Here is a 60948-nt window from a genome sequence, read left to right as displayed (position 1 = left end):
GTCTACCACTGGAGACTCTCTTTCTTCAAAATCTATTTTATCTCTGCAGATGAGGCAAAGTGATATACGTAATTAAGTTGCATGATAATTGCAATAATTTGTACAAGTGTCTGTGCACTGGGTCCTTTTACAGCTGTAGCCCCCCTGTTCATCTTAGTTTTTTGCCATTTAATTCATATAAGAAGAATTTTTTGGGTGCCCCTGTGATTTTGTTCCTGTTCAAATCAAGGATTTGCATGCTTGTGTTGAGGGTTTCCATTCTCTGGAAATTATTTAGGATTTTGACCCATGTGGTTAAAATACAGCAACAGTACATGATTATACCCTTTATGGAGACATCATAAGTCAAACCACATGCTGGGAAACTGCTCTGAGGACTGAATGACATCACTATATATGTGCTAGTATTTGCTTCACAGGGCGGAAGAACCGTGGAAGACCTTCAATTTTAATTAAAGTACAAACACAGCTATTAAGAAGGCCACCAGAGATCCACTTGGGAAGAACTGTGGGTAAAAGGTGGGTGAATTTCACACGTTTTTCTGAGTATGTGCTGGACAGGTAAGATGATGCTTGTGTGCTGCCAGTTGTAAGTACAAATGTTAGTTATGGTTATATATTTGTGCTCTGTTTGCCAAAAGGAGTCAGGGGGGAGACTCATGTTTTATCAGTTTTAGTTCGTTAGATGTATTTTTCCTAGTTGTATGGTAGAAATGCAGTTTCTGTTGAATATGGGGGAGGTTCCACTGGTCCTAACCTCTTTATAGTATTTGATGGTGTATATTACAACCCCAAAATGATTTTAAAGTTCAAAAATAAAACATGATTCTATTAACGTACACTTTAATTGTACTGTCTATAAATCTGAACTGAAAATTAACAAATAATGGTAATTCAGAAGAATTTTTTTTTTGAATTGTCACACTTTTGTAACAATACATACTTAATCTACTTTAGTGCAACTAAGACTAGTGGACCCCAGTACTAGTGGGAAGTTACCTCAATATGAACTTCGAACCTTGCATATAAGCACATGCATTTAATGTCACCTTAAAGATCTCATGGGTTAAAGTAAATTTTTGTCAATTTTGTGGATAATTGAAAGGGTCTACCTTTGTTTCAAAAAAGATATTTTGGTGGTGTTTCCTATGCCAAATGATTACTGCTGATGAATTTGATAGAACTGACAAGTTCAATGCAGCGCATTAAATGTGGAATAATGATAAACTAGTCCTTAAAAACAACAGATTTTTCAGCTTTTCTAGAAGGTCAAATTACTTTAAAATATGATTTTTATTTTTCAAAGTGGAAGGGGATGGGTCTGAAGTTTTCTTTTAAACCGTTTATTTGAAGCATCAACACTCAGAATTAGTCCACCGGCCAAGCAGGTTTTCGGTACCACTTAAGGTGCCCAAACGACACTTAGAATTCAGCCTCAGTGTGCCATGGCCTATACAAAAATGTATGATAGTCATCCCAGGGTGGTAGCTGTAGCCAGCTAGGGGTCAATGAAGAATTACACAGAGGTCAAAATTTAAAAGTGTTACAATCATAGTAGAGAAGCTTGAATCTTCGACTGGACTGGGTTGCTTGACGTGAGGACGTTTCGCTTCAAATCACAGAAGCTTCCTCAGCTAAAATTTTTGCTCTGGTAGTCTGACTTCTGTCTTCACTCTTGTAGAGAAGAATAAACCAGAAGCCAACAAAAGCTGGAGTTTTTTTTTTTTTTTTTTTTACCTAACCAGACCCCTTCTACCGAGAGGCCAACTGCTATAGGCTAGTGACTAAACAATAGCTATATATAAAAAAAAAACTCCAGCTTTTGTTGGCTTCTGGTTTATTCTCTACAAGAGTCAAGACAGAAGTCAGACTACCAGAGCAAAAATTTTAGCTGAGGAAGCTTCTGTGATTTGAAGCGAAACGTCCTCACGTCAAGCAACCCAGTCCAGTCGAAGATTCAAGCTTCTCTACTATGGAAACCACCTGGACAACTGAGAGCCTACACAGAAATATGTTACAATCATGTTGAAAACTACTCGTATATCATTATTTGTCTGATCATAAAGTTTTCATGTTACAGGGTAACATATACCACATATCACCGAATTCAATGGACATTGACCTTGTTTGACCTTTACTTTGGAAACCAAACATTCAACACAGTCAAAACTATTCCATTTATTAATCCTTTTATTTCGCCCAATAATTTGCATCATTTTTTTAATGAAACTGGAGCAGCTTTAACTTTTGACGCCTGTACAAACTAAAACTGACCCTTAACACCACACCGGCGCACAAGTCCCCCCCCTGGGTGACCAGGTGATCACACTGACTGCAGACAGTGTGAGGAGAATATTCAGCAGGATCAATGCCCGGAAAGCATCTGGTCCTGACAACATTGCTGGCCGCGTACTGAGGGATTGCGCGGGGGAACTCGCAGATGTCTTTTCGGACATCTTTAACACCTCGTTGCGCCAGTCGGTCGTTCCCACGTGCCTCAAAGCCACCATCATCATCCCGGTGCCGAAGAAGTCCACACCATCCAGTTTCAACGACTACCGTCCTGTCGCACTCACCCCCATCATCATGAAGTGCTTCGAACGGTTAGTCATGAAACACATCAAGTCTGCACTCCCCCCCTCCCTAGACCCTTTCCAGTTTGCAATCCGGTCCAACCGCTCAACAGAGGATGCCATCAGTGCTGTCCTCCATCCAGTCCTCACACACTTGGACAATAAAGACTCATATGTTAGGATGCTGTGCATTGATTTCAGTTCAGCATTCAACACCATCATCCCTCAGCAGCTGGTCATCAAACTCGACCAACTGGGTCTGAACACCTCACTGTGCAACTGGCTGCTGGACTTCCTGACTGGGAGACCTCAGGCAGTGCGGGTCGGCAGCAACACATCCCACACCATCACTCTGAACACGGGGGCCCCTCAGGGATGTGTGCTGAGCCCCCTCCTCTTCACACTGCTGACCCACGACTGCACACCACTTCACAGCTCAAACCTCATCGTCAAGTTTGCGGATGACACAACCGTGGTGGGTCTCGTCAGGAACAACGACGAGACCCACTACAGGAGCGAGATCAGCCGGCTGACCATGTGGTGCGAGAACAACAATCTCCTTTTGAATGTGGAGAAGACGAAGGAGATTGTTGTGGACTTCAGGAGAGTGCACACCCAACACTCCCCTCTGACCATCGATGGTGCTGCTGTGGAGAGGGTGAGCAGCACCAAGTTCCTGGGTGTGCATGTGTCGGAGGATCTCTCCTGGACCACTAACACCGCATCACTGGCCAAGAGGGCTCATCAACGCCTCTACTTTCTCCGCAAACTTCGAAGAGTCGGAGCAACACCACACATCATGTGCATGTTCTACAGGGGTACGATCGAGAGTGTCCTGTCATGCTGCATCACGGTGTGGTACGGCGCCTGCACAGCGACTTGCCGTAGGTCCCTTCAGCGCATCGTGAGAGCAGCGGAGAAGATCACGGGCACCTCTCTCCCACCCCTCCAAGAACTGTACAACACCCGCCTCACCCGGAAAGCCACTAGGATCGTAAGTGACCCCACTCATCCATTACGTAGTCTCTTCAGCCTGCTGCCGTCGGGGAGGAGACTGCGCAGTCTCCAGGCCAAGACCAGCCGGCTGAGAGACAGCTTTTTCCACCAGGCTGTCAGGACACTCAACTCCCCTCCCTGCTTTGCCCCCTTTCCCCCTGCTGCCCTCCACTCACACATAAACACAAACTGGACTGTTTCACTTTCCACCCCCGCCAATTCTCTAACTAAGCTGCTGTGAAGATACTGCACTTTATACATACAATACTCTCTGCACAATGATCAACAACTGTATATATTCTTGCTCTGGAATTTGCACATATCCATTACTGCTGAATGTTGTCCTGCCACTTTGCAAGTATTTGTTTGTTTACAAATTACCTTTTGTATAATTTTGTTACAATTACACTATTACAACTTTTTTTTTTTTTTTTTTTTACAGCTGTTAGATCTCTACACTTGATATTTATACTTTGTTATTATATTTCTTAAATACCTTCTTTTGTGAGGTCAGGGAGTCCAGAGATCAGGTATTTCAGTTCTCAATATGTCTGTGATATATTGTAGAAATTACAATAAAGCTGACTTGACTTTGTCACCATTTTTGCTGTTTTTACCCCATAACTCCAGGATATTGAGTCATAGATAGTTGAAACTATATCTTTTTGGAATTGTTATGATCAGACTAATGTGATAGAGTTTTCAACATGATTGAAGTATTTTTAAATTTTGACTTCTGTGTAATTTTTCATTGACCCCTAGGTGGCTACAGCTACCACCGTGCGATGACTATCATACATTTTTGTATAGGCCACGGTACACTGAGGCTGGAAGAATATAGAAATATAATCTTTGTCACCACAAAATGATCACTGGTTCCATCCTGGCCACCCCACTGAAGATTTCCTCACTCAGCCACTGAACAACACTGATTGAATTAAAATCAGGAGAACTGTACAAAAACGTGACACAGTGGGTAGAAACCAACACTGCAACATTTAACTTATTTTTTTTTTTTTGTTCTGCTAACTTCTGTCACAGTTTGACAGCGGAATCTTAAATTGGACTTCATACGTTTTTCCGGAATCTTTAGTGTGGCGGACTTGTACCGGATATACGTCATAACTGTGACCTGGTTGTGGAACATGTAGCGGTTTGTAGTCACCTACAGAGGAAAAATGCATAAATTTTTCTTGCTAAAGTTTAAGTACCTGCAACGAAACACAACATTGAAATACGGAATTCCAATGCTTGTAAGTTACGTTCATTTTATATTTTAGTTTATAACAGAGAACGTAACAGAAGTATTTTGTCTATGCTAGTAAAGTTAGCACTGGCACCTAAAATTGTAAATGTTTTTTACTGTATGTATATGTTTAATGTTAAAGTTATGAATGTCCAGTTTATGTTAAATTGTCATTTAACATTAGTCTTGACTTGTGAGTCATTAGCAGTTAAATGGAAATGTTTGAAAAAAAAAAAAACAGTCACTGGAGTTTTGTCATCTGGATAGTGAGAGTCATATTTTTATTATATATATATATATTAATATTTTTATTTTTCAGCATTTATCATGAATTAAAGGGAGCACAAAGAAGTATCAGCTTATCATATCTGCCCCCTTTAACGCAAAATCATCAGCTCCAGTTCATCTGAGCTGCTCAACGCAGACGTCTAATCAGTTTCAAAATATTAGAACACGTGACAAGTAATATGACACATAACCATAACAATAATAATGCAGTAAACAATATTAATATACTACTCTACAGAGTTATAATTTTGCAACAGAGAAGACTTTTTTTTAAATACATAAATGGACTTGGAAGTTTTCATTTTACAATCGAAACCGTTCCATAAACTGACACCTTTGACTGAAATAATCGTTCCTTTAAAGTTGTTCTAAACCTGGGTTTGGTAAAAACCTCAGTTCCTTTTAGTTCATATTTACTTTCTTTTTTGGCAAATTTGTTTTGCAAATTGTAGTAGCAAATAGTTATCACAGGGTATAGAGCCAAACTTCTCATGTAATACTTAAAATCACTTGATATTTTGGGATTCCCTAGATCTATATTAACATCACCACACAGAATTGATTTGTTATTAATTTGGTCAATCATCTCATGAATTTTGTCTGTAAACAAATCTATGCAAGACCCTGGTGCTCTATACACACACAGCCAACCAAAATATTTTACTCCTTTCATTTATGATTTGTACAGTAAGCATTTCCATCACTTTATTCATAGTAGCTGTTTTTTGTTCAAACATTACATTTTAAATTAATATCAACATAGAGGGCTACACTGCCTCCCTTTTCATTTGTTCTATTTGGATAAAACATGTATCCATCAATCTGGAAATCACAAATATCATTGTCCTTCAACCAGGTTTCAGTTATAGCAGTCACTTTAAAACTTTCATTTAGTTCACAGAGAAACTCTTTTATTTTAGCCAAATTACATTTCAAACTTTGACTATTAAATTGTATGCTGGATAATGCTTTGTCAAGTACCTTTGCCCATTTCAGTATTATATTGTTGTGCTGTGAATAATTCATTTTCTTCAAACAAAAGGTGATGTTCAGCATAATTTTCTAAATCATAGATTTTATCATTGTTTTTGTCAACCTGTGTGTCCATAATTTAATGTGTGTCCAGTCCAAGTGTATCCAACCTGAATCTTCCTTTGTCAGTCTGTCCCAGCAGCAGAGTTGGCATCACCGCTATGCTCATCCAGACTTAAACACCTCAAGTTCCTTTGTGTCAGTAATCATCTTAATTGAACCAAATTGATCCCTGATCCTCACATTTCCATTCTGTGTTCATGTTGAAGTAATTCGTCTCTGCTTTTGCAGAATCCTTGCTTCCCTCGCGATGCCTCCATTCTTCTTTGAGAGGTGCTTATTTATAAACACGTTCGTCCCTTTCAGTTTTTTTGCTTGTATTAAAACATTGTTCCATAGCTTCCTGCCTATGAAGCGGATTACAATAGCAGGTTTTAAGTTCTCCATTTTCCTGGGCAATGTGTGGCAAACAGATATTGCCTCCTTGTGAATATTAATGTTTTTGCTCTAAAGAAAATCCACCACCTGTTGCTCCAGCGACAGCAGCTCTTCCTCGGCCATCTCCGCTTTGGCTGTCACCCTGGTGTGTGTACAGTGTCTTGTTTCGAGCCCAGAAATCACCAAGTCGTCATTCCATGTATACTGCTCGAGTTGATCAACTCGCTGTTCAGTAAAGAAATCTGTATGTCCTTTTCCCTTATCACACTTTTCTGAGTTGCTACTTCATCAACAAGTTTGAGAAGGCACTCCTGTTGAGACGTCAGCTCCCCAGACATAAAGTTTAATGATCGCTTGATCTCCTCCATGTCATCTAACGCAGCGTTATTTCTCAGGGCATATGTTTTTTGTTATCCACGTTGTTCTCCATGCTCCATATCTTTAAATTATAATACAATATGTTATATGCAGTGTTATATATCTTCAAACCACAAAAGGCCTTTAAAAATATCAAATAGAACTACACTGTAAAATGTGAAAAAAAAAAATAGAAGAGGGACTTTTATTAAAGAAGTACAATGTCAGTCAAGGAGATAGGCCTTGAGATGATAGACATGAGTGTCTCCTGGGCATAAAGACTTTGGTGACAGTGTACCTTGGGCCTGGACAAATGTAATGATCCCTACTGTTGTGGCAGTGAATTGCATTGCAATACCCACCGACCCCAAACTTCAAAAGGTTCACGACTGCGTCAAAAGGATTGCATAGCCATGGAGTTAAGAAGTAGTAGAAGCATTAAAAGGTCATTAGGCATTTCTGTCAGTTGTGCAAATGTAATTGATCACATGACCATTGTAAGTGCGATCACATGACAACAGCCAGAAAAATAGACTGACGATTATTGGTCTAGCAGCCGGAAAGATAGTCGTACCATCACTCAGTGCCAAAAAAAAAATAAAAAAATTGTAAGACCACGAAAATCATTTTCACAGCCTTATCAGCAGGACAGTTTAATGCTTTACCAATTCAGCATAAACTTTGAGTACAGTGGGGCTGGCTGAAGTTTTAAACCAATGGTCAGTGGGGACGATGTTGAATTATAGCAAGAACTGTATAGCAGCTAACTGTATTTATGTCTGGTTTGAAATGATTCTACAGAGTTGAATTGATGTATTGCAGCAAGTGGGTTATTCCAGAGAAAAGCATTGTAAAAGAGAGCCCTGAAACCTGTTGCGCTCTTTTTCTTCAATGGAATACGAAGTAGATCCTACACTTTCAGAATGCAGTGCTCAGGAAGGTACAGTGCACCCTGAAAGTATTCAGTGCTTCATTTTTTTCCACATTTTATGTTCTAGCCTTATTCCAAAATGGAGTAAATTAATTTTTCCCTCAAAATTCTACTCACAACACCCCATAATGACAACATGAAAAAAGCTTTTTTGACATTTTGGCAAATTTATTAAAAATAAAAAAAAACTAAGAAATCACATGTATATAAGTATTCATACACTTGCTCAATATTTTTTTGATGCACCTTCAATCAAAAATTGATTGAATTACATTTAAAAGCTTCTGGATGTCAACTTGGCACAATAAGGACCCCATTGGTCAGTGTTTGGTTATGTTTTAGGGCCTACTTGTACAACCCCAATTCCAGTGAAGTTGGGACGTTGTGTGAAATGTAGATAAAAACAAAATACAATGATTTGCAAATCCTCTTCAACCTATATTCAATTGAATATGCCACAAAGACAAGATATTTAATGTTAAAACTGGTATACTTTATTGTTTTTGTGCAAATATTCGCTCATTTTGAAATGGATGCCTGAAACACATTTCAAAAACGCTGGGACGGGACAACAGAAGACTGGTAAAGTTGATGAATGGTCAAAGAACACCTGTTTGGAACATTCCACTGGTGAACAGGTTAATTGGAAACAGGTGAGTGTCATGATTTAGTATAAAAGGAGCATCCCCAAAAGGCTCAGTCATTCACAATCAAAGATGGGGCGAGAATCACCACTTTGTGAACAACTGCGTGAAAGAATAGTCCAACAGTTTAAGAACAATGTTTCTCAGTGTTCAGTTGCAAGGAATTTAGGGATTCCATCATCTACAGTCCATAATATAATCAGAAGATTTAGAGAATCTGGAGACCTTTCTACACAAGCAGCAAAGCCGAAAGCCAACATTGAATGTCCATGACCTTCGATCCCTCAGGCAGCACTGCATTAAAAAGTGATATCATTGTGTAACGGATCTTACCACGTGGGCTCAGGAACACTTCAGAAAACCATTGTCAGTTAACACAGTTCGTCGCTACATCTACAAGTGCAGTTAAAACTCTACCATGCAAAGCGAAAGCCATACATCAACAACATCCAGAAACGCCGTCGCCTTCTCTGGGTCCGAGCTCATTTGAAATGGACAGATGCAAAGTGGAAAAATGTGCTGTGGTCTGATGAGTCCACATTTCAAATTGTTACCAGTGCAAAGTTCAAAAGCCAGCATCTGTAATGGTATGGGGTGTGTTAGTGCCCATGGCATGGGCAACTTACACATCTGTGATGGCACCATCAGTGCTGAAAGGTACATCCAGGTTTTGGAGCAACACATGCTGCCATCCAAGCAACATCTTTTTCAGGGACGTCCCTGCTTATTTCAGCAAGACGACGCCAAACCACATTCAGCACTTGTTACAACAGCGTGGCTTCATAGTAAAAGAGTGCAGGTACTAGACTGACCTGCCTTCAGTCCAGACCTGTCACCCATTGAAAATGTGTGGAGCATTATGAAGTGCAAAATACGACAACGGAGACCCCGGACTGTTAAACAACTGAAGTCGTACATCAAGGAAGAATGGGAAAGAATTCCACCTACAGAGCTTCAACAATTAGTGTCCTCAGTTACCAAACACTTATTGAGTGTTGTTAGAAGGAAAGGTGATGTAACACAGTGGTAAATATACCACTGTCCCAGCTTTTTTGAAATGTGTTGCAGGCATCCATTTCAAAAAGCAAATATTGGCACAAAAACAATGTTTATCAGTTTGAACATTAAATATCTTGTCTTTGTGGTGTATTCAATTGAATATAGGTTGAAGAGGATTTGAAAATCATTGTATTCTGTTTTAATTTATGTTTTACACAACGTCCCAACTTCATTGGAATTGGGGTTGTTGATCCAGTGCCTTTTTCCAGTGAAAAATGCATCTGGAGGAATATGTTGGATCTTGAAAAGTCAGGTGCCACCTTAGGAACCATCTTAAAAGGTTCTCATGGTGCCAAGAGCATTTTTCCAATCTGTTATACAAAAATCTATGAAGCCGACTTTACATTATTGAGGAAGGAGGCCAGCATTTACAAACATTTGTTCGAAAGGTTCAACAGAACCTTCAGATCATTACGGATGGAGTTGGAACCATCAGATATGAATGTGACCAAATCCACCTTTAAGAGAGCACTGCATCACCGTGCAGCAAGCCATTATGCTACAATCGACCTGAAAATGCTAGACAAAATATTACAGTCATCAGGACAAAAGCTGAGCTTTTTTAAATGTCTAGTTTGAAATTACATTGTAATATGACTGTGGTATCATGAAAGCTTTTGAGATGGGTCCTGCTCCTCAAGAGCGACCTGACTTGTGGAGATCCAAATCTTTGCCATGGATACCTTGACCTAAGTAACCCCGTAATTATGCCAATTAGGTATCAAGAAGCTTTTAAAAGCAAGAACCTGTAATGCTTTATTATAAAAAAAGAAAGACAAAAATTCTGGTCATAAGAATTCCTGTCTCTGAGCTTGCTGGAAGCAAGTTTTCTGTGAAACCTTAACACCAGATATTTATACCAGATATAACCACATTTTTAAATGTATTTTCAGTTGCTTGTAGTTGGAGGTTCCTTTGGTCTGCGAGAGTTCACACAAATCCGCTATGATGCCCAGAAGGTCACAGGAAAGGTGGGTAAAATTTTTCATGGACTAAATTTTAATTTTTTTTAAGAACCATGTGTTATTGTGAGAGTAGATCTTATGTCTCAGGTTTGTTAGATAAAAGGAAAGCACGGCTGTAGCTGTTATGCAATCCCTCCTCCCAGTGCTGAGACATATAATTGTGCCTGAGAGTCACGATTTCTTTGTAATGCTCAGTGTGAAAATGGTAACATTTTGGAATTGTTTCTACATCACTCAATTTAGTTAAAAATATAATTGTTGACTTTTTGAAATTTGTAACTCTACACTGATACAACACTAAAGCTTTTCGAGTATGATCTGAATGAACCAAGATCAAGGAGGGGGAACAAGCTCAAATCAGTAATTATATGAGAGAATCGAGTCGTTATAGTAACAGAAGACTGATGTGCTGTTTGCCGCACGTTAAAATCTGATGAGCCTGCTGTGAGGAGGATGAGAAGTGTTGGGTTTCTGCCATTTTGCTGTGACACACGCTGAAGCACGTCATCTGGGTGGCATCCAGACAGGCCAGCATCTTTTTACTGTTCATGTGAGGCGGCACTACATTGCAGATCATGATGGCGGAGGAGCACGTCACGCCTTTGGCACTGTGTATGTGCAGCTGTCTCCGAGCGAGTCACTGTCTTCAGGCGTTTGTGGCTGCTCCACCACCTTCCCTTCTTCTCAGACTTAATGGCTCATATTTGTGCACACATGCATTTCAATGTAAGGAATATGTATTCATATCTCCGAATGCACACGATTGAACCCACCTTAACAGTTGTTTGGAAATGTTACCAGTTAGTTTCCTTGTCTTTGTGTTTTTGGATGTAGTCTGAGAGCTAAGTCGCTGTATGTTTCAGTTAGCATTCTCTCTTCAGTGGTTCAAATTAGCCTGCAGGCAGACGTGAGCGTCATTGCGTCTTTAATATCCACGCTTTATGAATTTTTCTCATCTGTGATGCCTTTCATTTGAAGTTCAGGGTGAAGCTTGGTGAAAGTGGAGCTACACAATAACTATCATACACATCACGTAGCCTGTTAATTCCCTGGTTTGAAGGCTACAAAATATATTTATTTGCAGGAGTAATGTAGGTCTAATTAAAAATCAGTCATGGAATTATGAAAATCATCAGTTGCCAGAGTAACTGCAACACTGTAGCCATGAAATATTACAGCTCATTAAAAGTAATGATTCAGAATGGGATTCATTTCACTTCTATTCTGGGGCAAAATGTATTTAAATGGCAAAACTGTTTGAGTCGATTCTTTCTCCTAAAACCATTTGAGATTGATCTTTTTTTCTTCTTCTTCTTCCAAACTGAAATGTGGTGATGTCTTCTCCCCCCCCCCCCCCCCAAGTAACAGAATAATTTAGAGTGAAAATGGGGCAAATTGGAGTCTCCCCGTAGGTCTGCACCAGTTTCAGTGGCAAATTCTCCCACACAAGGTTATGAGCTTGGCTTTCAAAGTATGTCACTCCTGTGGCATTGTCATCATTTATACATTGGAGAAATAATGCACAAATAAGAGGAGGCCAAGAGCTGCCTGAAACTGCTTCTGCAACCATATGAGCTGCTTCTCTCAAACCCGCTTTTTATTAATTTTCCTGCCGACGACAGCACTTGCAGAGAAGCAGCTTACCTTTTATTATTCCCTCTTTTCTCATTTTTTATTCCATTTTGTCGCATGCGTGTGTGCGTCTGTGTGTGTTAAGGTGTGTACACGATTACACTGTTTTTCTGTACTCTCTCAGCGGGATCCTGCACTGGCGACCTTAGTGAAAGAACGGGACCAGTCGGTTGTAGTGGATGAGGAGTATGAGGTAATGAGACACTGACAACGTTAAAGCAAACAAATTATGTGTCCTGTGAGTGCTGCAACTAATGATTAGTTTCATAATTGATACATCAATAGATTATTTTCACGATTAGTTGTTAGGACTGTAAAAAATGTCCAAAATGTTAAAAATGTAAATCTTGATGTCTAGAGCCTAAGATGATGCTTTCAAATGCCTTGTTTTGTCCACAGCCCAGTTATTATTTACTTACAGATAGTAGCTACTACAGTAAACCTAAAAACTAGCGTGTTGCCGTGGGGATCTCCAGGTTCTAGGTAGCTGACATTTTTCAAGGGTGGTAATAAATTAATAAGTTGGAATGGCGTGTGAGTCCAGAATGTTTTTAGAACCTTAGACCTCAACAGTTTTTAGAAGACGAACGTCAAACATACACAGAGCCAACAGTGTGACTTCACTGTGCAGTAGAAGACGTGGACCACGTTGGATTTTGTTTTTAATTTCTATGTTAATCAGTATTTTTGGCCAATATCTTTCAGAGACTGAGCCAAAAAAGCAGATCAGTGCACCCCTACTTAATACTCCATCAAGATATTTTTGGGAAAAGCATTCTAATGCTGCCTTCGCATGTTGAAGGTAGAAATTTTTCTTATTTTTACTGGTCATTATGGCAAAATGACCGTCATCTGCAGCAACAGATGGTCTATGATGTCAGTTGCAGTCATTTTTCACAGTTTCCAAGACAGAAAATTGTAAGATAGAGTTTTTACAAGGGAAGTGTTTGACTCTGAAGTTTTTGTGAGTTTACAGGTTAATTTCTCTTTGTAATATCACACAAATTATTCATGTTTTCTTGATTAAAAAGGAAGCAACTCTCTACTTCAGTGATCCATCTCTTGCTGGCCATCTTTCATCATCGTTAAGGATAAAACAACATCCGTTTTGTTTTTGTCGCTGCAGTAGGTGGTAAAAGTTGCAGATTGTTTAACCTTCGGTGGAAGGTGCCATTGTCGTGCACGGCTGCTGTAATCCAAGCCAGAGGTGGCATAATTTTCCATCATCCTCTCTTTGATAACAGTGGAATATCCAGTTTATCGCCTGCAGCTTACAGCAAACATGTGAATGCAGCATAAGTAATGTAATTTACTTTTGTGCCCCACTTTTTTAGTCTTTATTTACATTTCCACAGTTTTTCCATAATTATACTTTTGAACGGCTTGATACTTTTTATTTAGACACAAGAGAGTTTTAGATAGTGTTACATATTCTGAATGCATGTCTGGATTGTTTCAAATGTTGATTTGTCTGCATCCTAAACTTTGCTCTTTGTTGGTTTGTTTGCTCTGCAGAAGATGAAGGAGGTCAATATAGATAATTGGAAAAACATTCGTGGCCCTCGTCCCTGGGAGAACTCCAAGGAGTACCAGGAGCAGCAGCGTGCGAGGCAGAGTTAAAAAAGATGAGGCTGAGCGGCGTTCTGCTCGGCCTCATCACAGCTGTTTGGCCTTTGTAAAGGTTTGTAATAAGTTAATGCACAGAATCATAAAGCAGTAAGTTTCTTCTGCAGCAGGTTGCCATGAAAAATGACCATTAAGAGAGACATGCGGGTACTGTGCACTGTAACTTTCACACAGACAGCCAGCAAAGAAATATCTCAACATACGATTTCCACGTCTCAATAAATGATGTGCTGCTGATCCAAATGGCTGCTTTCATTTTGTGTTTGACAGAGGCTTGTAAATGCAGCGAATCTTTGTTTACAACAATATTGCATTGATTTACCAGTTGAAAGTAGAATAAATAACACAACCGTTCAGCCTTTCCTCAGGCTTTATAGATTTCGACAATAATCTGTTTCACTGACAGTTATTGCTTTGCAATGCGGTGGATTTATTACATTCATAATCTAAATGGTATTACCTTTGTCTTTTTTGTCATAGAAATAAGATGAAGCTTTTTTGTTCATGTCAGATCTCCATGTTCTGTGTGATTGTCAGAGGCTGTGCGTGCTGTCTTACCTTGTCATTCTGTAAAATTGGGTGCCTGAAATTGTTCGGGTGCTTGTAAATGTCCTGGGATAGATGGTCTCTAAACCATGTTTTGTGTAAAGTATTTGTGACTTGTGAGGTAGAGCATTTATTTGCTTTTGATATGGCGCTCACATATGTATATGTGGTGAACCCTCTGTGACCTCACTAATATTGCAAAGACATTCAGCCTCACAGCGTTTTTGGCATCCACTTTAAATGAACCAGTGCAGGAAAGATGAGAGCAGTGAAGCAAAAGATGTTTTGTTTTTCTGCATTAACTTAGCATTACTGCATGTCTTTGCAAATGATGTTTCACTAATTTATCAAATATGGATTTGATGTCCTGTTAAAAACATTGCAGATAGTTTATTTCATAGCTATTTAGTAGAGGTACAGCATGGGTGTGGTACTCAGGCGCCCAAATGGGTCAGTCCGCAAGCCTTGGGGTCATAAATGAGCCATCATGCTGCATGATGAGCCTGAGCCTTAATTCGAAACTCCCCCACCCGGTCAAATGCCATTCAATTTTTCATTTGAAAATGCAGAAAAACACCATCAAATATTAATCACAAATGGGCTAAAAAAGAGGAAGTCAAATTCAATATTTACTGCACCGGTGAACAAGTGGGAGAACTCGTAACGTCTGAGAAACAGGAACCATGTTGCACAGCGGCACCACTGGAGATTATAGACCACCAGACCAACAGCTCATCCATGACCTTGAAGTGACTGTCAAGCAACAGGGCCTCATTTATCAGTGCTGTGTAGGAACAGAAATGTGTGTTTAAAAAAAATGTGTGAAGATTTCAAAGCAAAGTGTGGGATTCAGCAATTTGTACTTCTACTCGTACTTAAAAAATGTGCACAAATTCAAGTACATCTCTGCATTACTTGTGTCGGCGCCACCTTGTGGAAGAAAAGTGGAACTGCTGCTGAACGACAATAATCCAAATGCACAGATAGACGCACTGGACCAAATCATGAACTATGAAGAATAAAGATAATTCATGAATAGTTTATTCATATATTTTGTTTGTACATGGATAACCTGTTTTCAGAGTGTTATCGAATTCATTATCATAACCCTAATGGAATAAACAACAAAAAAAGTCAATTACAAGAGCAATGGGAATGTTAGTTTGGAGGTAATTTATTTACACCATTTCTTTTTCTTTTGGCTCCTCGTGTTCATACAGAATCAGCATAGTGGCTCATCCCTTTCCATCTCTTCTGATCTTGCGTGGAACAGTGTGGATCTGTGATTTTTGTGATCCAGGTGCCTTTCTTTACACAACTCCAGATCTGCAAAGAGACTGTGCATGTTTCAGTTAGACCAGTTATTAAACATAACACTGAGATCTTTGCAATTCTGCTGTCAGTGAGGAGTCACACCCCCCCCCCCGTTGCACTTTGATCCATTGTGTTGATCACATTCTCCACCGCCCCCCCCCCCTCCCTTTAAAAAAAAACAACTTATGTTTGGCATTTTAATTTCATTTACCATTCAGCATTGGGAGGATGACTTCCCCCCCCTTCCTTTGAGGATCCCAAAATGTGTTGCTTGTTTTGCTCCACATAGTTGATCAAACTTCCTTTTCTTTATATTTGTTTCCACTGATTTCTCCATGTTGCTGTATGGAAATTAGAGACCTTTTCTGCAGCCTAGATCTGTGACCCCAAATGGTAATTTTCGGCGAATCATGTGCACTAGCACGGCGGTGAAGAATGGCTCTGATTTTTCAAACCAGATCACTTAAAGGGGTGTCAACGACAAACATGAATGTTTTGATCACTTAATTTTGTGTGTGTGTGTGTACGCACAAAATCTAAATTTTCTCCATAAGTGTGAGTTTGGAAGCTTTATAATGAAACTGCTGAATGAGGGACCAGGATCTTCTTGCTTCCCCACAGTTCCGGGTTTGTTGAATCACTGTTTTCTGTTCTCTTTTTGGTTATTTAATGAAATTTCTCAAAAAATGGCCCCTGTATTTAAAAACAAAAATCTAGTCATATGTATATTTGTAATTTATTTAGAATTCAATGAATAGTTGATGCAGAAAAATAAAATAAAAAATCATATAAGTATGCAGCAATTTTGTGTAATATGCTGTGGATCCACATAACAATCTGGGACTGATGGATTGAAATAAAAAAAGAAGTCTGAAACTGCCACCAAAAGTGAAATGAGGATTCAGTAAAATACAAATGCATTTGAAGTATCTTTAACAGTTTTCTACATAATATACATAAATGTGTTGTGTTAAAGTGCTTATTTGGATATTGTGACAGAGATGTGCACTCTGAGTGCCCTCTGCTGAAGATTGTACTTACAGGTTTGAACTCATTCCATTGAGTTACAATAATTTTGAATTAAAGGTAATATTAGCCCTCAGACTGAAGGGTTCTGGAGTTTTATTTATTTAGTTTTTTATTTATTTGTTCTTCCACAAAAACAACAACAAAAAAACATCTTAAAGTATTTAAAAGAAAATCGACAAAATTGTGTATTGGATGTGGTCTGTTGTGTGTAAATAAACACCATTGACCTTGACCTTCAAAAATGGCAAATTTACTTTTTTGTGGCCATTATGCAGCCATAATGGAGCTGCTGTGTCCACATATCACTCGGAGTTGACAATGCTCCAGAAATTCTGTGAGGACTACGTCATCACACCTGCAGTTGATGCTGTGGATCTGTGGCTGTTACGTGGCACCCGCTACGGTCTTAGTCATGCAGACCTGTGGCTGTCACCCTTCAAAGGTCTCACCCGCCTCCTGAATACTGACATTCGCACAGGCATCACCTTAAACAATTATTTATCAATGAATGGCACAACCCTCCAGCATGAGGAATTCAATAACAGCACTCTGTTTCAAATGCACGTCCATGTACGTAGCCATTTTTTACCCATGACTGTGTGTGTGTTACTTTGGAAGAGGATTCTGCGCGTGCCTGAAACTACAGGTAAAACCCATTTGGTGTAGCAATTGTCAATAAGTAAAGGATTATTCTTGTACCATTTTCTCTTCTCTAATTGAAATAATTGCATTGGAGACAAAACTTTTCAACCCACTCTTGTAGACTGTGTGAACACTGTCATAATGTCTGTATCACCATACATATCGTGATTTGCTGAACAGATTCATAACCATTTAATGGCTGTATTTGAAATATTTGTGTGCTGAGATTAATTGTTGGACATGTATGAAGTGTATCTATTTTTTTTTTTTTTTGACTTGTCCTACAAAATAAAATAAGTTGAGCTCACTGAAAGTTAACGCCTTCACAGACTGACTGGAGCATCAAAGAAGTGCACATTCATGTGACGTGTTCTTCATGAAGAAAGGAGAAATGGCATCCCTTCCTTTTTTTTTGTTTCCCCCCCCTTCTTTCTTTGGTAGGTTCTCTCACACTCTTTCATTTCTATAAATAGACTGATGCTTGGCAGCTGAGTGAGAGTCCACGCAGAACAAATGCACCCCCTGGCTGTTTCACTTCATTCCCCGCATAATGAGGCAGACGCTACGTGCACAGACCGCCGCCGTCACTTCCACTCTCCACGGGACTGAGGCAGGGGCCACACGTCACTATGGAGACGTGGCTGTGGGCAGACGACTGGGCAGCAAGCTGAGGGCCTTTGCTGACTGCGAGGTCAGGCGGCCCTGCTGCTCCGACGAGATGACCTCTGCCTCTTCCTGTTTTCTCTTCCTCATCACTTCTCGCTCTCTTCCACTGGGCACCATAAGGCACAGCGGGGGAGACGCGGACATGCGAGTCCAGTTTTCCTCCTCTCCCGTCTCGTGTAATGGAGTCAGTGCAGGTTTTCCTCGCTTGCACATCTTCCTCTGCTAATCCATTCCAGATCAGTGAAGCACTGAATTCTGAGCTCCAGTGGCTGCAGCAGCAGCAGTGGCACAACTCCACATCGTGAAGCTGCGGTACATGTGCAAATACTCTGGTTACTGTTGGAGCTTCAAAAACAGTTACTGGGCGTCCTATCAGCATTTGTCGACCATCAGAGTTTGATATACGGACAGGATTTACTGGTGACATGCAGTCATTAATAACAAGCATTAATAACAATTTTCATCCGAACCCAAAATACAGCTATTGGGTATTGCAAAGGCTTTGCGTCTATCCGGTCGCCTGTCTGTCTGTCTACCTGTCTGCTCAGCATAAGTCCAGTGATATTACTGCCAGGCTCTTCAATTTCACAGAGAACATTCTTGGGACACAGACCTTGGACAAGTTCAAACATGGCCAACCTCAACCTATTTTAAGAGGTCAAAAGGTCCCATTCTTTCTACACACTCTTTCATTGATGACATGCTCATATGACTGAGGGTATTCTAGCATTATATGTTTGCGGTTGTCTAAGTTTTTATTTTTATTTACCATGTTTTCAGCTCATAAGAGGAAAAGCAGGTGCCTGTACAGTGAGCTGTGCATAGTGGTGATCACATGTGGATTGTTTACTGTCACTTGAGTTATATGTGTATTAAAAGAAGCATGTTGCAAACAACCGGAGAAGTAGGTGCTACAAATTTTGCCAAAATTTGTCATGAAACATGAGCTTTATGTGCAGCCAGCCAACTATTAGAATTTTTTTTTTTTTATGCATTGTTTGAAGGCACGTTTAGCTGCAAGTTGTATGGAAGTAACTATGTACAGATGCAGAATGTAAATAGTACAGTGAGATCTGTAAAGCCCCCGACACACAGAGCCAGAATGTGCAGGAAGCAGGCTGACACAGCAAAAATGGTCATACAACCCCTGGCAAAAATTATGGAATCACCAGCCTTGGAGGATGTTCATTCAGTTGTTTAATTTTGTAGAAAAAAAGCAGATCACAGACATGACACAAAACTAAAGTCATTTCAAATGGCAACTTTCTGGCTTTAAGAAACACTATAAGAAATCAAGAAAAAAAAATTGTGGCAGTCAGTCACGGTTACTTTTTTAGACCAAGCAGAGGGAAAAAAAATGTGGACTCACTCAATTCTGAGGAATAAATTATGGAATCACCCTGTAAATTTTCATCCCCAAAACTAACACCTGCATCAAATCAGATCTGCTCGTTAGTCTACATCTAAAAAGGAGTGATCACACCTTGGAGAGCTGTTGCACCAAGTGGACTGACATGAATCATGGCTCCAACACGAGAGATGTCAATTGAAGGGTGATTCTTTAACTACGGGCACTATTGGCCTTGTAAATGTAATTTCCACCACACCATTGCCTTACAATATAAAGTGCCTTGGGGCAACTGTTTGTTGTGATTTGGCACTATATACATGTGCTCTGATGTCACTGTTTATCTCCATAGAAACTACCCAAACAGTCTTTCATACAAACTGTTTAAAGGGACATTACAGTGTTGTGGAAATTACGGCAATAGTGTGGGACAACTACATTTTGTTTAAAAAAATCACAACAGTTGTATGACATTGAATACCCCAATTATGTTTTGATTATTTTACTAATATTTTATTCAGAGATATTTTAAAACATTAGAAAAAAATGTTTCTTTACCGTTCATTTTTATCATTGAAGATCAAAAGTCTGGGTGTGGGACAAGCACAAAACGGCAATATTTGGATATAATGATGCTGAAAAAAGGTGAAAAGGTCATCATAGACTACTAGAACAAATTTCTTAACACACTTTCATTGTAAAGATAACTATAAAAGTGTGAAATTTCCCCTTTTTTTCTGTTTTTCATACAATATGATCAAAGGACATAATAAGTGCCCGTAGTCTTAGAATCACCCTGAAACAAAGGAGAGGATTATCAAACTCTTAAAAGAGGGTAAATCATCACGCAATGTTGCAAAAGATGTTGGTTGTTCACAGTCAGCTGTGTCTAAACTCTGGACCAAATACAAACAACATGGGAAGGTTGTTAAAGGGAAACATACTGGTAGACCAAGGAAGACATCAAAGCGTCAAGACAGAAAACTTAAAGCAATATGTCTCAAAAATCGAAAATGCACAACAAAACAAATGAGGAACGAATGGGAGGAAACTGGAGTCAACGTCTGTGACTGAACTGTAAGAAACCGCCTAAAGGAAATGGGATTTACATACAGAAAAGCTAAACGAAAGCCATCATTAACACCTAAACAGAAAAAAACAAGGTTACAATGGGCTAAGGAAAAGCAATCGTGGACTGTGGATGACTGGATGAAAGTCATATTCAGTGATGAATCTCAAATCTGCATTGGCCAAGGTGATGATGCTGGAACTTTTGTTTGGTGCCGTTCCAGTGAGATTTATAAAGATGACTGCCTGAAGAGAACATGTAAATTTCCACAGTCATTGATGATATGGGGCTGCATGTCAGGTAAAGGTACTGGGGAGATGGCTGTCATTACATCATCAATAAATGCACAAGTTTACGTTGATATTTTGGACACTTATCAATTGAAAGGATGTTTGGGGATGATGAAATCATTTTTCAAGATGATAATGCATCTTGCCATAGAGCAAAAACTGTGAAAACATTCCTTGCAAAAAGACACATAGGGTCAATGTCATGGCCTGCAAATAGTCCGGATCTTAATCCAATTGAAAATCTTTGGTGGAAGTTGAAGAAAATGGTCCATGACAAGGCTCCAACCTGCAAAGCTGATCTGGCAACAGCAATCAGAGAAAGTTGGAGCCAGATTGATGAAGAGTACTGTTTGTCACTCATTAAGTCCATGCCTCAGAGCGCTGTGTTCCTTCCTTTGCACAGGACCTGAACAACTAAGAACAACCAACATATGGACCAGACTCACCCCATATGTGTCTAAGCCGGCATCCGTGTGGTCACCCACTCCCATTCAATCACTGCTTCGCTTGGCTCACTGACCTCACATGCGTGTGTGTGCGTAGAAGTGCTGACATGAGGAAATGACCGCTCTGTGTGTGTGTGTGTGTGTGTGTGTGTGTTCATAATTAGCTCTTATGTGCACGCATGTGCTCAGCTGTCACTGGACAGCTTTTGATGCTGAATTTTACTGCCAGCTAAACTTCGCTGCACATGCGCGCACACGCAGCGAACCTTTGCTGAGAGTCAAAGGACACTTTTGCTTAAAGTCTGCAGTGAGCTTTCCCACTAATCGTCAGATGCAGCATTTCCAGCAAACTTTAATTTCTTCTTTTTTTCCCCCACAACCCAACTCTACATCGTGATTTCTGATTGGATTATCACATGAGATTTATTTATGGCGTTGTTGTTTCCAGCATTCCACCACAGGCTGTGTGGTCCTGGCTCCTAACGCACTGCACTGTGCAATGCTCCTGGAGATGAGATTCATGTGTCATATGTTGTCATGGCGAAACAGTTCCACGTCATATGTTGACAGAATTAAATGTGATCAATCAATAACTGCGGTGAGATCCGTTCAGCTCTGAGCCTCTGACGTGATGTGTGACAGCGTGCGCACCTGCCCACCAGCCACCATGGCGTCGCGGATCTGATGGGCACAATGTTTCACATTATTTATGTCGCCCATGGGGAGGAATATCTGTACTGTAAGGTCTATTATGGATATATCGGCCTGTGCAGATGTGCAGCGCCATGCAACACATTGACCCGCAGTGGACACGGTGCTTTCAGTTGGTTTGCGCTGTGTTCACATCTCCTGCACATGAATGGCTGTGTGCCACATACATGTCATTGATCAACGGTTCCTTTGTGCTCCGGGTAGCGTGGGGGGGCAGTGGAGGTGTACATTATAAGTGGATAAGTGGCATGTGCAGGTCATGCCGACAGGCTTTGCCGTGCCCGATCCATCTCATACAAGCTCCAATTGTTTTGGATCCTGAATATGCCACCTTCAGAAGAGGTAAATTGCGCTCAGACCACCGTCGGATAGGTGTTGCATCTTGACTGCGCCCGGAGGGTTTTGAACAGCTGTATCACACTCAGGGTCGCGGGCCAATTTTGACCAATTGTGTGCACTCTTGCAGATGGCTGTCAGAATGTTTTGGAACTGAAACCCGACACTTTTCGGATGTGCGCCGATTCATCATTCTGACGCCAATCTGTATGATTCTGGTTATGTGTGACGGGGGTATAAGTATTTGGACTGAGTTTTCTTTGTTTTTGGAATGTTGTTAGTGAAGTTTAAATACAAGATGTGCTTGTAGTGTAGACTCCAGCTTTAAATTAAGGGATTTGACGTGAATCTCATATTAACAAAGAATTAGTCTTTTTTTTTATACACAGTTGCTTAATTTTCCATTTTTCAGTTCTCAAGCTGTGCAAGAAAGTGATTAGTGAGGGAAGCCACCAACACAGAAGACAAAGTTGTGGTTGTGATTAGAAAAATTGCATAATGCAAATTTTGTCTGTTTCGTCACCATCACAGGTTCATCGAAGGGATGAACTGAGAAGTGTTGTCTGAAAAAAGATGTGAAACTTAAGTTTCAGCTTGCCATAAGGCATATATGGGAAACTCAACCCTAGATTTAATCTGCTTCCTTGCATGAAAATCTTCTGACAAAAGCTGTACTATACATATTCTTTGAGAGTTCTCATGGGTGTCAGTGGCGTCTTTCACTAGTTCCGTGCACAGGTTTTTGAGAACTGTCCCTCCAGACAGATTTACCACAAACTACCATACTGTTTGTACTGTATTTCATAATGATTGATATAAGTGAAGTTGAAAACATATTCAGTGACTTCAAAAGGTTCACACATCTGTCTGCTGACTCCCTGAGCTTTATGACATCATAAAGCTCCAGGACTTTTCCTATGGTATCAAGGTTATTAAAAGGAATGCACACACCAATTTTCAGCTCTTTACAGTGGCGGCGCCGGGGGAGGGGGGGCTTAAGCCCCTGCCAAGCCCCCCCCTAGCCCCCCTAATAATTCTGCCAATAATGTGAATAGCGACTCACATATTTGTGGATCTCAACTGCAGTTTTGCGCTGAGAATGTTTCAATTTTGCGTAACTGAGCAAAGTGATGAATGTGTGTGTTCGGTGATCCACCAATGCTGAATCACCCTTCACAAACAGAATTTTCAGTTTTGCAAATAAACATTTGTAAAAACCCACACACAAGTTACAAATCAGAAATTTGTGTTTGTGGATCACAAAGCACGTGTACAAATCAAAGGATATTTGTAAATCACCCTCTGTGCATTTGCAAATATTAATGAGACAAATTAAACTCCATACTCCAAAAAATTAGGTTTCCTAAATATTTATTACGGCCACTCTTAAAACTTCACTTATCTTTATAATTTTATTACTGGTACATTTTAGAATTGATTTAGATGAGATATACTTATTATCTCACAGGAATATATCACAATTATCTGGGAACTACTTTTTGCGCAGGAATTCAACAAGCACGTCGACCGCAGCGCACTAACACAGAATATACAGAAGCTGTATATCGTTGTTCGGCAATCATTCTAAGTGATGTGTGTGTGCACTGATACCACATAATTGAGGAGCACGGGTGACTAAAACATATACCTTGGTATTTATAAAGCAATTTACTATATATTGTTCATTTTGACGGCATTTTGTGGAGCTCCTCCAATTTTTACCTCAGCCCCCCCAACAAAACTTTCCTGGTGCCGCCACTAGCTCTTTACTGTTTTGTTTTTTTTCTGATGGTTCAGTGCACATTTGGACTTGCGTTTGGAAGGGCATCTGGTGTAAAAATTGTGCCAGATTCAACATGCAGGTCCATATCTGATTTGCTGTGAAGGCCCTGAGCAAAATAGAGAGAAGCCAAAAGAAAATCACCTTATTCCCCTACATGTATTTATGGAAATTTAATTGTCACTGTCTCAGTACTTCTCATTGACATGCTGTGTTAGTGTTGGGGGTGGCCCACATGTACTGTGTGAATTCATTTACAATACATCTTGTTTTTCCACCTGTATCCACACACATTAAGAGATAACACATTCAACAGTTTATTTATGCAGTTCATTTATACAGTTTTTTTTTTGCATATTTTCTCCACTGTGGTTTCAAGACTTTTATTGTTTCTTTCAAAAGAATATATGTAAATCCAGCACCATGTCAGAGTAATAACAAATTCAGCTCCGCAGGAAGAAAAGTGTGCTGCTGAAATTATGAGCATCTTTAAAGATTCATGTTGGGTGCAGAGACATTTTTTTTTTCCATACAGATCTGAAAGAAAGCACAATTTGTTATTATTGTTCTATTCTCTCCTAATATCAAACTTCAGCATCTCTGATTTCCTGCTTTGCTTGGAGGATTTGAGTTTTAGAAAGTGCAAGAAAAAGCCAGTGTAATTAGTGATGATTCTCCTTGTAGAAATGTTTTACAGCTTCTACCTTGCTCTATTCTGGTGTTTTAATGTCATCAAGTCAGACAGTCCATGTTTTTGCAGAGGTAAGTTCTGCACCAACACCTGCTACACTCCTTTTGACAACCTCATTTCTAATTCACAAGAATAAAACGCTATTATTTGAGGATTTCAGCTATATTTAAATGTTCTTACATTCAACAATGAATGTGAGCTCATGGTGCTGCTGATCATATCCCGCTGAATACTGGAGAGCTGCAGTGCTCTTGGTGTGTGTGTGTGTGTGTATTCCCCCAATTTTAATGGCCCAAAAGTAATTGGACATTCCAAACTGTTTCATAACCAGGTCAATGTTGTTATTTCAGCAGATAAAAGATTGAGTTTCTTTTCATCCACTGCATATTATTTGGTGTTCAGATAATTCAGTCATTAAGTGGAATGAGTGTGACGCAATATGGTAAACGCTCACCTGACCATGAACCAAGGTGGCGGCAGTTAGTACAAATACTTTTAGCCTCTTCAAAATGAGGGACTGCCCACAATGCATACTTTCACTGGCACCACTCACCCAGTTTGGATGTAATTACCTCATATTCATGGGTTCATATCTTTGCAACAAGCTGATATAGATCAACACGTGTTTTAAAAACAGATGTTAAAGCTACAGTGTGGAGGTTTTTGAGGAGCTTATTAGCAGAAATGGAACATTAGTGTATAATTCCATCTACCAATGAATCAGTGTGATTTCATAAGGTTAGAATGACCCCTTCCTGTCTACACCATAGTGGGCCTCCTCATGGAAGCCACCTTGTTGCATCACCATTGGTATAGTAGCCCAAAAGGGACATATTTATTCCTTGAAGACTGGAGAAAAAGAAAAGGAGTCAATGGTTGCTCCTCGATACACGGTCTACTGTTTAGTCCATGTGCCAGTCATTTATTTTGACCTAATCGGTACCACTTAAGGGGAAAAATGACACTTAGAATCCAGCCTCAGTGTATCATGGCCTACACAAAAATGTATGATAGCCATCCCAGGGTGGTAGCTGTAGCCAGGTAGGGGTCAATGAAGAATTACACAGAGGTCAAATTATAAAAATGCTCCAATCATGTTGAAAACTATATCACATTATTTGTCTGATCATAACAATTCCAAAAAGGTATAGTTTGGACTATCTATGATGGAATGTTCTGGAGTTATGGGGTTAAAAACAACAAAAATGGTGACAAAGGTCACTCTCAGTTTGTACAGGGGTCAAAAGTTAAAGTTGCTCCAATTTCAGCAAAAAATGATGCAAATTATTGGTTGAAATAAAAGGATCAATAAATGGAATAGTTCTGACTGTGTTGAATGCTTTGTCGCCAAAGTAAAGGTCAAACAAGGTCAACATCCATTGAATTCTGACATGTGACATATGTTACCGTGTAACATTATAATTAATCATGACAGATGGAGCAAACTATTCCTTTTTAGAACCCTATTAACCCAAACAATAATTTGCATAATTTTTTACTGAAATTTGAGTAACTTTAATATTTGACCCCTGTACAAACTGAAACTGACCTTTGTCACCATTTTTGTTGTTTTGACCCCATAACTCCAGAACATTCTGTCATAGATAGTCCAGACTATACCTTTTTGGAATCATTATGATCAGACAAGTAATCTGATATAGTTTTCAACATGATTGGAGTATTTTTTTTAAAGTTTGACCTCACCTCTGTGTAATTCTTCATTGATCCCTACCTGGCTACAGCTACCACCCTGGGATGGCTATCATACATTTTTGTGTAGACCATGATACACTGAGGCTGGATTCTAAGTGTCGTTTTTTTCCCCTTAAGTGGTATCGAAAACCTGCTTGGCCCATGGACTAGTTTGGCTAACAAGTTTGAGAAACCTCTTTTTTTTTTTTTTTTTTTAAATGCAGGCTAATATGGTGTATCACAAGAGAATCAAGGGGGTGTGAATTCCCATGGACAAAGAAGCAACAACATGAAGGTAAACAAACTGACATTCATTCATTTTCTGAACCTGCTTCGGCTTAACAGTCATGGGAGGGTGGAGCCTATCTCTGTCATCACTGGGCAACACGGCGGTGTACTCCCTGGACAGCTTGCCAATCTGTTGCAGGGCTGATGCACATATAGACAGTCAAACTAATTAACACAGACGGCCAATTTAGAGTTAAATTGTGACCAGCATTGGTTTAATGCAATCTGCAACCTCACCACTAGGTGACACTAAATCCTACACAGTGTAGCCTTAAAGTTTGTAGCCAAAAATAGTCCATATATGCAGGTGAATGCATACGTTAACTCTAGACTACTGTATAAAAGTCAACATTTTCATCAAATTTTACCATTTTTTTGGGAGGGTAAGGTGCGAGTAAAAATTCCAGCTCAGTCTGAACTTAATCATCAGTCTTTCATTGTCATAGCATCCACATTGTCTCCAGCAGGTTCTACAAAGATTTTCAAGGAAGTTGTGGTTGTTAAAGTACATAGGTTTTCAAGTGCACAAGTGGCCGTCATGTTTCCTCACAGGAAGGACCTAAAGTGGAAGGTCACATCTACATCTGTAAATGAAAAACTTTGAATCGTCTGCACTGATGAAGCCCTCACTGTTGAAGTGCAACAGCCTACATCCATTCCAGATGAAGAAATCATCACCATCCATGAAGGACTCACGCTTCAAATGGTCAAAACTATTTTAATATGGGAAGGTAAATAGCATTGCAGCAGTGGGCTGAAAAGCCTTCTATTTTAGAAGTTACCCAAACCCGAAAATTAACATTTGTTGCTATATCTGATTTTGTTCACAGGTATGTCTGGACAATGGAAACATGTTTTGCCAGTGCAGGATAGGTGTACGAGCTGAGAAATTTGACAATTTGTGACCGCAGCTTATTTAAAATAGTCTATTTTGAGATATTGCATTCCTCTGAGATATGGATTGACAAAATATATCCCAGTATGGTTTTAAACCATGCAGACTGGTATGATAGAGACATCCATAGGGTTTAAGCATTTAAAGATGGTCAAATTTGTAAATTATATGAATAAAATGGTGAAAAATAGGCCCCAAATTAACCCTCGTTTTGGTTTTGGTGAAGCACAAAAATCTGTCTCCAGCAATATTGATTTAGAATATCACTTTCAAATAAGATTTAGAATATGTCCAGACATCTATTGCATCATACTGAGCCATTAAAAGTCAGCTAAGTATTCTCAGATGTTTTAGATATTGCACAAGGTTACCCCTCTCCCCCTAAACTTCAAATATCAACAAATGGTTGCTGTGGGATCATTAAGAACATCATATATTTAGTTCTCTATTAGAAATATATCCTATTATGGTTCTATATTATACTGACTTGTATTATAGAGATACTTACAAGGTTTAATATTTTAAGCTGTTTAATTTTATGAATTAAAACCATAAAATAGTGAAAAATATGCCCCAAATTGACCATCGCTTTGGTTTTGGTGAAACCAAAAAATCTGACTCTAGCAATATTCCTTAAAGATATTTTGTTTGTTTGGTTGGTTTTTTGTTGTTATTTTTTCTTTAATATATTACACTCCTGTAAGTTCTAAAATATTCCAAGAACTTTATTGCATCATACTGAGGCATTAAAAGTCAGCTAAATGTTCTCAGATGTTTTAGATTTCTATCAGGATCAACATTTAGAATTATTGTATTATAAGGATGTCATCATTATTGAATGCCATTATAATAATATCCAAGTTTTCTTGGGGACATAACAATATTTGTTTGAAAGGACAACAATGAATAAGTTTTAGGGTATGTCAGTATCTGCGATTTGCTGATTTAGATGAACAGGAATTCTGCATTTGGATATTGGCCTATTGACCTCTGCTTCTGTCATTGGCTATTGATGTATTCTAGATGACATGCACTTCAGTAAGTTTTCAAGTTTTGTTCTTTGTTTTTTATTTTATTTATTGATCTTTATTTGCTTTATGTTACTTTATGCTTTATGCTACTGCCCAGTAGATGCTGTGATCTATGATGGACATGCAATTGTTCAGGCCTTGCCACCCCCAAGCACACCACTCCCCTTGACATTTCAAGACATGGCAAATCGATTCCTTTCATACATCATGCGTAATGCTGTAGAAATCTCACAGGATGTTGCCCAGATCCACATAGCATTCGATATCTACAAGGAAGATACCACAAAGTCACAAACAAGAGACAAGAGGACATCAGCAACCAGTGGTCGCACATACAAATTCAGACCTGAAACCAAAGTTCCACCAAATTGGAAACAATTCCTTAGTGTACCGGAGAATAAGTCTCAACTAGCACTGAGTTACACTCAGTACTTCAAGGACATGAGAGAAGCACGTCTTGGAAACAACATCACACTGTTTGTAAGTGGAGAAGAGAAGGATGGTGTGATAATTACAAAGACATCTGTGGTGCCTGCAAGGGATATCATATCCGATCACGAGGAAGCTGATACTAGACTTGTCCTTCATGCTTGTGCAGCTGCAAATGCTGGTACCAAAGTTATAGTTGTTTGTAGCCCAGACACTGATGTCCTTGCTCTTCTTCTCTACCACTGGCCACTTCTCAATACACAATTGTTCTTTCTGACTGTTAAAGAAGGCAAACACACTACCCTTACCAGATTCATCCCTGTGCATTCACTGTACAAATGTCTGTCCCAACCTCAGCTCAACATTCTACTTCCAGTATACTGTCTAACTGGCTGCGATACCGTGAGTGCGATGTTTAACATGGGGAAAAAGAAGGCCTTCAACTTAGTAAAGAAGAAAGCAAGCAAGTTCCAAGAAATGGCAACTATGGGAGATGACCTACAACTTCAGAGCCACCATGTGTCTTCAGTGACCAGGTTTATCAGTACATTGTATGGAACTGAATGTGAAACACTGAACTCATTTCGATGTCTGGAAGCTACTGAAGGTGTGGCTGCAAAGAAGCTTCCTCCAACAGATGATAGCTTCGGGCTCCACCTGCAGCGGTGTGTGTACCAATTGTTCAAATGGAAGCATGCACATGTCCCCATCCTTGATTTGCCATCTCCTACACAGTATGGATATGAGCAACTATCACAAACAGGAGCACTAGTACCCAAGATGACAACACAAGCTGTTGCAGCTCCAGAACTGCTGAACCTGGTAGTATGCGAGTGTGATACTTGTGATGCAACATGCTCCTGCTTGCAACACAATCAGCCATGTACTGCAGCATGCAACTGTGAAGGCTCACTTGATGATGAGGAACCATGCACAAATGAATTTACATTTGGAGCATTTGGAGCATTCACAAACAGTGACACTGACAACACTGAAGACACTGACAACACTGAAGAGCCAGATGAATGTTAAGTTTAAGTGCGAATATACTGGTGTTACTGAAATGTGACTAAGTTTAGAGATATATTCTTTTTGGTCATGAACATAATTATCATAATTATAAAACTTAATAAAGTTTAAATCACCTTTTGAATTATTTATTGCATTTTGTTGTCTACTAAAAACAGCAATATGTTAAAAGTTATAAGATTACATCCAAATCCATGATTTGACATTTCTTTGGATTTAGGGGGGAGGGGTGACCTTGAAAGGTCTGTAGGAAATCTTTGAGCTTTCTGTTAACTTTACATGGTTATGTAGCCTGTTGTAGATGTCTGAGAAAAAAATAAAACCTTTCTGAAGGTTCTATCTCTATTCGTTTTTGCTAGAGACAATTTTTTGTGTTAAATCAAATTCAAAACGAGGGTCAATTTTAGCATAATTTTAAGATTAAAAGTACAATTTTCCAATATTTTGGTATTTACTTTTAAAAACTCATTTGATGTACTTCATATCATGTCTTGTTTGCTAAAAACCCCAACTGGGGTAAAGTTAATGCTTTTTTCTGTAATAGATTTGCAATAACTTCAAATTGTTATTTTTCAGGGGGGTTAAGTTGTACACAATTCCTGCATTGGTAAATTAGATTTTCTATGCCCAGACATACCAATCCATGAACAAATGTTAATTTTTTGGTTTGGGTACCTCAAAACTTATGACAACTCTGTTGCTCAACTAAAACTGATTTTAATTTTTTTTTTTTTTGGTCATCTTCATTAACTTGCGATTTCAGCTAAATCATGGGTCGATTTTGTGGCCCCAACTTGCGCAAGTTAATGGGGTTTACCTATATTAAGGTGGTCTCTCGAAAACAGACAGAAAAGTCTAACAAATGACCTGTTAATGTACCTGTTGCTTTAAATGGAAAGGAGGTGCTGATGACCACACCCCCTGTCCCACCTGAATAACTCTCAGAAGACTCAAACCAGCTGGTGGCAGATAAAATGACATTGTTCAAATATTTCTAGACCCTGCATTATATTTTACATTGGAGCCTAAAAGGGTTTGGTGGTTTTGTGTGTGTGACTTCTACATCGCACACACACTCTGCCATGGCAGAAAATTTCCCTCCGGCCTTTAGATGTGCAGTCGTGTGAAGTGACTGCTCATTTTCATTTCACAAATTCACTGTTCATTGCCTCTGTGAATTCCCAATGCTATCACACACCCTTTGCAGTGATTTAAAAATAGAAAACAAACTAAATGTAGCTTATCTCGACTAGTATTTTTATTGGTTTTTCTTTTTGGTAGATGTAGCCAATGTCAAATATAATAGCATGCCAGCCAATGTTAGCCCACTAATCAGGCTATTACCATTAGCCGTTTAGCTTTGTCTCTTAAATGCTCAGCTAAACCAGTCTGAGTTATCTTACTGCTCATTTCCCCTGCAGCTGTACAGCATGGCTGGGACCCTCATCACCCCTTGGTCATTTTTGCTGTTAGAGACAGAGGCAAAGTGGCCAGCTGCCATTTATTTTCAATCAGAGTCGGTGTTTCATTCGGTTGTTAAGTGTGACGTAACGTATCACATGATATTCAACTTCTGGGTCAAAACAAAAAAACGCGTGCTTTGTCGGCTGTTTGCGGTCATTGGTAGTCTGCGTCAGCTGAGCTTCTTTCAAAGCTAAGACCTCACACGCAGAGTTCCTGGATGTGCAACCAAGTCCATAGGTTGGAAACATCACTGGAGCTGTCGTTTTATAGATTCCCAGCCGATGACAAACAGAAACAGAAGTGGCTACAGCTGATCAGGTAGGCCCCCTATCCTGGCCTTTTCATTTTGATTGCTGACGCTGTAGCGGCTGTAGCGACCATTTATGAAATGAATCTTGACAGTTTACGTAACCATAGTGTTTTGTTTGGACCCAGAAACAGATTTATCACGTCATGCGTTACGTCAGAGCTTAACAGTCGCACAGCAACAAGAGACAAGTGGTTGCCACGTCGCAAGCTAGGTTATGCCAAAATGGACGAGAAGCCTATTTTATGCAAATGCTGAATGATGCCATACGCCAAATGCCATCCGAGTGAGGGCAGCGTGACCTATTTTGGATGGTTGCTAGTTATTTTTGTACTTTTAAAAAAAATAAATAAATAAAATCCATGTTTAAACTGTAAAACAACCCTTATTTACCTTTCTTTGGCATGAGGTTTTGATAACGACATTTTCTGAATAATTTCCATAAAATTTTTTACTTCCCAATAAAATTTTTTACTTGTTAATGTATCAACCCCCCCCCCCCCCCCCCCAAAAAAAAAATCCCTATCGGTTGGGCTCTAGCCTGTATATGCACAAGCGTGTATGTTGCTTGTCTTATGGTGGAGCTTATAGGGGTTTGGTGCTTCTCTGAGAACTGATGTGACAGACACACGCTTTTCAGTGACAGAAAATAGCCCTCCAGCCTTGAGGTGTACCGACACTCATGTGAGGTTACTCTTTATCGTATTCATTTCACAACTTCACCTTTCATTACTGACTGCCGTAAGTGGACGACGCTGTGGGTGGGGTGTCTGTGTTATCTCCTCGCTTTCTTCACATCCTTCCTCTCAGCAGCCGGGCCCACTGTGTCACTGCTTGACTGTTTTTTTTTTTCCCCCTACTGAAGTTATTGCAACTTGAGCCTACAAATTACCAGCATGTGCAGAGTGTCGAGTGCAGCAGCACACACAAATCACAAAGTGCAAGTGCAGCACTATTCTTCTGTGCTGTGCTGCTCCAGATTCTGTGCTGCTGCAAACCAGGCCTTTTTCCACTTTTTCCACAATTGTTCATACAAGTCGAACATAAAATGCAGTCATTGAAACCTGAAACTTATGTACCGAATCCCTCAAACCAACTCGACAAAACTGCAATCACAATTTGTCCTCTGCAGATAGTTTTCAATTCCAAATCAATACACTAATTCCAAATCAATATATTCATGAACAGATGGTTTTGAATGCTACAGTGCATCCAGACAGTATTCACAGCACTTCACTTATCCCACATTTTGTTATGTTACAACCTTATTCCAAAATGGGGAAAATTTATTTTTCCCCTCAAAATTCTACTCACAACACCCCATAATGACAACATGAAAAACTTTTTTTTGTTAATTTATATATATATATATATATAAAAGAAATCAAAGGTAAATAAATATTCACACCCTTTGCTCAACACTTTGTTGATGCACCTTTGGCAACAATTACAGCCTCAAGTCTTCTTGAATATGATGCTACAAGCTTGGTGCACCTATCTTTGGGCAGTTTTGCCCATTCCTCTTTGCAGCACCTCTCAACCGCCATCAGGTTGGATGGAGCGTTGGTGCAAAGCCATTTTTAGAATTCTCCAGAGATGTTCAATCGGATTCAGGTCTGGCCTCTGGCTGGACCACTCAAGGACATTCACAGAGTTGTCCTGCAGCCACTCCCTTGATATCTTGGCTGTGTGCTTAGGGTCATTGTCCTGCTGAAAGATGAACCGTCACCCCAGTCTGAGGTCAAGAGCACTCTGGAGCAGGTTTTCATCCAGGGTGTCAAACACGGGGAGAACATGCAAACACCACTCAGAAAGGCTACATGTGGGAATCAAACCCATGACCTTCTCACTGTGAGGCAACAGAGCTAAGCACTAAGCCACTGTAACAGTATGGCACTCTATGGTAAATCTGCATGTAGTAGACAGTTCTCAAAAACTGAGTGACTGTGCAAGAAGGAGAAGAGTGAGGAAAGCCACCAAGACACCCAAACAACCCAGAAGCCTGGTCCTGTCAGATCTCAGAAGCTAAGCGGTGCAGGATCTGGTTAGTACTTGGATGGGAGACCTCTTCGGAACGCCAGTGGCTGTGTGTGTTTCTGCAGGTAAAACGGGAGTTGTGTCAGGAAGGGCATCCGGCTTAAACTTGTGCCAAATACCAATGCGGATCTGGCTGTATCCGCTGTGGCGACCCCGAACAAAAAAACGGGAGCAGCTGAATGAACAGCAACATTGGAGATATTGTGCACAGTGCAAATTTTACATTTTGCATCACCACTCTCAGCTTCATAGTGCAGTAGAGCAGAGAGGATATCTAGGCTTGCATCTCTGATTTACCATCTGGCAATGTGTGGCTAAACGTTCAGGTCATCTTTTGAAGAAATTTCTCCTCTACACCACCACATCATGAAGCTGTATAACTGGTGATACACCACGCCAAAACTATTAAGTCCCTTCAGCTTCTTTTTATCACTTGGGGTCACCACAGGACATCTGCCATCAACCTGCTTGTTGATTTGGCACTTATTTTACACTGGATGCCCTTTGTGGCGCAACGCCACCTTACATAGAGAGTGGGCAGGGGTGGCCTTGAACCAGAAGCCGTCTGTTCTGGAAACAAGCACACTAACTGCTTGGCCACCACCTCTGCCCTCATTTCTTTTCTCCCAGAAGACTCAATGGGTTAAAGAAAGTGATTTATTACATAAATGAGTACAAAGTTATGAATTTGATTTGGCCTCAGTTCCCATCGCGGTGGTGGGATGGTGGGATGAGCTGAGATGATCTTGAGTTCTGCCGATGGAGGAGACAGGGGACGAAGCCCCATCCATCATGGCAGATGAGGACCATCTGCTGATGGTGGGGTGGAGGAGGGAGCATCAGGCAGGAAACTGAAAAACAGTGAGAGGTTACGGGGACGTCAAAGCTTTTTAAAGATGTGACTCCGTCCGATTAGTTTGTGGTGACTATTAACAGTGGCATGTGTTTACGATTGTGTGGCTGAAGTCAATTAGCTGATACTGAGAGTTGCTGAATTGTCTCATCTGGGAGAATTTGCGCTACTCTTAATTTCTGCTAATAAATGCTCCTAAATCCTATATACTGTAGCTTTAAGGTTTTGGGGAAATGGGCCACAGATTCAGAAAACATGTGTCAGTAGAAACCTAATAAAAGTGATTCTGCACCTCACTGAGGTTAAAATGGGGCTATAAGGCAGCTGCTTATCAGAACAGGCGAAGCTGCTCTTTCCCCAGAGAATCAACAACACCAGTCAGCTTCAGGGCTGCGGGCATCAAGCCGGCGGCCCTCGATAAAGCTGCTCCTCTCAGAAGGGGCAAGCACACACCAGCCTGGTGTGGCGTGCAAGTATTAATCATCAGTGTACGCATGGAAGAATTTGATGAGAAAGGAAGGAGGAGGCATTGAATTCCAATCGCACGATTCGTGGTGGCTGCAGGTGCAGCTGCCTGCAGACCCGTCGGTGTTCTGCACAATTTTCCTGCAGACACAAAACTTCATTAAAACCCACGTCCACGTTCCTCACACACCAAACTGCATGCAGAGATGGCAGACGGAGCGGGTGCTGGTGGCGGTGTGGTGGAGGCTGCTTCACCAGACCGGCCTGTCAGATTTACCCGCTTTGGTGGAAGTGTTTGTTTTTGAATTCCACATTTGCATTTAACAAGCATGTAAATCTGAGCAGACTAATAAGATCCTGTAGTGTAGTTGGACTGCGTAATTAGAATCCGATCCAGTTGATTTTCCTCTTGTGCGTGTAGCTTCTGTCCCCAAAGACAAAGAATCTGCATACTGCAATAAACTGCTGCTTGTCTCTTCATGTTGCAGATTTGTCTCAGGCTGCATTACTGATAAATCAGTATTGATTAATTGCTAATGAAATTAAATAGTATTTAAATACTTGTACTAATTTAACACACAGTTTTCTCCAAGACTCATTTCTTCTTAGTGCTTCAGGGCCCTATTACACACTAATTAGAGGTGGCGGGAGTGTCGACGTTCTCCTGCTCCCTCTGACACTCTGTGTCATTAGCCTGTGGCATACACAGAAATTATTTGTAATTTTTTTTTTGTGTGTGTGTATATGTGTTGGGGGGGGGGGGGGGGGGGGGGGGGGGGGGGGTTGAGGTTCCACTAGATGTTGCTATCACAATATATTTATACAAACTTGTTTATTTGTATGAAGTATTTGGTTCATTTGGTGTTTTGAATGACGAATGAATCACAATGACTCGCTTTCTGAATAAACTGCTTCAGTTAATATTTTGAGTGTTTCAAAATAGAGCAGTGATTCACAAAGTGTGGGCCGCAGCCCCCCGGTGGGACTTGAAGATACTGCAGGTGGGCCCAGAGAAACAAATAAATAAAAATGTATTTAATTTTCATTTTTGTAATTAACTTTACAATCACTCCTAGATAGTTTTTTTCTATTTTTAAAAAATGTAATCAGGTGTAATACAACAAATTCAGTTATACTTGTATTATTTTAGAATTTAACACACATTTCATCTTAAACTTGATGCGTTGATCAAAATTATGATTAAAGGTTTGGTTGGGGTCATAAGATTGTGAAGTTTGGGAAAGAGTGAAAGGGAGAATAATTTCTTGAAGCAAAGGATTTATTAGTTAAAAGCAGGATTCACAGTCATCAAAGAACACCAGAACAGCTTTGATTTACACTGGTTTGTGTTCATCTTAAATACTGTGAAGGCATTTTCCCCACCCCAAAGTGTGGTCTTTTCTAAATATGGCAAGTCATAACAGCTGCAGATATCATTTTTTAGAAAGTATCCAAGTTGGGTGAGATCACTTTTCTGGAAACTTATACCCAGGTCTTGAGAGTTCAACTCTGGGTCATGGAAATTCACACTTTTTAAAGGAACCCAAATTATCATAATTTTCCACTGGTATGTTTGATTTAATTCAAAGTTCCTTTTTTTTTTAAATGTTAAGTGCTTTACTCAAATTTTCACCCTTAATTCCAATTTCTTGCTTTTTAACCCTCAAGTGAGCAAACTATTTTAGTGACTAATATGACCAACTGGGGTTATTTATGACCCCATTGACTTTATACTGGAATACGTCTATATAAATGATTATTGGATTCTTCATATTTATTTCACTCTAATATAGTTGTCCATCATCCTTTTCATCCTCACTCTGGACATCAAAAATCAGTCCCATTGCTTGTGCAGCTGTAAATCTTGCTATTCTGTCTTTTGGCCATGCTTCCTTGCAAAACAGTAAAATATAATGATTAGATTTGGCAAATTACAATGAAATCTGAAGACATAATGTCCCCGCACAGGTCTGGATTCTAGATGCCACACGAATCGGCCGATGCAGGACAAATACATTGAGAAATTTATGGTAGGAAACTTTTCTCCAATTAAAATTAAATAAATGGTGCACAAAACTATATGCCTGGGGTTATAAATGACCCCACTTGGTTGCTTGAGAGTTAAAAAACCATACATATTCCACACAACATATGTTTTGAATATATCAGGTGTCTTTTTCTAAATCAATCAATCAATCAATTTTATTTATATAGCGCCAAATCACAACAAACAGTTGCCCCAAGGCGCTTTATATTGTAAGGCAAGGCCATACAATAATTACGTAAAAACCCCAACGGTCAAAACGACCCCCTGTGAGAAAGCACTTGGCGACAGTGGGAAGGAAAAACTCCCTTTTAACAGGAAGAAACCTCCAGCAGAACCAGGCTCAGGGAGGGGCAGTCTTCTGCTGGGACTGGTTGGGGCTGAGGGAGAGAACCAGGAAAAAGACATGCTGTGGAGGGGAGCAGAGATCAATCACTAATGATTAAATGCAGAGTGGTGCATACAGAGCAAAAAGAGAAAGAAACAGTGCATCATGGGAACCCCCCAGCAGTCTAAGTCTATAGCAGCATAACTAAGGGATGGTTCAGGGTCACCTGATCCAGCCCTAACTATAAGCTTTAGCAAAAAGGAAAGTTTTAAGCCTAATCTTAAAAGTAGAGAGGGTGTCTGTCTCCCTGATCCAAATTGGGAGCTGGTTCCACAGGAGAGGAGCCTGAAAGCTGAAGGCTCTGCCTCCCATTCTACTCTTACAAACCCTAGGAACTACAAGTAAGCCTGCAGTCTGATTGGGGTGATATGGTACTATGCTATTAAGTAGTCTGTGCAAAAAAGAGTATATACTTGTACTTCTAAATGTTATCAGTAATCAACCCAGTCTCATTAATTTTTTTTTCATGCTCCCATCACGAAATGATTCAAAGTTTCCTGACCTGGGTTGCAAAAATCACCTTGCTGCAACAGATAAATAAGACGCCGGGATGGTCTGGTTGTTTGTCTGGGTGGTTGCAATCCAGGAGGTAGTTCCATATAGTGTGCTGGATGAAGTGACCAGTCGTCAGAGGAGAATAAAGCACTCAGAGGACAGGTCCAGTGTTTCACTAGATCAGTTCTTTAGTGACTTGTTTCTTTATTTGGGGGACTTGGGTTAATGTGTCCTACAAACTGCGTTGGCAGTATTTTATTATTTTCTTTTTTAAATCGTGGGTTTAAGTCAGCCCCTCCTCCCGCTGTGAACAGTTGTCATGGTGAGCTGCGGGCCTGGATGATATTTATGGTTCGTGGTGCAGGTTTCCTCTCTCAGCGCGCGGTGACGCAGCTGCGCGCCAGCCTGACTTTAAATTTTTGGGGGAGCTGCGGGGCTTTAAGGCGCAACCGTTTCACGCTTGCGTGCAGCGTGATAATAGATCTAAATGTTAACAAGAATTACCGGAGGGTCGCACTTCACAGGTTCGTCCAGCGGCCGCCGCCGGGTCCGGGAACCGACAGCGCAGGAGGAGACGCGCCGCGCAGTCCGGCGGTGCGCAAACAGTCCGGCAGCAGGCGTCTGAAACGCGCTTTCGCGTGTCAATTCCTCGTAATTGTGGTGCCAAATATCTGCGGCGACATCACAGCTTTTCTGCGCAGAGAGGAGGAGGAGGTGGTGGTGGAGGAGGAGGAGAGCGCTGATTCACGGCTTGCAGGAGGGAGAACCGCGCGCGGACGGACTCGGAGCATCCATCTCCACCATAAGGGTGCAACCTTAAAATACCGACTTCCCCCTCCCTCCCTCCTCCTCCTCCCCCCTCGTCGCTTTGACAGCTGTTTGCGACCCGGTCAGTCCGACAGACAGGGGAGGATCCGGGGAGGAGGGCGCCAAGACAGCAGGAGAGGACGAAAGACGGAGCAGCCTCCGGCCGGTTCGATCCAAAACGCCGATACGCACGAGCGTCCTGGCTTGCAGGAGCTGCGAGGACGATGTTCTGGTTCCGTAGAGGAGTCCAATCCGAATTGTGACGTTATATTGTGGTGATCGGACGGACAGTGAGAGAGGAGGCGGACGGGAGCGGTTACTCAGTGTCCTCATAAAGTCCCCGGAACCCCAATCCAGGTAGGTTCTGGTGCAAATACGCACCAAAAGTAATTGTTATTAATAAGAGATGCGCACCTTTAAAATGGGACACACCAGTGGGTGCTTTCACACGCGTGTCCGTCACTCATCATCCAGCTCGTATGATCCGCTGCAACGAGCTGAGCTGGATTCGTGATACCGGTAAAGGGTGTGCCGTGAAAATGACAGCACACTGCTTCTGATTGGATGACTACCTGGAGTTTTATTGAATTTATTTTTTTATTTTCCCCTCATACTGGATCTGGCAGTTTGGGTCTTATTTAGACACAATATATATATATATTTTTAGCCTCATGCATCTGTCTGCAGGCCTTTTTGCACCCTTTAAGTTTGGGTGCTCCGTGCAGCAGGGATTCCCCCTCAGGTAACACTGACACTGAAAAAAAGCTCCTACACGATGATTAATCTGTAACAGCTGAGGCTCGGTGTGTCTGCTGAGTCCATGTTTACGAGGAGCTCAGATAGCCTCCTTAAAGAGGACCCTCTCTCAGCCAAAATAGGAGCAGGGAGGGGGATATACGAGCAGAACAGCCACTCTGCTCTCAGCCATACAGTGCATGTGTAGTGCATGTGCGCATGATCAGCTCTCACCTGTATGGTGCATATGTGCATAAGCTGTTTAGTGCATGTATACATCAGGTGTCAGTGCATGTGCATCGGCTTCCGCCTGTATAATAATAATAATAATAATAATAATAATAATAATAATAATAATAATTTCCTTTATTTGTCAGTGCACAGCACATACACACAGTGAAATGTGTCCTCTGCATTTAACCATCCTAATTACAGTTAGACACAGTACCACTAGGAGCAGTGGGCAGCCACAGTCCAGCGCCTGGGTACTGACTCCAGATGTAGAGATGCTGCCTTGATCAGGGGCAGAGAAAGGAGCAGAGCCTAAATAAACACGTTTTTGATTGTGGAAGGAAACCCACAAATAGTGCATGTGTGCATCGGCTCTCACATGTATAGTGCATGTGTGCATCGGCTCTCACATGTATAGTGCATGTGTGCATCGGCTCACCTGTATAGTGCATGTGTGCATCGGCTCACCTGTATAGTGCATGTGTGCATCGGCTCACCTGTATAGTGCATGTGTGCATCGGCTCACCTGTATAGTGCATATGTGCATCAAATTTAGCAGCAGGTGTCACTTTGGCAGTGACAACTGCTTGTTAATATTAAGGGCCCTGTCCCACTGGCGTTTATGAGGATTTGCGGATGGAATGCGCACAAAAGTGGCCCACATCCGCCAAACAACCGCAATAACCGTGTAACATTCCTGTATGAGTCGGCCGCCATCCGAACACGTCCGTGATCATCCGCAGAGGCACGCATGTCCGCAGCCAGGATTTTTGAGCGGCTCAAAAATCCTGCTGCGGATGAGATCCGCATCACTGCCAGAACACATACTGAAGACATACGCAGGACATACACAACCAACGCGCCGCATATCCCCTGTCATCCGCTGATATCCGCAACCGACGGGTTGGCGCGGCTCGGCGGCGGACCGGGACAACGTGCAAAACAGATATGACGCGTGCCCAGCACGGCCACATCACGGTCGCAAATGGTATGTCGCGCATGCAGACAGAGTGGGCACGGATGGAGCGAGTGCATCACGGCCGCTGTGCCCCTCATGGGGGCGCCTCCGCGGTCGCCTTCGCTTCTGTTCCCTGTTATATCCGCTTTTCTTCCTCATGTATTTGCTGATCCACCCCGGGACATTTGTCATTTCCGCCCACCTTTGTTGCGGACGCTCAGCTTTTGTCTCCTCATTTCATGCGCAAATCCTCCTAAACGCCAGTGGGACAGGGCCCTAACATTCTCATAGTCTTACAATTCCGTGACTCTGCACGTACAGGCTGTCCTGCTGTGAACAAAATTTATGCTTGAAATGACTTATTTTACATTTCTGTACAATGTGTCAAAGAAGTTCCTAACAGTAAGCTGGTCTGTAGTTTGTGTGATACACCTACACAATGTGTAACAGACAGATTCAGCTGTTATATTGTTCCTCCTCACTGCCTGTTGGAGAGGGGCGTGGCAAACGACACATTCTTTCCATTTAAAGTAACAGTCCCAGAAACAGGTCCTTTCTTATCCTTGTCTCATGCAATAAAATGATGCAATAGTTGTTTGTATTTAACACACAAGTGCAGTGTCACTGCAATCTTGGTGCAGGTCATAGTTGCTGATGGTGCAGCAGTTTGCAAACACTTGACATGACAAATGCAAAATCATACTGTTGCTATTGGTACTGCACACTTTTCTTGAGGTGGCTTATCCATCTACACCTCATCTGACCAAATTCATGAAGAAACTGTGATTTTAGGATCCACATATTCCAGTGTGGACTTACAAACTGCTGTATTTGGCGATGGGTGAGTGTGCTGTGTGCAAGTCTGTCTGAACAAGTGAAAATGTGTAATGTGTGTGTGTCTGTATGCAGATTCCTGTGTAAGGGCCCTGTCCCACTGGCGTTTAGGAGGATTTGCGTATGGATTGCGCACAAAATTGGCCCATATTCACCAAACATCCGCAATATCTGTGTAACATGCCTGTATGAGTCGGCCGTCATACGAACACGTCCGTGATCATCCCAAGAGGCACGCATGTCTGCAGCCAGGATTTTTGAGTAGCTCAAAAATCTGGATGCGGATGACATCCGCCTTACATACTCCATACATACTCAATACATATTCACTCTGTGCACTGTATATCTGCCGTTAACCACTGATATCCGCAACTGACGGGGATTTGCGGCTTGGCAGCAGACCGGGACAGTGTGTAAAACAGATATATATCGTGCCCATCATGTCCACATCACAAACTAAAATAAGTTGTAGCAAATGCATACAAATTGGCCACGAATAAAGCGTTTTTATTACATCTGCTTTGCAGCTGATTTGCGGACAATCTGTGAATTCATAACAAACACGTAAACCCAAAGTACTATATTTGGCAGAAAGTGACATACCTGCCCGTCAGTGCCGGTCCGGCTGTGTAGATCCACAAAGACATAGCTGCTGCAATCCAGGACTTTTATTTAACACCAACAAAAGGAAGAGTTGCTGTAAACTCACGCTGAAGTCTGTTTTCTGTGACACTCTAAAAAAAAACACACAAAAAAAACACTGTCTCACACCCCAAGTGGCTACCCCCTCCCACTCCCCAAACTCATGAACAGTTAATCCTCGCATGACAACATGAACAAACTCTGTGATCAACTTGTCCAAGTCTAGCACTTGCTCCAGAGGCTGTATTGTTGGTGTGAATAGTCATGCCAAAAGGAGCGCGTGCGCTTATTTTATGACCGCAATGCAGATGCCGTGCACACGCAACACGTGCGCGATGCGTTCATAATACACCCGTAATACTGCCGTGATAATCTCAATGTGTCGGATCAGTTTCCTCACTACATGCGTTATATAACCGTGATTGTTCATCATATATTCGCTATATATTATTAATATATCCATAATTTATACTGGGACATTTGTCATTTTTGGCCATTTTTGTTGCGGACGACAACGAACACCCGCAATTTGTATACTCAATTCATGCGCAATTAATCCTCTCCCCGGTGGGACAGGGCCCTATGTAAGTATATTACATGTGTATAACACCTTGTAAATGTGTCTTTTTACATTTCCAAAACTGTGCAACAACACTACTCTTGTTGCATTGTGATGTAGACAATTGCCAGCAGCATGCAACTTGTGGTTATTTGCAATATGTTTGCACTAAGTAAATATAGGCTTTTTATTGCATGCATCAGTGGGGCTTTAGAGACCTAAATTATCTGTTTATTTTTTAAGGACCTATTACCTCAGTGTATTTTGAGTAGAAAGCTTAATATCTGTTTTAACACACCTGGAAGCGTATACTAGTTTGCTGAATCGACTCATTAAAATGGAGACTATGCTCTCTTTCTAAATGCCGTTTCTGGCTTTCCAGTCTGACAGAAATAAAATGCTGTGCAAAAATAAAATATATTTTCAGTCTTGAATATTTCTGCTTAGGACATTGTCCCAAAACATAATGTAAATGCAACATATTCCTGAGCTTTGGTAAAGTCGAGGCGTGCACCCTGTAAAATGCAGAGTAAATGAATGGATAGATAGACAAGTCCAGGTAGTTAACACAAATATCCAGATTCAAAGGGCATATAATGAGGATAAAGTAATTACAATTTGGTGAACTTTGATGCACCAAATCAATATCAAAAGCAAGTTTGTTTTGCTTATGTAATATCTCATAGAACTGTGTGCCACCTGCTAAACATTTCTGGCATCATTGTAAGAAATAATGTTATCGCCTGCATGATGCACATCGGCTCACTGTGGACATTTTTAAGTCAAGACGTAAAACCCATTTTATTCTCTTTCTTATGAATAGTTTTTATTTTTTTTATCAGTTTTATTCTTTTACTTCTGTTTTTAATTATGTATTTGAATTTTTTATTCATTTTTATTTATTTATTTATTTATTATATTGAATTGTTCTGTGTGAGGCGCCTTGAGACGGTTTTTGTTGTGATTTGGTGCATTATAAGATGATTAAATTGAAGTGAATGATGGAAATTGACCATTACAGCCAGTTCAGAATTTATCTGAATGATTTCAATTGGCCCAAGTTTGAAAATTAATTTGATTAAATTTAAGGTTCCATGTACAATTTAATATTGTTACATGTCACATTAAAGCATCAGCATCTCAGTACCAGAGACCATGGGCACAATGTGGTGGGGGATAGGGGGGGACATGTCCCCCCCACCTTTTCAACCAAGGGGGACAGAATATGGTATGATCCCTCCACCTTCTGATATATATGTGTGTACTTGAAACATGCTATGCCAGTCTTATGTGCAAACCATGTCAGTCTTATGTGCAAAACCATGTCAGAATAGTATCTTTGTTTCTGCAAGTTTGTATTTTTAGCAGCACTGACTTGTTTACAACACCTGTTTCTTGTTTGTCACATTCAGAATTTTCTGGGACTGCATTTGCCCAGATTTGAAACCAAAAATAGTTGCCTCTAGGGACTAGTGTCTACACATAAGTATCAATGGACCATATGCTAATTTACTAAATTCTGAAAGTTAGAAAAGGAAATCAGAAAAGCTATCTGGGACCTCACCTGAAATTATTGCTTGATCTCCAAAATCAGTCTATGTAAGTGAAATTATGTTCAGTATGAGTGTTGTCATTAGTGCCACTTCAAAAATTTAATTCATGATAAGTAATTTATCCTAAACTTATGATCTGTTGTTTTTTTCAAACTTTTGCAAAAACAAATCTTGAGAAAAAAAAATACAGTATGCGATAGTTAATAATTATTAAGAGCCTGTTCTTTCCTATTTATGAATACATTTTACCACATTGCAGTTGTTTTTTTTAATGAAAACTCAACCTATCATTCTTTTTGAGTTCTACACATGTGGTGATACCTTATTTACACCAGGATGTTAATAAAATCAATGCTGGCTATTCTCAGAATAAAGTACTTATATCCACAGTTTCAAATTGTATAAGTCAAATGGTGTCCACTTTAGAGTCTTCTCAAAACATTAAAATTACTGTTCTGGATGCTCAGAATGCATCTGAGCTTATCTAGAAACCGTTGGCTTCTGGGGGTCTAAAGCGGGCTTCAGCCCTGCCGGCCTCACACTTTGTCCCCCCCAATTTCTAGTTCTAAATTGCGCCCTTGCCAGAGACATCCTGATGTCACCTTAGGTCACTGGTTAACATCCAAGTCTCATAGTAGAACATTGCAGCCGGGGACACATGGGATGATCCAACACAATACAGCACATTACAGCAAAATCAGCATGCGTGTCTTTGTGTCAACTGCATTCGATGTTTCTGTGCACAGTGGTCATGATTACGTGTGACTTGTTTTGAGGTGATCTGGTTTTCTGCAGGAAATGGCAGATAATATGGAAATCACCACAGTTGCTTCTGTGGACGCGTTTTGCTTTGCACAGTATCTCCACCAGCTTCTGTTGGAAAGGGGAGTAAGATTTCTTTTCATGGGTCCCAAAATTCCTGGCGTCGCCCCTGTGTTGGAGTAAAGCATGACCCCTCCCCTCAAACAAGTGGTTCCACCAAAGAGTTGTGATGGTTCAGAGTATGGACCTTACAAACAACTGGTGGCCAAGCTAGAAAACGATGTTTCAAGCTACAAGAGGTTCATATTAGAGCGTAAATAGACATCTAAAAACAGGTAACTCAATATGGGGTCATAAGCGGCCTGACATAAAATCTGGAAAACTTGTATACTGCATCACATCATCACACACACCAAGCAGTGAGTCCCGACCAGATTTCCTATCTGCTCAATGTTTCTGTTTTTATCAGGTCGTTGTATGAATCCGGTGTAAGACAAGAAACACCACAACCTGTTGCACTTGTGAGAGTATCAGCTAAAGGTGGGAGTAAGTCACCATCATGTCACTCTCAAGTCATCAATCAACAAGTCCCAAGTCAAGTCTCAAGTTATAATATACCACCATATGTTGACAGCTGACTTGAGACTTGACTTGGGACTTGCTGATTGATGACTTGAGAGTGACTGGTATCGGCATCACCAAACACAACTGGTGACACCATGACTCCATAAGGTCTTCCCAGGTATCTCTTAGTCTCAAAGGCTGAGGATCCAGAAACATGAATGTCACTGCAGAGTTCAATGAATGCCTACAAGTTCAACACTTTGCCTGTATACAGGAACAGAGTGAAAGCCTGGATCTTAGTCTTGAACCACAGTAATCCTAAACCCACTCAGACTCCTTTTTGAGCTTCTCAAGTGTTGCAGTCATGGCATCCATTGGGTTCTGCAAGGATCACAACATCATCTGTGAAGTCAAAGTTGGTAAACCTTTCCTCAATGACAAAGGGACTTAACCCAGTAGATTTTACAATCCTACCCAACGCCCAGTCCATACAAGCACTGAACAGTGTAGAAGGCAAAATGCATTACCGAGGAACACCATAATTCACTGGGAAAACGTCTGAAATTGTCCCCCCCCCGACAGCGTTCACAGTATCTTAGCATAGACTGTCTATGATGTCCAGCAATTTGTTGAGGATCCCGCATTTTATTTTTTTACATTGCAAACACCAGTATTGGCTGCAGACCAGCAATGATTATGTCCACGCCCGTGTTCAGTGAGTCCTCACACAGCTAGGATACAGCCAGTCGTAGACTTTGCCGATCTGAATCCAGAAAGGAACATACCTGGGACTGAATCCTGTTAGAAACGTTTTTGCTAATTGGATACCATAGTCTCGTTTGAGTGTGGGCACTAAAGGGGTTAAATGAAAGAGCATAATTCTACTTCCGGGGACAGTCCTCGTCTGTCTCCATCAGAAACACGGCACTCTCTCTGAGTTTTTGGGCAAATTACATGGCAAACAAAGTGAACATGCAAAGAAAAAGTGACGATACGGCGGAATGTGGACATGTGCTGCGGTTTGTTTATGACCCGGAGCACAAACATGTTGAGGCGGTTATGCAGGCGAGAGAGCACAGCTACTCTGTCAAGGTGTGTAGGTTAAAACTTACCGACACAGCCTCTCTCATTTGCCTTGTCTTCCCTTTATTACTGGGAACTGAAGAAAAACATCACTTTTCGTGACTGCTTTGGTGATTGCAGCTGAAAACAAAACGGCAGAGGTGGGACGAAGTCACCATCAAGTCACTCTCAAGTCATGAATCAGCAAGTCCCAAGTCAAGTCTCAAGTCATAATGACCACCAGTTGTTTGTAAGCTGACTTGAGACTTGACTTGGGACTTGCAGATTGATGACTTGGGAATGACTCAACAGTGACTTCGTCCCACCTCTGAAAAACGTTACACAATTTTTCCATTAGACGTGATGCTGGTTTTGTGCAGGCTGTCCTCAAAAGTGGTCAAATCCTGCAATATCACGCAGGGGTTCAAACAAGACTGCGGTTCCCTACTGCGGCAACATGCAGCATTAGCGCATGCTCTCATAACGGTCTTGACATTTACACTGTGATATTTTCATACTCAATTTACAAACACCTCCACATGATAACCTTGAGTCCAAAATGTTGCTTATGTTAAGCAGGTCTCCTGTTGCTAATTTCTGGCACCTGTACAGATAGGGGGTGATATGTGTCTGTTACTTTAATTTTATGGAATTCTTTGGCTTTTAATTTCATTCCTGTATCTTGAAAAAAATCCTTTCTGCTTGAATATGAATTTGGCTGCATAGTCACTATGATGCCGAGTTAAATTCACATGTCAAAATTAAAATATAATGCAGATGTATTTCTGTTTGGGGCAGAGCAATTTGATTGACCTGAACAGGCACCGATTGTGTGCAGTGGTGCAGTAATTGTACACCAGGGGAGTGGGTGGTGATTAGCACGGCACGGTGACTTGTAGGGCGTGAAGTACTCTTCAGAGGAACACATTCTCAGATGTTTATCACATATATTTTAGGTTTGTAGCGTGCTGTTATACCACAGACATTGGCACATACACAGTAAATTTTGCAGAATAAAATACTCTGGTGGGATAACATTTCAGAATCATTGCCATATGAGTGAACAAGTACACAACATTAGGAAATTGCTGCGGTACTCGGTGCTAACCTGAGACAAAGTTCTGTCCAAAAAAAAAGAGCAGTAAAACAAATAATATATAATAAAAACTTTACACTATAATAATGTTACAAAATGTAAGATAAATGTATAAGATACATATATATATATATATACACCCATATGTGATCCGTGCAAACAGAGTGCATAACACAGGGTCGTTAGTGGTGATAGCAACAATCTAGAGTTCTAAAAGTTCTTGTTGATGAGGCTAACGGCAGAGGGGAAAAAACTGTTCTTATGGCGGGAGGTTCTGGTCCGAAGGGACCGTAGCCTCCTGCCTGAGGGGAGGAGGTCAAAAAGGTTATATACAGGGTGAGAAGGATCGGCTCTGATCCGGCCTGAACGCCCCAGTGTCCTGGAGATGTACAGGTCCTGAAGAGATGGAATGTTGGAGCCAATCACCTTCTCAGCAGAGCGTACAATGCGCTGTAGTCTCTGTATGTCCCTAGTAGTGGCTCCATCGTACCACATGGTGATGGAGGTGGTGAGGATGGACTCGATGATGGCAGTGTAAAACTGCACCATGATCCTTGCTGGCAGGTTGAATTTCTTCAACTGCTGCAGGAAGTACATCCTCTGCTGGGCCTTCTTGACAACAGAAGTAATGGTGGACTCCCACTTGAGGTCCTGGGTTAGAGTGATTCCCAGGAAACAAAAGGTGTCCACTATGGTGATGGGGGTGTCTGCCGGGGTAATGAAGGGGAGAGGGGCTGTGTTCTTTCTAAAGTCCACAATAATCTCCACTGTCTTCTCTGTGTTCAGCACCAAGTTGTTATAGCTGCACCAGGACACCAGTCGTTGGACCTCCAGCCTATAGGCAGACTCATCCCCATCTGAGTTGAGTCCGATAAGGGTGGTGTCATCTGCAAACTTGATAAGCTTGACAGACTGGTGATCAGAGGTGCATTAGTTGGTGTACAGGGAGTAAAGCAGAGGAAGAGGACCCAGCCCTGAGGAGTACCGATAGTGGTGATCTGGGAGTCCGAGACATTCTTCCCCAGCCTCACTTGCTGCTTCCTATCCTTCAGGAAGTTGGCAATCCACCTGCAGGTAGAATCAGGCACGTTCATCTGGGAAAGCTTATCCTGGAGAAGATCTGGGAGGATGGTATTGAAGGCAGAACTGAAGTCCACAAACAGGATCCTAGTGTAGGTTCCCGGGGAGTCCAGATGCTGCAGAACGAAGTGCAAAGCCAGATTGATGGCGTCATCCACAGACCTATTGGCTCTGTAAGCAAACTGCATGGGGTCCAAGAGGGAGGCCATGAGAGATTTGAGGTGGGACAGAACCAGACGCTCAAATGACTTTATGGTCCCAGTCTAAAATACAGTTAAATATATTCTATCACAGTGTTAAATATACTCTATCACAGTGCTAATATACTCTATCACAGTGTAAAATCATCTCTTATTGGATTAGAAACACTTGATTTGACAAGACAGTTGAGCTGATTTCACTCTATAATAGAGTGTATTTTACCCTATTTAGACTGGGACCAAATGTTATCCCAGCAGAGTATATTTCACTCAGCAAAATTTACTGTGTATGCATAGTGTGAGCACAAGGTGATGTGTTCAGTGTCACTTTTAATCGGCAGTAGTCTGGGCCACTCAGATGACACAGGATTGCTGCTGGCGGTTGTGGGTAATCGGGGCTGATTACCTGCTATTTGGACTCTGAAAGTCAATCGCGGCCAAAAATGCGGTGATGGGAGACCAGCCTTAGTCATACCGAGCTCTTCCTCAGCCTTTCTGTTGAGTTCCAGTCGGGTCTCCTCACACTCTCTTCTGTTGATGTTAACACTTTTTTGTAGCTGCTGAATAGTCACGAATAAATGTCCATCGAACCCTGAGTTCAAGACACAAAATGCAATCCTTAAAGCAGTAATTAGTATGTAAATTGTTGTGTATAACTCCTAATGCGGCGGTCACAGTCATACTCACTGCCAAACAACACCAAATAAACTTTGTTCTCAGACAGAAAATCAATGGTTCATACAAGGGAGCAGTGTGTATTTGTGCTTCAGTGTCATTTTTGTGTGTGTGTGGATGAGTGTTAAAGTAGTGAGAAATTATGTACCAATCAGTCAATCAGTCAATCAATCAGCATTCACTGTCCATATTGCCAAGATATATCTAATAGAACAGAATGGGTAGAAATGGTAATCTTAGTAACCGAACAGTCCACTGTAAAACTCAATGAGTTAGTTGAACAAACCATTTGAGGAAACCGATTGCCTTAAACCATTTGACTTTGCCAACTTAAAGAAAATCATTTTCAAAAATTTAATTGTTAAAGTTTTAGTAACTTAACAATTTATAGTTAATTAAACTTATGTAAATCTAGTTTATGTTTTTCAATAAAAAAGTGACAAATAAATGTCTGCCTTAAAAATTTTGCATTACATTTTGGATTAGATTTTTTGATGCATTCTTTGGTTTATTTCGCTGACTCTGCTTTGTGTTGTTACGACTCTGCCCATTCGCTCCCCTCGGGTCGCAAACTCACGATCTCCGGCATGGAAGTCGGACTCTCTAACCAGATGGCTAAAACCCAGGGCTCTGGCCTTGTGACCAGAGAATTCTTTTGAGCTGTTGGAAGTGAGGTTTACTAACTACATATGCACAGCGACACCTGCTGGCCTCCGTTACATAAACTCAATTAAAATGAGTGAATGGAGTGCACTGGAAATACATCACCAACACTTAAATGCCCCAAAACTTTAAATGCACTTAAAGTAACTGAGTTGTTACGACAACAATTCATTTTTGAGTTAGTTTAATTAATAGAAATGAGTGACTATAACTTTTTTCAAAGTTTGACTTACATTAACTTAATTATTGTATTAAAATGGAGTGTCCGGTTTAACAGTGTAGTAGGACGAGTCATATTTCTTGTGATGCCATTAATGATATTATAGTACTAGTTTTAGTACTCTGATAGTATTCATAGCAGTAATAATAGTAGCATCAGATTTCCAGTGTTGAAATGGCAAACACTAAAACTGTGTAAATGTTAGTTTATTGTTTCATGTGTCTCTTATGGAGACACAGATGTAACGTAACGCTGTGTGTTTCTTACAGTTAAAAATAATCCTTCTGAGCTAGTTATTATTAAATTTCAGGAAATTAGAAGGCAGCCAATACATTGCCTCGTTTTGTCACTTTCACATTTGTCTTTTGTGTGTGTATGTTTGGGGGGGCAACTTTCCTCATTCAAAGTGATTCCACAACACCCCCCCATCAGTAAAATCATGGCAGGAGAGCTGAATATTTAATCATTCATCAATTTATTTACAGGTTATAATGAACGGATCGATGTGAAAACAACATATCACATAGCAAATGATGATGTAACCTCTAAGCTTTAAATGAGTTGTTTTTGGTCCAAATCAGGATGAAAATAAAATTCCATCACCTTGACATTTGCCAAAATGAGTTTTTTTAGTCAACCTTCACCCACATACCATGTTTAAAAAAATATCAGCAAAAGGAAGCAGGAGAGAGACAGGCAGACGAGGCATTGCCCCAATCAGTGACCTTTGGCAAATTTGACTTTGGAACCCACCTGGAACCCATCTACATATGTGTGCCAGGTTTGGTGGGCATTGGCGTGAAAATAAAATCAAAAATCTGTTGTTTAACCTCAGTGACCTTGATCTTAATGATTGACCTTCAGTAAACCTGATCTCACCTGGGCGTTTCCAGAGCCACCCTACATATGTGTGCCACGTTTGATAGACAGATTGAAAATCAGAATGCTGACCTTGACTTTTGCCAAATTATACCCTTTAATGGCATTTCTGGGGCCAGTCTGCATCTACTTGCCAAGTTTGGTGTAAATCGGCCCAAGGACCCGGGAGGACGAGGGGAACAGACAGACCAGCAAACATTGCTCAAGCTGTAGTATGATGTGTCTTAGAATATTTTTTTTACAGTTCACTTAGTTAAATGAACTTAAGATTTTTGCTTCTAATGATTGTATAATACAAATGTTTGGAATTTGTTGACAAAAATAAATGGAACTGAAGTCAGTGTTTCAGTTTTTGAGTGTATGGGTTCGGTACCCCCCCCCATCATGTTATTATTGTAAACCTTAAAGAAGCTTGTGTCTTCTGTCTCCAGCACGTTCAATAACTTATTTGATCCTTCCAGCTTTTTGATGTCTCCCAGTCACAGTAATTTGTGACTTTTAAACCGAAGAGAAAACATAATTGTCACCTTTAGTGTTGCAAGTGAACTGTCATGTTAAAATGAAGAATAAGCCTGAACCTGTGCAAAAACCTCAGCTTTCATGTTCAACATTTCTCTCATTAAATTAAAACTTTATTACTGAATTATTTCAGTGGTTTTTGTTTGTGATCGGCGGCGTTGGATCCCTGACGGACTGTGTCGTCGGCCCCTGTCCATGTAAATGGTTTTGCTGATTCAGTTAAATGTGTGAATCCCCCCCCCCCCCCCCACACACACACACACATTTTCCCCCCACGTTTAGTGCAATGTAGAATTAATATATTTTTTGTTTTAAAACATACATTCTAAAATCCCCCCAATTTAGAGGAGGTTTTGATTTTCCACATGGGAAATGGCAGCTTAAAGATGAGAGAAGCGGGATGCAACCAGGGTGAAAGGGTGAATTTCCCAATCAGACAGGAAACTCATTAAAGTGTCCTTTAACAAAGTCCTTAATCCCCAAGTTGTTTCTGGTGTGCAGGTGAACACTTTTTATGGAAGGATTTTGACATTGGTGTGTGTGTGTGTGTGTGTGTGTGTGTGTGTGAGAACTGGAGAATTTGAGGCATCATTGTAAAATGCTTTGAGTGTCTGTATCAGATGTAAATCCAGTACATTTCCCATTGCCAAAAGGTGCTGGAATAATATCAAATTAGCAATGAAATTTCTGTTGTACCTGTAAATCACAAAATGAGTGTGCACAGAAAATAAATGAAATAATAAATAAATAAATAAAATAAAAAATGCAGGATTCTTGGAGTCAGTCAGTGGGTTTGCAAATTTAGGTATTTGGTAAAAAAAAAAATAAATATGGTGGATATTGGGCTATCATGAATTTGTTGAGTGAAATTCAGTGACCAGGTGAGATAGGCAATGGATGGAGGGGAAGGAGTTTTGGACAACTGGAAAAGTTGTCGAGATGCAGATGTAGTAAGGGAGACAGCCAGGAAGGTACTGGGAGTGACATCTGGACAGTGGAAGGAAGACAAGGAGACTTTGTGGTGGAATGAAGATGTTCAGGAAAGCACAAGGAGAAAGAGGATGGAAAACAAGAACTGGGATTGTCAGAGAGATGGAGGAAGTAGACAGGAGTATATGGGGCCATTACTGTAGCAAAAGTATTTGCAAATGTGTATTTTGATCGACAAATACGTAACCAGATCCACAAATGTATATATATAAAAAAAAATCCATGTGTCTGTAATTAGATCCGCAAATGTGTAAAAAAAAAAAAAAAAAAAAAAAAATCTGTGGGTCTGTAACCAGATCCACAAATGTGTAAAAAAAAAAAAAAAATTCCAGGTGTGTGTAACCGTGTGTTTGTGAAAAACCGGCCACTCGATTGGGTGTGTTCTTACACGTGATTTTTGCTACAGTTCTATCACGTTAGATCTGTAAATGCGTGCAGTGATTTGTACTTGTGAGGAGACTAACCACCAGGGGGCGCAAGCACCAATTATATTAGTCACTGCTACCATTTTAAGCCAGGACGGGCCCTAGAACAACATCTTTGAGGGCATGTTTCGTTGTTTCTTTTTCTTGTGTTTCGGAGACCAGGAACATGAATAGATCATCTGTGGCGACCTCTAACGGGAGCAGCTGATAGATGAAGAAGAAGAAAAAAAGAAGATGAATTTTCAGTGTGTCACCCATGGCAGCCAATTTTCAAAATGGAAAAAGTATTGAAAAATATACCCCATTATCAGTGGTGGGCACAGATAACCAAAAAATTTACTTCGATAACAGATAATGGGCTAACTGAAAAGTTATCTTTGGTAAAGATAAACTGATAAACCACCCAAAAATGTATCGGAAGTTACAGATAACTGATAAATTCCAGTATTGTCTCTGGTACATTTGTAACTACTAATAAACTGAATTTGAGTTTTAGCATCAAAAGCGACAAAAGACCCAAACAATGAGCCAGTACTTCTATGTTTGGACACGCTGCTCCTGCTAGAAGCTACACAGCTACAGTGCAGAAGCACCCTGAGAGCAGCCACAAAGCCAACTCTCTACCAATCACAATGCTCCGGTCAGGCGGAAGTCTTGAAAAATAAAGGCATGCTGACTTATGGTTTTGTGTGAATACTGATAGAATAACTCCATTAATGTCAATTCTGTCATGTGTACAAAGTTAAAATATAACATATATTTTTTAATGTTGAATAATGCACTAATTCTGAGGTTTTGTAACAAACAGACAGATCGCAAAGGATTCTTGGTAAAAGTGCCTCTGCTAAACACTGATTGGTTCAGTCATTCATTATGTAAACCAACACGTTAATGTGACGTGTGTCGTGTGTTGGTGTTTATAGATAAATGTGCTTTTGTAAAATATTCCATTTTTTATTTGTAAAAACAAGCATTTTTACAGAGCCCTGGAAGTGTCATCGCAAAATGTTTTGCATGTGGAGAGAATGTGCGCACGTTTTATTAGTGCCGTGCACACGTTTTATGATGTTGTAAAACGTGCACTCAATATTGTCTTGACACATAAATGTTGGCTTTACACTGTGCGAGGTTTGGCCCTTTTTCAGATGATTTTTCATTTGTGCGAGAATTTTTTTGACCAAGTTTCAGGTTAATCGCGTGTCCTGCATCGTGTAGTGTACATGGAGTAACAAGCTGCGTTCAACATCTCACGACCACCTCCTGATCGCCGATCGTATGGTCGAATGAAAATCAAACCTGTTTGATATTATTCTGTATCCTGCTGCTGAAGAGCTACAAGCATCCAACCGCTTGCACTGTGCATGTGCAAACACCGCAGAGCTGTCTTGTAATGTTTTTGTTGTTGTTTTGTTTTGTTTTGAAACTTAATTTGTAAAAAAAAAAAAAAAAAAAAGCCATTTGCAAAGCCAAAAAGATGATTTGACAACCATCTGATATAACCGGGGTCAAAATAAATAGAACACTGCCATCTACTGGTGTACTTAGGGCGAATACTGCCATGAACACTACTGGCCAGTAGAGGCCTTGAAAACTTGCCAAAACAAAATTCCAGATAATCCATGTCTGCTACATTTAAGATGCGTGGATTTAACAAACGCAAACACAATAACGTCTATAAACCCAGAGAATATATTCACGAGAGTTTTAGGCACTAGAGTTTAATGCTGCTGTCCGTGGAGCCTGAACAGAGTGTCTGAAATGCATCTGTCCTGTCGTGAACGTACTGAGATTACCCTATCCTACCCATAATGCACTGCTGGACACAGCATGTGCTCACAAAACCTTAAAAATTAGCACATTACTTTAAAACTAAAACATACTATATCTGATATTTTCACTTTATAAAACTTTAGACATGACAGTAATTTTAAATAACCTGTCCAAAATTAGTTTGATTAAAATTTGAACCATAAGTTAAAAATGTATGCCTCTGGATGACTTGGGTGATATTGCCAGCATATCAGTATGGTGTTAAAGGAAAAGATTTTTTTTGGCGGGGGGAACCAATTCTCCTTTGCCTGCAGAGGAATGCTATCTTCTGTTTACAGAGGGTTTCTCTTAGGAAACCTTTAACAGGTAGGTCTCAACTGATTTTAAAAATGTTTACTGCTGTTCAGCTTGGTTTACTACGTTATCGGTCTAAAAGTTATCGAACGACAATTTATTGGGAGATAATTAGTCCGGTATTGGTTTTTAAAGTTATCTAAAAAGATAATCTGATAATGAAAACATTATCTTTGATAATTATCTGTTATCAGATTATTGGAAGTGTGCCCACCAGTGCCCATTATTAAAGTACAGTTTGGACAATCTATAACTGAATGTTGTGGAGTTATGGGGTAAAAACAGCAAGAATTGCGACAAAGGTCAATTTCAGTTTGTGCAGGGGTCATAAGTCACAACTGCACAAATTTTTGGTAGAAATTTATGCAAATTATTGGTCGTACTAATAGGATTAATAAATGGAAAAGTTTTGACTGTAGTGAATGTTTGCTCTCCAAAGTAAAGTTCAAACAAGGTCAACGTCCATTGGATTCTGTGACATGTGACATATGTTACTCTGTAACATAACTAAGTGTGAGTGATGGTGCAAACTATTCCTTTTAAGAACCCTATTAACAAAAACAATAATTTGTATCACTTTTTTTTTACCAAAAGTGGAGCAACATTAACTTTTGACCCCTCTACAAACTGAAAGTGACCTTTGCCATCCTTTTCGCTGTTTTTACCCCATAACTCCATAACATTCAGTCACAGATAGGCCAAACTATACCTTTTTTAAATCTTTGCAATTAGACAAATAATATGGTATGTTTCAATACAGTTTTCAATTTTTATTTTAAAAATTGGTTGCCATGACAACATGATGAAAATTCATGATGACTCAATATCCAGATTGTTTTGCAACATGTTTGGCTACATCTGCGCCAAATCTGATGCTTTTTTTAAATCACCAAATGCACAATCCTTATGAAAAAAAAAAAGTTATGCTGCCCCCCTGCTCTCGTTGGAGAGATATGTGTGAAGTGTTGGCGGCAGATGTATGTGCTGTCAGAGCACTTTCAAATATAAAAGTTGCACCAACACGCTATTTGTGCTTTCACTTAAAGTGCCTTAAACTTCCATAAGTGTGAAGATATTGAAATAACTGACCCTCCTTAGGAATCAGACCACAGTGATGTGATTAATACTGCAGTGCGATTTAAACTATGCAGCTTAAGAAAGTAAAAGGAAAAGCATCATTAGAAATTTTTAAAAAGTTATACTCCTGTGAATTCTGGACGGAATGATTAACTTCAGAGCGTGTGTATCTCTCGGCTGCTGATAATTTTAATTCAGCCTCAGCTGCCTGTGTGCCACGGGGACCCAAATGCTGCAGCGGGGCCTCGACCATCCTCGCCAACCTCTAAATTATCTGTAGCGCTGAGGAGAGCGCTTCTCCTAATAAATCCCTTGTGTTGGGATATAAGAGCTCCCATTTTGTACGTTTGGGGTGATTAGGTGCTCTTGATGCCGCCGTTGACTGTAACCAAAAGAAATGTCAGTTAATGTTGAGAAGGTGCACGCAATGTTTAAATGCTCCATCCAGGGATCATAATGTCATGAATTTTGAACTGGTTTGCACCTTGATGCTTTCCTGTATCCCCTCTGCTTTTTTTTTTTTTGCCAATGCGACATTTTGGACAGTGCTTAGTCTGGCAACACTACGTGGCTGCTGAGTGAGCTGTTTGCTTCAGAGCTGTGTATTACCCCTGGGAATTTAGACGATCACACTCAAATCCACATTATCAAGTGCCTGTATCCACATCAAAATAAAAAAAGTGGTATGTTTTTATTTTTAAATTCTGCTATCTATAATACCCACAAAGTGGTTTACAGATATGAAAATGCATTTCTGAAGCCGGCAACACAAAGGTCTCATGATTACACTATTTGTAAAGTAGGAGGCAAAAAGTGATTGAAGAGACATATGGAAGGATAAGTAGAATTTTTGCAAAATATTCTTTCTTTCTGTGTAATGCATGTGTAGTCTTTCAAACAAGAAAAAAAAGGGACTCTTCAAATTCTGGTTTTTAAATATTGAACAACAAAACAATGACAAAAATGGTGAGGATGTTTGTGATGTCATAAAGGAAGCAGTTCAGTTATCATGTATGAATATCTCGCTGTCTCACACCCTGTGACTATTGGGATAAGCTCCAGCCACCTCATGACCCTTGATTGGAGTAAGTGGGTATAGAAAATGAATGAATGAATAAGTATCAATATCAAGTTTTTGAGATTGTCACATTTGGAGATGTAGTCATGTCCATACAATATTTGGTTCATGACCATTTTTTTAATTGCATTTGTACACCCCTACAGTGGAGATGGAATCAAACAATTAAGATGTGGTATTGGAGACTTTCAGCTTTAATTCAAGGCATTACAGAAAAATATCACATTAACATTAGCCTTTTTTTTTTTACATAGTTTCGTAGTATGTTAGCCGTGAGGTATTCCGGATTCCGTAGCATGAAGTAAATGAAAGTTTACAACTTCCTCTAGAAGAGACACCAATCCAAAGCAGGTTACTTCCCCAGCCAAGGCCAGTACCCACCTACAGCTGGGTGGACTGGGACAATGTGGATTACGTTTCTTGTCCAAGGACACAGACAGGTAGCATGAGCTGGATTTGAACCCATGTCATATTGGAAGTCCAGCTCCTGATCTACTGAACTACCTGCTCTACATTAGTCATTCATTAAAAAAAATGCAAACAGTATGGTACTGTATGGTAAATAGACATAAGACATAAAGACATGGATGTCCTCTAATTTCCTACTTTTAAATTCAGATAAAACTGAAGTTATTGTACTTGGCCCCACACATCTTAGAAACATGGTGTCTAACCAGATCCTTACTCTGGATGGCATGACCCTGACCTCCAGTAATACTGTGAGAAATCTTGGAGTCATTTTTGATCAGGATATGTCCTTCAATGTGCATATTAAGCAAATATGTAGGACTGCTTTTTTGCATTTGCGCAATATCTCTAACATTAGAAAGGTCTTGTCTCAGAGTGATGCTGAAAAGCTAATTCATGCATTTATTTCTTCTAGGCTGGACTACTGTAATTCATTATTATCAGGTTGTCCTAAAAGTTCCCTGAAAAGCCTTCAGTTAATTCAAAATGCTGCAGCTAGAGTACTGACGGGGACTAGAAGGAGAGAGCATATCTCACCCATATTGGCTTCTCTTCATTGGCTCCGTGTTAATTCCAGAATAGAATTTAAAATTCTTCTTCTTACTTATAAGGTTTTGAATAATCAGGTCCCATCTTAGTACCATATCACCCCAATAGAGCGCTTCGCTCTCAGACTGCAGGCTTACTTGTAGTTCCTAGGGTTTGTAAGAGTAGAATGGGAGGCAGAGCCTTCAGCTTTCAGGCTCCTCTCCTCTGGAACCAGCTCCCAATTCGGATCAGGGAGACAGACACCCTCTCTACTTTTAAGATTAAGCTTAAAACTTTCCTTTTTGCTAAAGCTTATGGTTAGGGCTGGATCAGGTGACCCTGAACCATCCCTTAGTTATGCTGCTATAGACTTAGACTGCTGGGGGTTTCCCATGATGCACTGAGTGTTTCTTTCTCTTTTTTCTCTGTATGCACCACTCTGCTTTTAATCATTAGTGATTGATCTCTGCTCCCCTCCACAGCATGTCTTTTTCCTGATTCTCTCCCCTCAGCCCCAACCAGTCCCAGCAGAAGACTGCCCCTCCCTGAGCCTGGTTCTGTTGGAGGTTTCTTCCTGTTAAAAGGGAGTTTTCCTTCCAACTGTCGCCAAGTGCTTGCTCATAGGGGGTCGTTTTGACCGTTGGGGTTTTTCTGTAATTATTGTATGGCTTTGCCTTACAATATAAAGCGCCTTGGGGCGACTGTTTGTTGTGATTTGGCGCTATATAAATAAAATTGATTTGATTTGATTTGATTTAAATATGGAGTAGGCAATTCTGAAAACAAAAATAAAAACAAAAACTGACTGTCCAAGAAGAGACGAGTGAGGGAAGCCACCAAGACACCTCTATAGGTGTTGTAGGTTCCTGTGGTTGTGAATGTAGAATCTGTCCATTGTGCAACTTGTGTTTGATTCATCACCAGTTGCAGCTTCGTTTCATAGTTTCATACAAGAAATCTAGGCTTGAGTCTCCAATGTGCTTTTTGGACCACTTTAGCTGAAACGTCAACTCTTCTTTTGGAGAAAATCCAACTCTTTTACTCTCCACCATGAAGCCGTGACTGGTGGTGCTACAGACAAAAAAAATTATCCAATAACTGCCAGAGAAGTTTAAATCCCTTCAAAGTTGTTTTTGTGGTGTCCTGCTCGAGTCTCCTTGCATCATTAGAACTGTCTGCTCCAGAAAGCGTTACCATACTGTGTGTCTTCCATAATGGTTGATGTAAATGAAGTCCAAGACATATTCAGTGACATGGAAATGTCCAAATAGTCATCTCCTGACTGGCTGTAAAAGTAATGATTTTATATTAAAATTATCCTAAAATCTAGTTTATTCAAGTACTTACGGGCTCTGAAAATGTCGCGACTATGTATACAAATGTTTCCTTTTGTAGGTTTGACTCAGAATGTATCGCTACTCTTTTCCTGTTTGAATGTTTCTGTGATATAAGGCAAACTATTTTTTTGCAACAAAAATGTCATGATTCGCAGTAATTTAAGCCTTGATTTATTTGGGTTTGTTTCTCTTTGTTGTGTTTAGGTGGTGCGTGGAGGAAAAAAAGCACAGCCCAGTGCTGGATCCCAGAGGGACTGTTAGTGTGGTAAGGACCCTTGAGACAACAGAGGGTGCATGGAGGGTTCAGGTTTGTTAAAGCCAGGGTCGTCAGCCTACCTCTGGTTGGGGCTGGTCTCTGTGGCTGCAGCCTTCCTTTGTGCAGAAGCCCGGACCAGTCCGAGCCCTCTGCCCAGCCCCAGCAATGTGACCTGTGAGGGTAACTCCAAGTGTGAGCCAGGGATCATCCTGCCCATCTGGTATCCCGAGGATCCATCCATGGGAGACAAGATTGCACGCGTCATTGTGTATTTTGTGGCCATGATTTATATGTTTCTCGGTGTGTCCATCATCGCTGACCGCTTCATGGCAGCCATTGAGGTCATCACATCCCAGGAGAAGGAAATTATTATCAAAAGGCCCAATGGGGAAACAATAACCACCACAATCCGTGTGTGGAATGAAACAGTCTCCAATCTCACTCTCATGGCCTTGGGTTCATCTGCTCCTGAGATCCTGCTTTCTGTAATTGAGGTGTGCGGACATGACTTTAAATCCGGCCAGCTTGGGCCAGCCACGATTGTAGGCAGTGCA

The 60948-nt window shown here is 40.5% G+C and overlaps 2 protein-coding genes and 1 long non-coding RNA gene across 3 annotated transcripts in view; 2 read left to right on the top strand and 1 right to left on the bottom strand.

Annotated features, from left to right (window-relative positions):
- Positions 1-4683: 4683 nt before the first annotated feature.
- On the top strand, positions 4684-15374 carry LOC117531837 (cytochrome c oxidase assembly protein COX16 homolog, mitochondrial). Its single transcript, XM_034195020.1, has 4 exons — positions 4684-4822; positions 10458-10535; positions 12286-12354; positions 13677-15374. Exons 1-4 carry the CDS (start codon positions 4748-4750, stop codon positions 13779-13781), a joined length of 327 nt encoding a protein of 108 aa, XP_034050911.1. The 5' UTR covers positions 4684-4747; the 3' UTR covers positions 13782-15374.
- Positions 8024-33446, bottom strand: LOC117531841. Its single transcript, XR_004566745.1, has 2 exons — positions 33226-33446; positions 8024-8107 (listed from the first exon to the last, which is right to left on the bottom strand). It is a non-coding gene; the product is annotated as an uncharacterized LOC117531841 (long non-coding RNA).
- Positions 33447-38660: 5214 nt separating this feature from the next.
- slc8a3 (solute carrier family 8 member 3) overlaps positions 38661-60948 on the top strand; it is a 351492-nt gene continuing 329204 nt past the window's right edge. Inside the window, 2 exon segments of the mRNA XM_034194826.1 lie at positions 38661-39236; positions 60343-60948. The exon segment at positions 60343-60948 is cut by the window's right edge and continues 1265 nt beyond it. Of these exon segments, the coding sequence (XP_034050717.1) occupies positions 60433-60948 (516 nt within the window). The 5' untranslated portion in view covers positions 38661-39236; positions 60343-60432.

This window comes from Thalassophryne amazonica, chromosome 19 (genome assembly GCF_902500255.1).
Source record: "Thalassophryne amazonica chromosome 19, fThaAma1.1, whole genome shotgun sequence".
Taxonomy (NCBI): Eukaryota; Metazoa; Chordata; class Actinopteri; order Batrachoidiformes; family Batrachoididae; genus Thalassophryne; species Thalassophryne amazonica.
Note: the sequence above shows the minus strand (reverse complement) of the source record. Positions and strands in the feature narration are given on the sequence as shown.

Bases quoted from the DNA above. Each gene is read 5' to 3' on its own strand.
- LOC117531837 (XM_034195020.1), top strand. From the start codon at position 4,748: ATGCATAAATTTTTCTTGCTAAAGTTTAAGTACCTGCAACGAAACACA. The intron at 10,536-12,285 runs GTGGGTAAAATT...GTACTCTCTCAG, and splicing joins CCCAGAAGGTCACAGGAAAG to CGGGATCCTGCACTGGCGAC. The intron at 12,355-13,676 runs GTAATGAGACAC...TTTGCTCTGCAG, and splicing joins TAGTGGATGAGGAGTATGAG to AAGATGAAGGAGGTCAATAT.